The sequence below is a fragment of the Ischnura elegans genome, chromosome 9, assembly GCF_921293095.1.
Source record: "Ischnura elegans chromosome 9, ioIscEleg1.1, whole genome shotgun sequence".
NCBI lineage: Eukaryota > Metazoa > Arthropoda > Insecta > Odonata > Coenagrionidae > Ischnura > Ischnura elegans.
Genome location: NC_060254.1, coordinates 4,818,093 through 4,890,181, shown reverse-complemented (window position 1 = coordinate 4,890,181; position 72,089 = coordinate 4,818,093). Strand labels below are relative to the sequence as shown.

Sequence of the window (72,089 nt, the reverse complement as noted above, 5' to 3'; positions counted from 1 at the left end):
AGAGAAATTCGAAAACAAACAAACAAAGAGAATTTAGAAAAAAAAAGATAAGTATCTGCAGCTAAAACAGAGTTATTGTAATGTTTCTCTTATAAGTTAACGTGTCCAAGAACATTAAAAATACAATATTCCTAACGCGAAGTTCCCTAACAAATCGTCGCGTTTCGTGCAAGGTTTTGGGTGTTTCGGTTTTATTCCGTTTTTGGGGACCCCTAGCGAGATGGCTGACGCTCTTTCTGAGGAAAATGACCATGTTGAACAGTATAAAGATGGCGATAGAGCCCATTATACAAAAGAAGAAGTAGTGAAGAAAATTGAAGAGGGAACATGCATAGTTGCTTGGAACATAGGGAGAAATAGTCCATGTTGGAAAAACTTTCAGGTAACCAGCGAAATATTTTGCATATGGAACTGTAATGCATTAACTTATGAAGTTCTAACCACTTGTTTATCGGACAGGTTGTATTAGATTCTCAGACACGCAAGCCCCTGGGTTATGTGAGATGTGCAACAGAATCGTGCCAAGCTGTTCTTGTGCATAAGGCAAGTACGTCTGGCATGAAACGGCACAAGTGCAAAATCGAAAGAAATGTTTCTCCAGCCACACCTGTTGTTTCTCGGGATGACAAGGACCGTGTGAGGGACAAGTGCGTAGACATGTGTGCAAAAGACTTGGGTCCATTTGCGACAGTGGGTGGAGAAGGGTTCAAGGACCTCGCGCAAGAGTTAATTAATATTGGGGTGAAGTACGGACCCTTAGAGGCCAAAGACGTGCTACCTCATCCAAGTACGGTAGCCCGTTCCTTGCGTGAAAGGGCTAATCAAATTCGAGCTACTCTCATCCCCAAATTAAAAGAAGCCATAGCTACCAAGGAACTTTCTATGACTATGGACCTTTGGACGGATAATTATCGCAAAGTTCACTCACTATATGACGGCTACCTCCAGTCGCATAATCGAAGAAGCTGGTGAATGGAAATTACAGGCAAATGTGCTTATCACGACCAAGTTTCCAGATATCTCGAAAACCGGGGCAAATATTAAGGAAGAGTTACTCGGTCAATTGGCTGAAATAGGCATAAGTAGTGAGGATCTTTTTAAAGTGACCTTCGTGACAGATCAGGGTTCAAACATCAAAAAGGCTCTGAAAATGTACGATCGACTTCCTTGTTTAGCTCACTGCTTAAATAGGTACTGTTTTGAGGCACACGTTTCATGAAGAGAATTTCCTCAAAACGGAGGTACCCCAGGTTTATGTTGCTATTCAGGCAGCAAGAAAAAATAGTCGGGTTAATGAAGAGATCTGGGCTTGTCTCACGGCTAGAAAGAACTCTCCATCAGGACGTCGATACAAGATGGAGCAGCATTTACACTATGCTAAATTCCATTCACAAGCAACAGGACGGAGTTTTACAGTTGCTCCGTGACAGTGAAAGAGTACACCTCGCAAACAATTACAATTCCGACCTGGTAGCTGAGATGGTAGCCTTTCTTAAGCCTTTTAAGGAAGCTACAGATGATCTTGAAGGAGAGGCTGAACCTACGCTACCGCTGGCAGTACCCTGGATTTTTCGTCTAAGAAGCCATTGTGGCGTCTCTGTTGACGAAAGTGAGGTAGGAGTTCAATTCTCCCCTTTCGTTCATTCGACTATTTATTTAAGACTCAATTCCAATGAATAATGTAAGTTTAGCCGCTATGTCGACTGAAGCACACGATCGAGTCATCTAGCCGTGTGGATGGCGAATGTTAATACTTCTTGTTTCCTAAACATGTATTTGACTTTTTGTTTTTCTTTCAATAGACACTTAAGAAAATCAAGATAAGGGCAGCCTCATTTCTCGATGAGAAAGTTATGTCTCAGCTGGAAAGGCGACATTATTTGGGACTATTTTTAAATCCAAATTATAAAGACCTCCTCCGTTTAACATCTGAAGAGCGACAATGCGTGTATGACAACGCTCGAATAATGTGCCAGGAAGGAAATGGTAATGTATCACTACAAAAAATAAAGATTTTTTCTTAATTACTGGCTGCAATTTATAGTAGTAGCACGATGATTTAATTTAACATTTATCCTTATAGTGACAGAAATCACAGAAGAAAGTGATTTATCTCAAACTTGTCATAGTCCACCTATGAAAAAGAGGTTTTCAGAATGGTTGCAAAGGCCTGAAATACCACAAACCACTGACGAAGTGACGCGTTACATTGAGCGAAGCGTTCCGGAATATGTGCAGAAGGTTTTGCATTGGTGGAGTATCCATCGGCATTCTTTTCCGCGGCTATCGAAGGTCGCTCGGCGGATAATGAATATTCCTGCCAGTAGTGCAACCAGCGAAAGATGCTTCTCTCGTGCAGGCCTTGTAATAACTGACCGTCGATCACGTATTGACCCAGACCATGTGAATGACATTTTGTTTATTAATTATAATGCAAAAAGAAATTGAAATACAACGTAATGATGGTAAATGAAAACCATATCAAGTTATTGTTCTTTTATTTCGCGTACTATTCTTATAAATTCCAGTAATACGAACTTATGTTATACATCAATTGCAGTTGAAATTTTCCGTCTTACAATTCTCTGAGCGAAAAGAATATTAGCACTCCATGTTATGGATGAAATTCTGGAATAAATCTCTCTTCTTATACCCTAGATCATAGAGCATCTGCTCTATGCCCTAGATTATACAATTATAATTAATTATACTTGCTATGCATTTATTTTACTGTTCACCAGTGGCGGATTCGCACCCCAGAATGAGACCAAGAACCCACTGTGAGAGAGATAAATATGCATTCCCTGCATGAAAGCAAGTAGCCCACTGCGTATGTGCTATCCGCCAAATTGCCGGGAGCGACGAGAGCTCAATATATCCCGCTCGCTCCCGAGACCGCAATCCGGGATTGTTCGCTCCCGGGAGTGAGACTACCAGTTTGACTCCCGAGAGCGAGACTCGAGCGGAACGGCTTTTGCGCGCCTCTACTTAAAGCACACTGTATTTTTTGTCTTTCACAGAAAGAATACAGGAGCTCTGCCGGTGGTGATCATGTGAACTAGCAGGAAGGTTGATGGCCTTTTTGGGTCGTTCTGAGGTCAAGGACCCTGTTCATAGCTTCACTCTCAAATTCGTAAGGTTCAATGATCTTTTTTGTAGTGGACTCTGTTTCGGAAACAACTTCATAATTCTAGTGTCAACGAAATTTTTAAGTTGGTGTAAGTCAATGACATTGTCTGTAGTTTAAGTCTTACTCATAAGGTTCAATGACTGTTTTGTGAGTGAAGAGGTCAATGACCCTGTCCGCCGTTTTTCACTACCCTGTAAGGTTTGATGACGTTTTTGGGAATGATGAGGTGAATGACCTTCTTGGTAGTAGAGAGGTCACTGGGCCTCCTTTAGGAGTAGAGAGGTCAATGACCTTGTCGAAAGTTTCACCCAAACCCATACAAGGCATACACAGGATCAAAACTGGGTAGGTGGGGGACAAGCTAACCAACCATTTAAGGAAACTCGAACAGCTCTTTATTAGTTTTTAAAATTGTTTGCTTGAAAAAATATTATTCTCCTTAAAGACATTTGTGATTTTTGCTTCTAGGGAGGCAGCTTCCCCCTCCTGGCCCTCGCTGGGTACGCCCATGAACCTTTATACGTTATATAACGTTAATACATCTTTTTGGGAGAGATAAGGTCAATGAACACTTCTGTAGTTTCAAACGAAACCGTAGATATAATTCAATGCCTTTTGTATCACTTCTGAATCACCATTTAGCAACCTTCTTCCTGAGCAACGAAATCGAGTTTATAATTAGAATTTTGGCTTCTGACTTTTCACTTAGCATTTTTCTTCATTCTCACTAAAATTGAGTTTATAGCAAGAATTTTCCTTTCTTTATTCTAATTCCCCATTTTTATTCCTCCTTCTTAAATTCAAGATATTAAAACTTCGGTATTGTCTACACGATCCTTTCTTCTATTTTTGCACAGAAATAGAGTTCATTAAACAAAAAATATTTCCATATTGCATTTTCCTTCATGTGCACGTAAATCGAGTTTATGACAAGAATCTTCACTTCTGGAATGTCTCTTTGCATTTTTCTGCCCATGACTAAAATCGAATTTATAAAAATAACTTTTACTTCTTTTTTGTCATTTCCCATTTTACGTCCTACCCCTAAAAATCGAGCCAAATTAAATTTACTTCTGTGATGCTTCTTCGCTTTTTTCTACCCAAGGACTAAAATGGAGTTTACAACAAAAATTGAAGGAAATGTAAAAAAAATGATAACTTTTTATTTAACATTTTTCTGCCTGCTGCGCACTTTTAAAATTGAGTAGAAACCAGCATTTTTCTAAATTTAAAGAGAGGAAAATTAAGTTCTTAAAATGGATAATGATTTTTGTGATAATAATTCGCATTTTTTTGGATTCCGACTAAAATCCAGTTTACAAAAAAATCATTTCTATATTATTATTTCACATTTATGTACCTTCGCATTGAAATTTAGCAATGAAAAGGATATTCACTTCTGTAAAGTCATTTTGCATTTTTCTTCTTTTGCAATGAAATAAAATTTGTAGCAGGAATATTAACTTCCAATATTATATTATTTAGTCAGCTAATATTACATTATAGTATTATAATTTCATTTTGTATTTTATACCGAGGCAGTTAATCGAGTTCAAAAAAAGAATTATCACTTCTGTAATGTCGTGTCCCATATTTCTTTCGGCACACTAAATTCGCGTTTAGAAAGGCAATTTTAACCTTTGGTCATTATTTCACACTAATCTTCCTTCACATTAAAATCATATTTAAAAAATGAATCATCGTTATTGTACGTGGTGTGCACAGTAGTAATTCATACTTTATTGTCATCATCATTCAGTCTTCACATTGGAATCCGAGGTGATAGTTATTATTATTAAAATATTTAGTTACAAGTCGACCATGAAGTCGGGTGGTAACATAGATTTAGGAAGTGCATTAAGACACAATAATATACATAACCCAAAATACAAAGTAGAAAACAAATTTTAAAAAGCCCTCAAAATACCATTTTTCACACTCACAATACATGTCCTCAAAGCACCAAATTTTTCACCAAATATTTCACACAATGAATGTCCACATAGCACCAAATCTTCATCTTATGATCTCGTGATTTCAGTGCGATGGGGTGAAAACACTGATAGAGAAGTGAAAATTCATGTCTTTCAAAAAAGATTCCAGTGCACGAGAGGACAATGCGAAATGATGATACGAAAGTGGAAATTCTTACAATCATCTCGAGGACTGGAAAGTGCAAAACGATTAAAAGGAATTAATGAAAAATCTTGTTAGAAACAAGATTCTTGTGCGCAGTAGGGAAGTATACAAAATTTTGATACTGAAGTGAAAATTCTTGTTATAAACGTGATTTCAGGACGCACGAAGGAAATGCAAAATGATGATACAGAAGCGATCTATTTTTTGTTAAATCTTGATTTTAGTGCACAGAAAGAAGTATGCGTAATGCGTACGTACGTATACGTAATGTATGCGTACGTAAGTATGCGTAATGCGTACGTACTTCCTATACGTACGCTGTACGTACGTATATAGGAAGAATAAAGCTGAAACATAAGACAAAAATGAATATTCTTGTTAAAAATTCGATTTTTGTGCAAAGGAAGATGAATGCAAAATGAAAATACAGAATGAATTTTCTTTTGTTATGGGATCGATGTATTTGCGGAAGTAGAAAAATGCAGAATGCAAATAAAGAAGGTAAAATTTCTGATATAAACTCATTTGAATGCGAAAGCAAATAAAATGCTAAATGTCAATACTTATTATTTCGAATTTTTCTCTCTGTGCATTGAAATTGAGAATATAACAATTTTCACTTAAATGTCCTGGCAAAAATTTCCACTTCTATACTCTCATTATGCATTTTTTTCATTCACTCTAATATCCAGTTTGAGAAATAATTCGCTTTTATTATTTATAATTGTTATATCAAATTTGTCTTCCGTCATATTGGAATATTTCAAATTTATAACAGGAATATTAACTTCTGCATAACAATTTTGCATTTTTTTACTTGAGCACTGAAGTTGAGTTTATGAATGGTATTTTCACTTTTGTATCATCATTTCTCATTTTCCTACCTGCGTACCAAAATGTAGTTTATTACAAGATTTTTCACTTCTGCAGCGCAACAAAATCTATTTTTAAACAAGAATTATCACTAATGTAAGTTATATCGCATATTTATGACTACACATTAAAATCGAGTTTATTACAAGAATGTTTGCTTTTGTATTATAACTCCGCATTTAACTATACCCACAAAAAATCTATTTTACAACAAGAACAAATTCTTAAGATAATCCGGCCAGGTTCTTGACGAGTGTTTTTGTGCTTGTGTGTTTTCTATTCATCAATGGAATATGTGAAATTTTGTGACAAAAATATAATATTTAGTCTGGGTTGCAGAGATGATTGACTTAGTTCTTTACTACGTACCAAAGTGTAACAATAACTATTAGTGCTGCTAGTTTTGTATTCAAAAAAAATATTTGTTTTTGTCAATGCCGGTATGAAGTAATCTTACGGTCATTTACAACAATAAAGACAATTACGTTTTTGACTAGAATCTGCATATCCGGATACATATTAGTGGACGAAACTCCGCTTTTCATTGCTTTATTTGTGTGTTGTTCATGAGAAGAATGACTATTATATTTCGAAGTAGTGTGAATGCTTAATTTTAGGATGCAATTAAAATCTCGACGAGTCGCTATTGCGACTGATCTTTTCCTTGACTCATTCCGAATTTTTAATTCCAGTTTTGTTTGAAGAGGATTACATTCCTAGGGCTGGTTAAAACGGAAAAATACATCAACACCGAACTTTTGTCGTGGCCCAGTGCTTATACTGCTGTCTGCTCCTGTGTACTTGAAGTTTCAACATCTTTGGCCGAATATTTACTTGTGGTACGTATTCGAGCTTAGTAACTAATTGTAAAATATGGAAATATATAATTAAATAGGTTTTGCTGAAATGGCTTCAGTGATTATCAAAGAGGACGGTACCATTCATGCCTAATTATTGAGAGTTATTAAAAAAATATGGCTATGGATAACTAGGAGTTTTTGATTATTTCTTCGTACACCATTTCAATTTCAATGCGTTATAGTCAGTGTGTATATTATTCATGTACATTTCTCTAGAACTTATTGTTTTACTTTTATATTTACTTTTATTAAGCCTGTGCGTTTAATTGTGCTTTTATAAATCTTATAAAAATAGTGATTATTAAGAGTGGAGTGGAAGCTTATTGTTAATGTGTAGATATAACTTATTCAAGACCTGATGCGGTATTGTGTGAAAATAATACGGTTTTAATGATATCTTGGAGATATCATGATTTCTGTTGCAATAAAAACTTCTTTAAATGCATTTCTTAGTGATATGTTGCGATAAACCTAGGATATTGTACTCCTAAATCCATTTATGGTGTTTATCCTTAGCCGTAGGGGGACTTTCTGCCATTTCCTTTTGCGTTGATTCTATATTCTAGTGATTAGTAATGTTTACCATTGGAATAAATTAATAAATTTGATTTGCATTATCACTTGCATGTTGCTGCTGCTGTTCAAGCAGGTTCCAAGGGTGTCATGTGGCGAGGGAGCAACATAGGAAGAACTAGTGCACGATGCTAAAATTACTGATTGGGCAAGTTCTACATTTTACACGAAATACCCTGACATTGAACGTTCAACTACCCTTTCTCACCAGTATGTATGAATAGGGTACCACATTGCCATTTATTTGTTTCTTAAGGGTTGAGGTTAGTGTCTGTAGCTTTGAATATATTTGTTGAAGGTAATTCATTAGAGTTCCTACAGGAAAATGGTGCACTGCAAAGTAAAAGCCAAACACCTCATAATGAAAGTGGCATATAAATATTAGACGCATTGGTTCTCTTTGAGTTCGAACTTAACTTTAATTGTAGCATAAGCTTTACTTTTTTTATACATCACTGATTGGCTGAATTTTTATCATTTTAAGATTGGCGTCATTCTTTTCCAAAGATATTATGGCTTCATCGATAAACATGCAGAAGATAATTCATATTTAAATGTAATTTTTGGGTTTCTTGTTTAGTTTTCGTATTTGTTGTATAGAACACCAAAGAATCATTTTGTCTTCAGTAGAATACATTATAAGGGCCTACTATACTGTATGGTTGAAGTACAACAGAGTGTTTTAAGCATGCTGTAGAGTTGTAATTCTTACTTTCAATTTTCTACTTCAGCATATGGTTAAAATAATTTTGCAATAGGTCATTGCAACATGGTTGAATCTTTTAATCAATGATATTGTAAACCACATACTATGAAGCCACTGCTTTTTATCCTTCAGTCAAGTTTTAAAGTTCCAGTTACGAAGTACCCCCTTATTTTTGCAGAGGAAATTAGTATGTATGAAATGTTATTATGTTCATGAAATTAACTAGGAATATGCTTTCCCAAGTAGCAAAATCTTATGTAAAAATTATTTTAAAATATATTGCGAGAACATTTTAAAATGATTTTAACATAATTTTGAAAACATATTAGCTTTCTCTGTTTCGATGTTACAAATCTTTTTTTCATCATTTCAAAATGATTTTAACATAAGTTTAAAATATGTCCAATTCTTGTATGAGCTATGAAATATAGATTTTAAAATAGTTTTAAAATATGTTGTAACTAATTCAGCCTCTTTTAAAAATGATTAATTGCTATGTTAATATGATATAAGTAAACATTTGAAATTTCGAACTGTGCCAGGAACAGTAAAAAAAAAATTTCCCACCTAGCATTTATCCTAGCGTCAACTGACATTAATGTTTTGAAGGAAGTGGTATATGAATCATGAGAATTACAGAATATACTTCTCTGCATGCTTTCACGGAAATCCCACCATTAGTCATTACCATGATCACTTTGACAACTTGGGACTTACCTAATATGTCAGTGATTGGATTAGAAATTAATTTATGTTCAGTGTCCTTATACTGTCCTTACAGTGGTCTTATCCCTTTTCAGTATGCAATAAAGCACATATTGAGAGTGTATTCAGGTGTTCCTTGATTGCATTCTCGGATCGTTCAATGTCCATTGTTTGATGATATGCCTTCATATTAGGATATTTTTCCCGGAAATTCATTATTTTAAATTTCTAGAAATATTATGGAAAACTGCCAAAACATACAGTTTTGTGGATTTCAAGATGGCGAAATTCAAACTCACTTTTGAAAAAAGGGATTCATTTTTGGTAGAAAGTCTCCAAAATCATCTGTATTACTTGTTTTATGTAAAGCTACTTGTCAGTTATCCACAATCACCTCCAAGGAATGAGAATTTTTATACTGGTTTATTTTATCAGACTGGTATGACTAAGATTATATGTACCAATGAAAATTTATATCAGCGTTTTAAAATAATTTCTAAATAATGACCTAATTATTTCAAAATTATGTTAAAATGATTTTACCATTATGTTAAAATGATTAGAAAATAATTATCAAATTATTTCAAAATTATTTTAAAATTATTTTAAAATGTGTGTAAAATAATTTTGAAATTGTTTTAAAATAATGTTCACATAATTATTTTTCTGTGAAATTAAAAAAGGAACATTTTTGGCAAAAATAAGCCATTACTTCCTGCATATCCAAGAATATACTATCAACAAAGTGAGATCAAATGGTACAAGACTTAAAAAGAGAAACGCCTGATACATTATTTTAAAATTATTTTAAAATCTTGAAAAAGTCATGAATTTAGCCATCTTATGATATTTTGATTTTAAAATCATTTGAAATAATTTTAAAATCATTTTTCAATATTCTTTTGCTACTTGGGTTGGTAAGGATAGGATGGCCTGGGGTGGCACCCCCCCTTCCCCATCAGACAACGAATCAGTCCAAGAAAATTTTTGAAGAATAACATTCCTGGAAATACATTTGAAATCATTTTGGCACTAAAGATTTAACTTTTAGTCGATGCAGTTCAATATATAAAATAATTATAAATAATTTTTTTATTTCTCTGAGGCTTTGGGGAGGGATCTTTCCCTTCCTCCCCCCGTAGTTATGCCACTGAGTAACAGTGTTGTGGAATGTTAATGTCATATTATTCCTTTTTATAATTTTGTATGCTGACAGGAAGATTGCCATCTTGGTAATAGAATTAATTTCCCGAAAGTTGTCTGCCAATTGAAATTTAATTTATTAATTTCCTATTGCTCAAACCATGAAATATGATATAGAAACTTAAGTGATTGCAAGTTTAATAAACATTAACACATTATAGAACTTTATCATGACTTTTGATTGTGAGAATTTGATGTATCACTGAGATGCTGTTCATTAAAATTACTTGTGAATTAATGCTTTTGGTGTAGTTAACGAAATTTTATTTATATTTTTAATTACAGGTTCATATACTCGAGTAGTCAATGTCATTGGTGGTAAAGGAACATAGCAACATTGAGAAGAATGCAAGATGTGTGGCAGCTGTCATCACCTATTCATCATTCTCTCCAACTAATTTGAATCCATTTTAATAGAAATGTTACATCTTGTGCACTTAACATTTATTTTTTATTTTGCATTATGTAAATAATCTTAGTTTCAATGGAATTGTTAAATCATTCTGGAAATCTTAAAATGTAACATTTGTGGTGTGTGTACATTATAGACTTTGGAAAAATGTGATTTTTTTCTTTTATATACCTCCTTTGATGATATCTTTTATGATCTGCAACTCTCGTGAAAAGTACATAAACTGCATGACAGCTTGTGACTTATTTAGTTTTTCTTGTCTAATTTTGAGGTAGGATAATATTTCCGATTTTTCGGCACTAAGAATTGACCAGACTTGTCCTTAAATTCCTCGTATAATATCCATTGCGCTGTTTTCATGGAAGTTAACTCAGATAGTACATGCGAAATCTCTTCCGATCTGAAGATAACAATTCTCTCTCAGCTGATATTGTACTTTTCAAAATCTGAAATTATTCCTTTGACGAGAACAAAACGCTATATAGTAGCCCTGGGAGCAGTAATTGTACTTTTGGAAACAATTTACCCTGTTTCAGACATAAATATGAGAGTTTCATATCTAGAAAAACATCCTGTGAAAAGAATCAAAACTTAACTGAAGCGCGAATATTTGTTATTTTTCACGATTTAAAATTTACAAATTGATAGTTAAGTGTTCCTAGTACCTCAAGACTGAATATATTATAATTACCGAAAATGCGACAGGAATCGCGTATTTATGAAAAAACTGGCATTATATCACTTTCCCCCATAAGACTCTATAGAGACGGAAGAACTAAAATGGCGGACGTCTCAATTCCCATAGTGGAAGTGTATGGAACGACTCGACCCTATGAGGGAGTAGTGTAGAGAACTGCCATCCAGAGGACTCTGCGCAACGCCGAACCGCCGAACTGTGAAGGCCCCCGTGCCCCCGTACCAAGGGGGCGACATACCCATAAGGATAATGCGTATAGGTTTTGATACACCAGTGCCATCTATGCCAGTGGTCCAATGCTGCCGCGAAGTTTGAATGCACATCTCGGCGCGTGTTTCAATTTTTTTTACGCGTCACGATAGAGCGTGCTATTCAGGCCTAACAATGATACTGCAATTGCGAGAAACTTAAAAGAGTGAATGTAGGAAAATCTTCCTGAAGAACTTCCCCAGGTTACTAAAGCAGTAACCATAATACAAGATTAATGTACAAAGTCAACTGGCGATCTGGTGGTTGGTAAGAATAATGATCTCGGAAACTTACTTCAGTGGACATTAGTATTTATTGATACAATAACTGGCAAAAGAAATACAACAATAACAATTTCAATATGACATACTAAAGAGATGAAATCTGAGAAAGTTAACCATTCTACAAGCACATGAAATGCACAAGCAACAAATATCAATGACAACATGAGATGAGCAGCCTTTGCGTAATAGGAGAAAGATTCCATTACTTAAGTAAACACTCCACAGTTATAGACAAAGAGGGTGACCCAATTTTCCTTGAGGTAGATGTATCTTGCAATAGCTCTGGTACAGGGAAAACAATGCTAATCCTGAAACCATAGACCATAACAATACTTCACTAGAAATAAGCATGCAAGTTTGGATATCATTTCATGGAAGATAATTATTTAATTATGAAAGGAGGACATTATTTCGTAGGAAGTTGTTCATGATGAGTACCCATTAAGATATGCAACATATCTTGGCAGAGGAGTCTTAAAATGAAAGGTTCTTATAAGTTAATATCAATCACTTATACGAAAGAAAGTATTCCAAAAGTAGAAAACGAGAAAAGTGAAGAATATTTTATACCAATGTAGTAGAAAATAAGTTCTTACTTCAAAATGAAAGAGATTAAAGTTTTAAGAAATGTAAACATCGTAGAACACTTAATGAATAATGCTCAATTAATGACAATTAAACAGTTGAAAGGACAGAGTTGAAATAGCAAATTACATACATAACCAACAAAATGATTAGCATTAAACAAACGAAAGCATAGCACTAGCGATAAATGAGTAGTTTGAACACTAGAAAAACTGCTAGTACAATGAAAAACATATTGAAATATAAGGAATACAAGACACCATAAAATTTTGAAAACATGAGAAAAGGTTAGCTAATCACAGGTTGAAATCAAAATGGAATAATGAAGGAAACAGAATTACTCACATTTTCATCACCAAATACATTTCATACCCATGCAATTTTGCAATAACCAAGATCATTGAGACTCGTATCCTTCATCGAGCACATTCCAAAATCGTAAGGGACACTGTAAGCAATAAAAAAAGTCTGCAGTTAACACTAATGATTATCAATAAGCCTCAATATCACGTTTGTTTACATCGAGATTCAATATGGCAGCCCCCAGTTCATTACTGCACAGAAAAACAGGCTACACCAGCGCCTCTATGTTGGGTAGGCCGTTGGACCACTGGGACTGGGGCTCCGGAAAAATCGAATCGAAAGAGGTTTTCTATACGATATATCGCAGTTCTGTCGCCCCCTTGCCCGTACTGCCATTTGATTTCGGAACGGTTTGGCAGCACCGGCAGTACTGCCAGTGAATCTCGGAACGCGCTCGGTATCGGGGCTGGTGGTTAACTGTGTGTCGTGACAAGTGTATTGTGCTGAATAATTTAAGAGGTATGTAATAAGTCATCTCACGTGTTTATGGTTGTAGTGAATTGGTTAACTCTCATGCCCTTTATTTTGTGTGTATTAGGTAGAAACACTCCCTTAGAATTGGGGCGTTAACCGGTACATCATGGCCACGGCCAAAACGCCGATGTCAACTTTGAATGAGTATATGCTGAGAAAGGGATTTACTCCTCAGTATGAGCTCATTACGGATAGTGCTGGACACGATACTTTCTTTCAGTACGTCGTGACAGCAGGAAATGTCCGAGGTATGGGCGATAATCCATTGCTTATGAAGTACTCAAACTTTTCGTTGCTATTAAAACTTGTTCTGTTTTAGAGACGGGAAGTGGGCGTTCCAAGAAAGAGGCGAAGCATAATGCTGCCTTAAAGGCTTTGGAAACATTGGCCAATTCTGATAAATTAGTTCGTGCGCAGCTTCTGGTTACAAGTGGCGTTACCACAAAAGTGTAAGTGCGTTTTTTCCAACTTTTGGTTTCATTATTGTGATCATTTTTCCTTTTGTATCCGGTCCTTTTAGTGGGGATTCCGCTTGCAAGAGAAAGCCATTTTTAATTTTTTTTGTCATTACGACCTCTCTCATGCAAGCGTGATTAACCAAAGAATTCAAGTGCCATGTGGGTGAATATCACTGGGAGGTAATATTTTATCGGATGATTTCTCTGTTAGTTACCATTTCTGCTGGTTTTTATGTCGTGGAAAGTGCTCAAAAATTACTTAATGTGTTGTCAATGTACCGAGGTGCTGAAGGAACTGGATGATGTAATATTGGACTAAATGTAGTTATGTGATTGACCCCTTACCTACTGTACCTCTATTTTCTATTTGTACAAAGTTTCTATAGGTTTTAGGTTATTCCGTTATGAGTATCATAACATGCCATCGAATGGAACTCAATATCTTAGGCCTTGAGTAAGCATTTTTCATATTTTCATGAAAATGTGAAACAGTGTAGACTTTCTGTCAGCATTCTGTTCATATTTTAGTTTTTGATGCCATAAATTGCTGATCTTACCTTTAATTCAATTCCTTCGGCAATTTTTAGATTTATGACAGAAAGCTAGAAGACTCCCAAGCATTAATGGAGAGGTATGCTTCGAGTTGAAAATTCTCTAAACACTTCGTAATATGGCACTGTTTCTCCTGCTTAGCTTTGGATGTGGTTGATGACGAGTGGCTCAAATCACTAGAATCTGATAACCAAGGTGCAAATAAGGGTGCCAGTGCAGGAAAAGTGAGTTGAGGATCAATCCGCCTGCACTCTGATTGGAGGTGAAGGGAATGAAAGGTTTGTCCTTTTTGTGATTCCCTCGGTGACTTACACTCTTCAAGTGTCCCGAGTCCTGTATCTCTAAGGAAGGGAGAGGGGGTAGAAAAAGGAAGGTAAATGGAAAGGAAACACCTCAAGCTGTTGACTCACTAGCTGTCTCGACTTCTGCAACCTTTGCGGTTCTCTCCGCAGTGCCTAAAGTCCCGTACTGTAACCAAAACGCAAATCCCCATCACTCAGATAATATACCCCAGCCAATGCCACTGGAGGAGCAGTGTGGTGCAGAGGAATGCCAAACAACTCTTTTCAATACCTTGCCTACATACTGTGCACCATTATCAGATATCATTACTTCCGGACATCCACACTCATTACTAACGTGAGTGCAACAATATTAAGCCACATGCTGACTATTGACGGAATGCTGGTATTGCTATCGACCACCAAATGCAATAGGATGGTTTCCTATTTTTTTTATTGCCTAAATTAAAAGATGTACTATAGCGTGAAATAAGTACTCCTGGAGTACTTATTTCACGCTTTATGATTTTTTAATCTATTTTTCGCGTTTAAATGAAAAGTGAAAATTTTCAAGCATGCGAAAACGCAACATCTAATTTTGAATGCTGGGAAAAATCCATGTGACATCATTCTGATTCTGGCTGCCACCTTGGTGCAAGGCTATGAGCACTGCTACGATGCAGGCTGCTAGCAGGTAGCAGAGTAACCTGCTAGCAGATAGCGCTTGGATTAATAAGGATTATTAATACCTTATCAAACAAAGGAAACTTTCCCACCATAGGCAGTTTTAATAGTTGATTGTTAAGACATGTTTCCATGAGCTCTGTGGCTCATGCATGCATAGGTAATCTCAGACAATGTAAAACTCCTATCTACTCGTGTAGATACTAGGCCACTGTGACGTCACGTGGAGTGGATTGGCATGGGCGCCAATCTGGCCTTTTTCAAATGAGGTTAAAAATGACCATTGACATTCGTCTAAACTGGGATTTCTAAAACCAAATAATTTGTATATTATGAAGACACTAATCGTGGGTAACGAATCACAATCACTTCTAGAGGTGGGTTAAACTGTTCATTTTTATGAACCGTTCACTTTGATCCTGTTCAGTAAAAAGAACAGTTCAAAATATCGGTTCATAGTGAACAGGTAGGGTCATCTGGTAGAAAATATTGTTTATCATGCGTTTAGAGTACATGAAAGCTTAGTGTGGTGTGCGATTAATAGGTTATTACAAGCTTGCCAAAGTTTGCAGATACAAACAAGTAATTTGATGTAATTTGGAGCCAAATATGTGTTTCCCACTATCATCAGTTGAGAACTCTTAAGCGACGCAGGGTAAAATATAGATTAAACCAGTTAAAAGTAAATATCTGTACGACCAACCTAAGAAAAACATAAATAGTGGATACAATGTACACATTTTATATTGTCATCATATACTCTTTTTTAGTTATAGACTTAGTTTTTGGCGCCTACGATGAAATTTTTTAACTTTTCCCTACCGTACACGTATATATTCGTGTGGACGTTTCCTGACCCGGGAGACCACGGGCGTATATATACGTGTGAGATTTTCCCGGTCAAGAAAACGAAACCCGTATATATACGTTTTCGAGCTCTCCCCCTTTCAGGACTGTCGTGGGTTTGGGTCGCATTTGTCTCGGGACCCAACGCTTCGGGGTTTAGGATTAACCCTCCGAATCCGGGAGCAGGTACCCGGACCCTTCGTCTTTTATAACCTCTCTCAGCGGTAAGGGACAGCGGTCATACAATTGTTTATAGAGTCAATTTTCGAAATAAATATTTGTTCATTTCTCAAGAAATATAAACTAAGAATTGAATTGTTTGTCTTTTGAGCAGCGTTTACAATTTTTAAACGTAATTCTACGACAAATATTAACTTATCTCGAGTTATGTATAAACATCAACATGGAAATTGTTGCTGCGTTAAATGCTTTGATAATGGCCTTAGAACTTCGTTTAAAATTTGACAATGCTCAGATAAAAATGAGGAATTATATTCAATGCCTGTAATTTACGTGCAAGCAACAATTATCCATTTGCTAAATACATATAAGCAATACATAAGTTGACCGCGAACCAATGCCGCAGGTATGGTCGTAAACCCGGAAAGGAGGGAGCACAACTACTCTTGGAGTCCGAGATAATACGGAGTCCCACCGTGGAGGGGTCGAAAAAGGTTCAGCGAGACCCTTCTTAACGAATGCCCTCCAAAAATGCTCCGTACCACGAGAAAGAAGAGTCTCTTGGGGAGCAGTACAGCAGTCAAGCTAAGACGAAAACTCCGCGGTCTCGAAAGGGTTAAGTGCGATGTGATGTGAAATGTGGATGCATCTCCAAAAATATTGTTTAAAACGCGATTCATGAACTTAAGAAACGATTAAACTCCTAGTTAGATGATGCACCTGAAAAAACAAAGTCCAAAGACTTTAATTGTTTCTTAAGTTCATGAATCGCGTTGTAAACAACATTTTTGGAGATGCATCCACATTGCACAATACAGCGCACTTAAAAAATTAAAATTTCATCGTAGGCGCCAAAAACTAAGTCCAAATATCAACTTGGTAAAGGGACCGAAAAAAATGTTTCACAATCATGTGTTCAATCGTTTCCTAAGTTCATGAATCGCGTTTTAAACAATATTTTTGGAGATGCATCCACAGATCCACAAATGTTCAAAATACGAAAGCAAAATGAACGCGATATCCCAACTGAACGCCCCGAGGAAACTAATATTTGATCTAATATTTCGAACGGTTCTAAAGAACTGATATTTTAAATATCAGTTCAAATATTAGTTATTTCGAACGGTTCGAAAGAACTAATATTTTAAATATCAGTTCAAATATTAGTTATTTCGAACGGTTCGAAAGAACTAATATTTTAAATATCAGTTCAAATATTAGTTAGAACGAACGGTTCAGTGGCTATCGGAGGGGAATAGTAGAGAAAGAAGGGGAGTGGCTCGGTCGTCTACGACGCACTTCGGCGGCCTTGGATGGCCTCCCTCGTAACCGCCATCTGTTGTACCCACAACGTACTTGCTCGAGTAAGCTGCAGTTCAAAATGCCTCTTGATGATCATACCTACTGTACCGAGTACGCCGCAATTGTGCAGTGCCAACATGAACAGTGAACAGGGTGTTTTAGAGAACGGTTCATTTTCGAACTGGTTCATTTCAGTGAACAGTTCGTTTTGGCAGTTCGGTTCTTTTTGACCCATCTCTAATCACTACCTTTCGATTTCTTTGATGAAGGAAACTACCCTATTTTCAACAAACATCAGAATGTAATGGGATCCCTGCCTAGACCTGGGCATGGGGATGATGATATCCATGGACTCTACTGTCCAATGTTTAATCATCTTCTGTGATTCCATCAAACCGGCCAGATCACTATGTTCTTACAGCTTTTACATTCCCACACGTAACGACTCATGTCATGCCTAAACCCGGGCCAGAAATAAAATTTTTGAATATTTTTCAATGTTTTGAAAATTCCATAAGTCTTCTGCTGAAATGATTAATCTGTAGTAACTGCTTTCTATTTTCTAAAGGCATTTTTCAATTTTCTAAAAGCCTCATCTTGTTCTCTCCCTCTTCCCCCCCCCCCCCTCTAGATGTGTGCCAGGCTTTTCTTTCTCAGCAAATCAGTCAAGAGGCCATGGCAGCAAAACGGGGAACAAATTGCCGTTGTAGCTTCCCACCCCCAACCGTTTATATAAAAAATTTCCAGTGAAATTTCTCAAAACTGGATTCATCTATATGAATGTACAACCCTGCCCTTAGTTAGAACTGAATGAGCTTGTGAATTCTTCTCTTCAAAGTAAGATGTAAATGGTTTGCTTAAATATTTCATTCCATGCACATGAGTGATGCTCACGCACATGCCTATAGAAAGAAGTGCACTGGTGTTTTATGATCCTATGGTTTTTCTTTCCAATGAGATGTGGGGCACAGGAAAGCATATTTATGGAAACTAACAATCTGCCCTATGGAAAACGTTTGATGATTAACCATCATTTTCTATTCACTTTTTGATTGTTTACTACTAATATATGTGCCCCTATAAGCACCGATTTACTTGTGTTTATTCATCACAATAATTTTCAATGGTTATTTTCTGTTTTAAAACTTCTATTTTGTTGCATGATACTTAACACACTACACCATGGGAACGATTGTGCTCTATAGCAGTTTCAATGTCCAAAATGTCATCTGTGTTCACTGATGTTCCAACGAGAGTATATTCCATTCAAGGTGGGATGTGGGCTGGGATACTTCGGAAAAATTCTTTCTTGGGTCTATTACACTTTGTCTTACTGAACGGCACATGATTGAATTTCCCTGGCTCAAGAGTTGTGTTGTTGGAAAATGCCCGGTTGTATGAGAATATTATGAGGACAAAATTTTGGAAGATGAATGAGTTTCAAATAGTTCCTGAGCTGGCCGCAATCAGACGCTAATGAGCTAAGCCGAAAGTCATTGTTAGACACCTTTTGGGCTAATAGGTGATTCATGCAGCAGTTGACCTCCAGAAACTGGGAACTTTGAAGCAGGTAGGCTGAAAAAGGTCAGTGGGTGAGAAAAGGGAGGGCGCGAAACACGTTTCTATTGTTCTCGTGTAACTTCATATTTTTTGGAGGGAGAAAGAGGGAAGGGTGAAACAAGATTCTATTATTCTCTTATAACTGGATATTTTCTTTTGAAGCTTTTCATTTATGGTCTTCGTGATGCGAACCCTGCGCGAGCTGGGACCTTTTCACCTTTTGTTTGATATTGGAGAGGAGGAAAGCATCGGAGGAGTGGCCGAGGGCTATTGAATGGAGGGGTAGCGGATTTTGGGAATTGTGCTACGTAGTTACTATCCCATGGCACTGAGGTTCTCCTGGTGGGGAAAGCGGGGATTTTTTGGATTTTTTCACCCAATCATTTTTGGCTCCCCACGTCGAACTCTTTTCACCGCTCTAATCCACGAATTTGATGTAGTTCGTCAACTAGTCTATAACGGCACTGCATGCACTAAACGTTGAGTTCTTTACAATTTTCTAAGTCAACTACCAACGACAGTGTAGGCCGCAAAATTCAGAGTATTCGAAGTATTCGAGGTTTTCGAGTATTCGCGGATACTATTCGCACATCTCTACTTTTACTGCCACCGTTGGTAGAGCGGAAACTGCCAGGGGCTGATTTATCGGCCTAAATAATTTCACTTTTTTTTTTCGTGATTGTGGCCTTTTCAACGGCTGTAATTTATGCAAACCCCCATAATATATCTATGGTTATAAGATATAAACATATCTTAAGAATTGGGAAAAAAATCGAGACCTTAAATATAATTAAGTAGCTGAAAAATTTTTAAATGTGAAATGTTGCTAACTCCGGAAAATAGCCTTGGCAGTCTTCATACATCCCACATCCTGAAATGGGCTGGTAGTGAAAGGGTTAGGGTGCCTTCACAGTTCGGCGTTGCGTTGACGCCGCAGCTAGCGAGCCCATCAGAGCCTGTCTTTGAGAATTGATGACGTCACGTCTCCAGCTCGCTGCATCGTCGCAGAAAAACTGAACCTGTCGGATTTTCTCTGCGTGAAGGCGGCAGTACGCCGGCGATTTCGAATTGGTGTTTGTCTATGGGAAGCTTAGGTATACAAATATGCAAGATTAGCTCCATTGGGAGTGACAAATGCTGTTTATTTCATTATTTACTATTATTTTGAAGTGTTAAGCATAGATATTTCGTATCTTTCCTAAATATAGGATAAATGTTAACCCTAAATTATATTACAATCACTGAGGAGCGTAGATTAGCATAAATCATACCCGTCAATTGTATCACAAGCTAAATACGGCTTGAGAGCTCCTTGTTGGTGACTACGGTCGTTTAAATTCCAATTGATATCTAATAATTGTGCCCCCATGATCTACTCAGTTAGAGCTATTTAGATAACATGACTAGGGGAATCTATTTGAACAACAGTTATCATTAATAAATATTCCTGATAACATTCCAAGTTACTCATGTTCACTGAGTGTATGTAAATAGCTATTTTTCGAATATTCCAAGTTGGGAAATAAAATTTAAAGATCATAATAATGCATAGGCAAGGGCCATCATTACATGCATGATTATTGACATTATGGTCGCCATATTAACTTCAAATGCTATTTATAGTTGCGAAGAATATTTTAAGAAATGAAATTGCATAAAAATACACAAAACAACATATTGTGACGGAACGCTCCCGTGAGCCATGCACCGTCGAACTGAGATTATTATCCGAGTTCTTAATTTTTCGTAGGTTCTGGGGCTCGCGGTCAAGATGGGAACTCGCGGCATTAAACACAATGGCACAGCAAGGGGATGAATGACCTCGTACACAGCGAATGACTGTCATACAAAAATTTATTAGAGAAAAATAAACGAACACTTCTGTCCTTAAACGCTAATGAGGGATGGAATAGTGATGCTGAATTAGGCGAGACATCAATGATACACTTGCAAAAATAAAAATGAAGCAAATATGCCATACACAAAAAGAAAGAGAAATCTTATATCTAATAAATGAGGGATGAGATGATTATTGGGGTAAATGAACAAAAATGGACAAAAATAACACTGTGTAAGGATCACCTCTGTCAGCTCGGCTTCCGTTTTCACCTTCCTGCGCCCCATCCCAACTATTACCCACTCCACCTCTAGCATCTGAGCTAGTAAGCATATCAGATACCTACACCTCTTCCTTCCTTCTATTTCCTCACCCCCTTCCCCGAATCATCACATTCTTCATTTCCACGGGAGCGCATTGTTTCCTCTCTCCCATGCGAAGCCTACCATGGGGAACTGCAAAGACAAGCACTGCGGCAGGGGGAGGGGTGCGCCGAGAGAGAGCTGCGAGGAGACAGCGCGTGGCAGTGGCAGCAGTTAATGTATCGTCGCTGAGAGTGATCACAATAAAAAACCTGTAAAGAGTGTCTCTGAGTTTCCTTCACAGAATCCCTGCCAAATCGGTGTTGATTCCCCTTTTGAGTGATCAGGGGTCTTACAACTGTATACTCTCAGAGATTGCTATGACACGGGCACTCGAAATCTTGCTGCACTTCAAAGGCAATTATGAGTAATGTTCGTCGTTCTACTTTCAAATGTTACATGCTCCACGTTCTGTTCAATCAAAAATGAGTCTGACGTCAACCAGAAGGGATGACGAGAACGGGAGAATCGTGATACAATTAAAAATGGTCTTTAGACCGAGAAAGAGAGACGTGAGCTTGTGTCAGAAGCCACATGAGTATTAGGATGACACACGTGCACACTGGGGGACTTTCTTCGTACAGGGCGCGTGGGCTGGCTGGAGCGGGGGAGGGATCGGGATTATTTCCCCGTCCCGGGAGAGGGTTTAGAGTACTTAAGTGTCAAAGACGGCGGGTCCGAATCCTGGCCACCGGGTCACGATGCGTCGATCGCGGGGAACCACCTCCCGCAAATCCTTGGACGATGTCGTGATGTCCTGACGAAAAAGCAAGGACACTTTTCTCGTGTCTCGCTGTACTCCACGCTTCTCTCTCCGCACGCCCTTCCCCTGGTCGCGTTGCCCGACCTCCAAAATGCCGCTTTCTCTCGTCTGCCGCAGCCCCGTCTTGTCGCCCCACCTTGGCACTGTCACAGCTGACCTCCGTCTTCTCTAGCGGATCAACTGCCGCTTTCTCAGGAATCGACCTTACATCCCACAATACCGGGCCTTATATACCCTTTACAAAACAAAAGACATGCTAAATTCTAGCAGACAACACAGGAAAAAGAAAAGAAGGTCGCTCATCACTCGCTGTTGCCGCGCGCCAATATGAATCGGGGAGAAGAGATGGACGCAGAATGCGCCGTGACGAGGCTTTTCGTCACATCGCCCCCCTGCATGGATGCATCTCTTTCCTAAGGGGTGAATGAAAAAGATGTGTCCAAACGAAAGAGATGAATCCATGCATATCGCGGAAAGAATAAGCCAGATGAACGAGCAACAAACTAAAACTAAACTTGAGATTCTAAATAGACCCGAGAGCAAATGAAAAAACTTATGAAACAACCCAAGCTGGGTATCAGACACCTTAGGTGTTCTTAACAAGACTAAATCCCTGACATGAAAATTTGAATGGGTCTTGTTTTGACTACGCTTTCTTTTGAGCCCAGCCTTTTTTAACTGGCGGGTGGCAAACAAAATTTATTTTCCCTCCCGATTTCCGAATTTTCAGTAAAAATCATTTTTGATTTCATCGTTTCCGGAACGGTAATCATCGAGAGACAATTTTCCACTTCTTTTAAAAACGCTATCGGGTGATCGGCGTCTCGAGCGGAGAACACGGGCTTCGTCAATGACTCACTTGATAACGTCGCCGTTGCTACTGGCGTGCCGCTATCCTTCAATGCCTCAAATTCCGCTTCGAGCGATTTTACCCTGCGTTCGTCTATTTCGACGGCATTTTCCTCGTGCTTTTTAAGATTTGCAATGTCATTATAAGAGCGTTCTAGAGCGTCTGTGCGCACCTCTAGGTTTTCAACTTGTGAATCAACCACCCTTAGACATTCATCGCGATCATTTTTCGCGATCTCATTCACCTTTTCTAGGCAATGAGTTTCACCATTGTTTAGTTTATCTTTAATTACGGACTTTTCCTGCCGTAGAATATCATGACAACTATTAACTTCCTGCATTAGAATATCATGACAACTCCTAACTTCCTGTCGTAGATTATGATTAATTTCCTGACGCAATGCTTCATTATTCGTACTCATCTCAGAGCGCATGCTCTGTATGGCTTCATTATTTGTACTCATCTCAGAGCGCATGCTCTGTATGGCTTCATTATTAGCGTTAATCTGAGCGCTCATACTCTCGTTACGAGCGTTAATCTGAGCGCTTATCTTTTGTATCATCAATAAGATTGTTTTATTAGACACATAATCATCATTAGAATCGTGACTCGATTCGGTTCGGCTGGCTTCGCCCCCCTTGTCACCTTCACGCTGTGTTTTACTTTGCCCATTCATGCCGGAACCCGGCGTATCTAACAGCATTCCCCGGAATGTGTCAGTTAAATCATCGGTTCCCGAATTCGCGCTCTTGTCGTCGGAGTCGTCTACTTCGTTCGCGACCTCCCGATACACGGTAAACGCGGGTGCCTTATCGTCGGACGTATTCATAATTGGATCCCCTTAAACAACAGGAATAAAACAAAGGGATACCCCAACGACCCGTAGACCACCATTCATCGGCCACAAACACCAAAAAAAATAGAAAAGAAAACCAACAACGCAATGGTACAAGAAAAACACACAATCGGATTCAAACTTGAGAATGGATTGCCAATGGCGTGACACTATAACTAACAAATGGTCGACTAACCTGAACCCAATTACATAATAATCACGAGTTCGCTCGTGGTCACGCGCATTCATATGGGTGAAATGCACTAATAGCTGACGCGAGCGCCGAATGATCAAAATGTGCCAATACAGTGGCATCGAAAACGAACATTAAAATTTAAATGCAAATCCCCTCGTGATCGCGCCCCGCGTTGTTGGGCGCCAGATGTGACGGAACGCGCCCAACACGCCGTGTGATCAAAACGTGCCAACCTCGTGGCATCAAAAACGAACATTAAAATTAAATGCGAGTCCCCTCGTGGTCGGGCCCCGCGTTGTCGGGCGCCAGATGTGACGGAACGCTCCCGTAAATCCTTGGACGATGTCGTGATGTCCTGACGAAAAAGCAAGGACACTTTTCTCGTGTCTCGCTGTACTCCACGCTTCTCTCTCCGCACGCCCTTCCCCTGGTCGCGTTGCCCGACCTCCGAAATGCCGCTTTCTCTCGTCTGCCGCAGCCCCGTCTTGTCGCCCCACCTTGGCACTGTCACAGCTGACCTCCGTCTTCTCTAGCGGATCAACTGCCGCTTTCTCAGGAATCGACCTTACATCCCACAATACCGGGCCTTATATACCCTTTACAAAACAAAAGACATGCTAAATTCTAGCAGACAACACAGGAAAAAGAAAAGAAGGTCGCTCATCACTCGCTGTTGCCGCGCGCCAATATGAATCGGGGAGAAGAGATGGACGCAGAATGCGCCGTGACGAGGCTTTTCGTCACAATATGTATAGTGTGTTTTGCTCGAAATCATAAGATGATATGCTCCCATGCCGATTTTTAGGAGCCAATGCATTTTGCCTTTCATTTGTTTTCGCAACGCAGAACTGTGATGGGCTCCAACTTGCTGCGATGAGTTAGCTCTGCCCCCAAGTATGCAACACCGAGCTATGAAGGCACCCTTAAGGGTGGGAAATATGTGTAGTGGGAGAAATCCACAGACAAACCTGGATCCCCCCCCTATTTCCGTTTGAGCACTTTAGCCTGTAAAGCTACCGAGGCATCATTCGTCCCTATTAGCGATGTGCAAGGAGTGCTTGTTGATCTCGACTCGAGTTGAAAACTACTCAGGAGTATCGAGTCGAGTCGAGTTTGGTCATCTCTGGATCTGGCAATATGATAATATATATGCGACAACATATTCTAATTTTCAAATCCCTTTGTGAATTTTCTGTCCTGAATGCTTAGCTTGATGTAAAAAGTGAAAGATTATGAGGAATGTTGATGGTAATTGCGTCTGTATTAGGAAATGAATGAAAATTAAAGAGTCTTGAAAAGTTCCATAAGCAATATGGGAATGAATTAACCTATGGTAATATGTGGTGAATTTAATTAATATTTATATGTATATGTAGCCGAACTGCCAGAAACAGCCCTGAGTAAAAGCATTTGCACCATTGTGATAATGCTTCATGATAGCGCTTCCTGTCGGCAGATTTTTGAACTTACTGGCATCGACAACACTGTAACCGAAACTACTCGACTCGACTCAACATTCGTAATGCCACTCGAATCACTTGAGTTAAGTACCAACTACTCGACTCGAATTTTCGAGTACTCACACATCCCTAATCCCTATGGATATTTGTGGACATAACTGGACAAGGTGGTAGTGTCCACACCTTGTGCGGTAGTGTCCGCAAATATCCAGTGGGAGGGATGATGCCTCGGTGGCTTAGTTGGCTAAAGCATTTGACCAGAGATTGGGGCATCCAGGTTCAAATCCCGGTCAAGGCAAATGATTTTTTTCTCTGTGAATTTTTCGTACAATTTGTGCTTTGCAAGTGACTCCTGTAAAGTTATCTCCGTGGCTACTCCCAGGATACTTCTACATCTACATAATACCCTGCAAGCCGCCTGAAAGACGTGTGGCAGGGGGTGTTAGGACACCAGCCATATACACATAAAAAATGAAGTGCTCTAACGAAGATGGAACTAGCATTTATTGAAGTCCTTTATGGTTCGGGGAAAAAACGAATTCCCATATCTATCCATTCGGCAAAACATCTCTCTTAATTTATCGCTTCTATCGGACCTAGAAATATAGTGTGGCTCTAATATTATGTTCTCTGTGTCACTCTTAAAGATATCCATTCTCAATTGTTCAAGCAAACTAAGCCTAGTGCGTGCAGCCTCCAAGTCTCAAGCGGTTCCCAGCCTAATTCGCTTAAACCATATATGCGTAGTTTTTGAGGTAGGTTTTGCAGGAAGGTTTTGTCTGATTGTTCTGCAAGGGTTGTGGAAAGCAATTTGTTGTCAAGCAAGAAAGAAGAGTCATCATATCGTATCATTGAACTGTCGTGATTGAAAAGTTCCACAAGCTGGATTGAATTACTGTTTTGATATGTTCTTTGTGGTGATGGGTGTGCATGTGTTGCAGGGCACTTGATAAGGATGACGCTGCGTCTGTGGCTGTCTCCCCGTATGCTGAGCAGGTGACGGAGAATTCTGTTGGTGCGCTGGCAGAGCTGTGTGCTCAACAGAACCTCAAAGAACCAGAGTACCAACTGGTGGCTGAGTCTGGTCCTGCGCATTCGAAAACATTTGTCATTCTCTGCCAGGTGCTTACGCTAAGGGAGCAGGGTGAGTAGCCATTGTTTATTGTCATCATCATGATGACAATCTATGATGCATTTTCAAGGGATTTGAAATGAACTTGACTTGAATCGAACATAAGGGATGTCAGGGAGTCTTAAGGCCGGATAACAGAAAAAATTAGCAAAAACAAGATTCATGAAATTTTGAAAGATCAATGAAAATTTTACTAAATGGTGTACGTATAAAAAAACTAGTGCGTACTGGATGCTATCTATCATACCTCAGAAGAACTAGCAGCGAATTGCCGCACACTATGTTGAAATGGAGTCAAGTAGTTGTTAATGGCTTGTCTTTCTTTTTATTTTGGGTCCTTTGATTTTATTCATTATGTTATTTTTCTTTCCAAGATGTCTTCTTTCATGATTCAGTGATTGAGTTCATGTAGCATGGATGTAAAATGATTGAAATAAATGTCTACGACACTGACGAGAGGGAGACAATGGCACAGCATTCAGTCGACGTGGGTCTGTTAATGAAGTGAGAATAAAGCGTTAGTTTTCCCGAAATTTCCCGACTTATTTTCTGTGCAACTCTTCCTATCCTTCTCTGATGGATGATGACAATGATGAGAGAGTCACGGCAACTTACAAATGCTTGGGACAGAATGCATTCTGGATGAATGACATTAATGGTGAATAAATCTGTTACCTATTTGTAAACACTGCAACTCATGATATTACCTTATAAGCGTGTGTAAGAGGCGCACACGTGTAAGAGGCGCACCCCTATTTTGAGGATCGAAGCTATAAAGAAAAAAAATTGCGGCATTTTTTTATCCTATCGTGCGGTGTTGCAGACGTATGCCTGGAATTTCGACAGTTATCGAAATTTCCTCTTTCAGTACTGTTTGAAAGAGGAAATTTTGATAACTGCGGCGGTAATAGTGGCATAAGAGGGAGTAGAAAAAGTTCCGATCCTCTCTTCGCATACGCCATCGCTCTACGTTGCTTGTCCTACTCATAAACAATTTTGTTTAAAAGCTCTCACAGGAGTATTGCAATAGAATTGCAGCCGTGGAAAATTTTAAGGCAAAACGCGACAGGCAGATAGCATGAACATTCCCAAGAGATTGGACAACAATCGGGGCAATCTCAGCGCCTTAGGATAATAACCACCTCATATATTTAAGGCCCCTTGCACACAGACCGATTTTGGACGGCCGGTAAAATATCGGCCGTCCACATTCCAATAGTGAACAATGGGAGAGCATTGGAGCTTGCACACGTACCGAACACGCGCCGGCACCGGCTAAATGCCGGTTAGCTGCCGGCCATTGTCACTGTGGATCGCCGTCGCCGGCTCAAAAACATAGCAACTTATCGTTTGACCGGTTAAAATCCGGCGTGTGTGCAAGCATGGCTTCGCCGGTAAAATATCGGCCGATATTTTTTACCGGCCATCCAAAATCGGTGTGTGTGCAAGGGGACTTTTTTCCTTTCCTGAACTCCACAGGAAAATAGGAAATTATCAAGTTACAGTCAATGGAAACGCATTTCATCCCTACCCCATCTCACCAACTGACCTTTTTCGGTCTACCAGGTTCAATTCTCCGAGTTTCTGGAGGTCAAATGCTAGGTGAGTCACCAACTGAGCTCGAAAATATATCTCGATATCTTTCAGCAATTGTATGACACGCACGAGGTTCTAAAAAGAATTAGACCTAACGCGACGTATATCTGACAGCATTTAAGTTTTTTGAGCTCTAATTGATTGACACAAAGATTTATAGCTAAAACAAGGCTACTAATATTCAACTTAGTCCTAACAGCACAATTTCGGAAGAAACAAGCGTAGCATAAGCGCATTCAAAGGAGACGAGACGGACTGGAAACTTCAGGCAACGCAAACTGCGTATATCACATTACTGCGCCTTCGCCTCTTCGCTTTAAAGGCAACGACGTCACATGCAAGATCGAACGTGTTCTTCCCTTGCTCCTTCGCTCGTAGCCTCGTAGCTTGAAATATGGAGGGGAGGGTGCGCGCTCCTTCCCCTCGACCTCTCCTTCAGCGCTAATCCAACAATGAACACACTCGTTCGAATTTTTTAAACCGCAGGTTTTGACACCAATATAATTTTCAGTTGCAAAAATCCTCATATTAGCGTCTGAAGATAATTTTTGAAAAATCAGGTGCTCAGCGCAATGGAAATTTCTCGGCAAGACAGATGTTGACTATTAACCAGGTATGTCCTTCAAAACTACGCGTTTCTCTACGTTTGATAAGCGATTACTATATGCAGTATAAATGCCGCGGTATGCCCACTCGTGGCAGTAAATTTAGCGTGCGCTCCGGAGCGAATCACCCCGCGCGATCTTTTCAATGTTCACCTCTGGGATACCAACATGACGGCGCGATGCTTACTAGAAATTCAAACAGGAGCATTTTAAAAATACGTCACTATGGGAGAAACTCCCCTACCTGCTGCTTGTTTTTGACCCAGGGTTTCGGATGACTGACTCATGCTAAAAACCAAGGCCACTCAGTTCCCCTTGGACTTGGGACCGGGGAAGGGGAGGGGGGGAAGATAAGAAGTTTGTGTAAGAGGCGCACCCCCATTTTTGGCTGCAATGTCTGGGAAAAAAGGTGCGCCTCTTACACGCGTTTATACGGTATTTTGTTCGGAACGTACGTTGGCATCAGTGGAAATGATGAATCGTTGTGTGAAGGGACAAGTGATTAGAATAACCCGTTCAAATTCATAACATGTATGATTAAAAGTTATTAAAAAAGATTCAGAACATTTGAAAAAGTTCTTCCTCTGTAAATTGTGAAGGTAGAAGTTGTGAAAGTAATCTGGATGAGACAACCTGTAAATGGAAGAAAAATGGCACAATATTTTTACAATAAAACTAGAACATCAGTATTTTGCACCTCGATATTTTTCAATGAGCACCTGTCGCAAATTCCATATCATTTTCATGACCACGGACATGAACTTATTGGTAATAATCAAATCCTCCGAAAGGAGTTATCCCACAACGGCAAGTTACTGTAAATAGTAACCGATTGTGAATTTGAACTGTTTAATTTAGTGTTAGTAGTCGCAGCTAATCTTATAAGTGTGGAGAATGGGAGTAATTTGGGAAAAACTAGCACTGTCTGCACTTGAAACAACTGGCTATTTCGCTCGTGGATTTTCAAAAAAATATATGAACCCTTGATTGGAAAAGAGTGCTTTCACTTGCAGAAACGGCATCTGAAGAACAGTATTTGAAAGAAAATGCTGATTCTTACTGCTGCAAAATGAGTGTATGTCAACGTCAGGAGAATTCATCTTCATGATTGTTGGAGCTCAATGAATGAAAAAGTAGGTTAATCATTTTTCAAGAAGGAAAATAAACAACTGTCATTCATGTGCCACGCATGATTCTGAGGCTGGCGAAATCCAGGATTTTTTTAGGACCCGGATCTCGGGATATTTTCGGATCCAAATGCATTTTCAATTGTCTGCTATGAAACGAAGTAGTTATTCAAGTTTCTTCTGGGTACATACAATCAAAGGAATGCTATTTAGATTTACATACACATTTAAATATTTTTACCGATAAAAAATCATTTTTATAAGCTTTCAGATCATTTTTAAAAATGATAAAATTTTTACACGCTCAGGACGTAAACCGTTATGCTTGCGTTTGGAAATGAAAATAGGTTCAATCTTCAGAAACTTTTGAAAGAAACCTTTGACTTAATTTTGATATTCCTCACATAAGTTTCCCCTGAATTTTGTCACTTTCTCATCACATACTGACTTGTGTTCCACCCTCAAATGCTTCAGTTGCGTTGAGGTGGATTTTGCACTCCCTAACGACAGTTTCACGTCACCGTGCACGCTTATGGGTCTCTTATTGTCAATAAAAATGTTTCTACACAATGAAAGACATTTTTATCGGTATATCATGAAATAGGGTAGTTTCCTTTGTCAAAGAAAACAAAAGGCATTGATTGCGATTCGTTACCCACCATTAGTGTATTCGTAATATACAAAGTATTTGGTTTTAGAAATCCCAGTTTTGACGAATGGCAATTGTCAATTTTAACCTCATTTCAAAAAGGCCAGATTGGCGCCCATATGATGCCACTCCACGTGACGTCACAGGGACCTAGTTTCTATATGAGTAGTCATGATTCATCATCAGCCTTCAATTTCCAATTCAGAATTTCCAATGTTGACCAAAGGGTTCCTGGGCTTCCATAACCTGATAAATATGTATTATTACAGTCCTTTAGTCCAAATTGTGAACAGTTTTAATTAGGAGAAACACACAACACACCATACACTTTATATCAAATTCCAACAAAAATTAGCAAAACAAACTGTTTGAAAAAACATAAATAAAAAATATCATGGCAACCTACCACATTGCAAAATGCCATACTATTAACGGAATGCCATACTATGAATGGAGTATCCTGCACTGGATAAACTTAAGTTAGCTAATGGAGCAGTAGCCTGGGAAAACAAAGAGCAGTGATGTGTAGCCATGTATGCAATAGAAGGCGAGTAGGTATGTAAGTTTGGCAGCTGGAGCAAAAAATAGTGTTACAGTCTCCAGAGTTATACAAGGAATCGTTGGAAAGAACTGCATTAAAATACTTGGTAGTGATGTGGTGCATTAACGAAATTATGACAAGTCTGGAGTAAAAAATGCAAATTTTGGATACATCAAGGAAAGGTCAAAGCACAGAGGTTAGACACGATTTTGTTAGAAGCACTGTTGCCGTAGGAAAAATAATTGCTGAATACAAGTCAACATAATATATATGGTAGCATATGTTTTACCAAAGGGGCTTTACAATTTCAAGCGTGGGAACTGCATTAATCAACAGAATCTTGTAGCTGATGGAAGCAACTACAGTAAAACCCCTTATTTACACTTTTCTAGGGACCCAAGAAAAAAAGTGTAAATTGCGGGAAAATGCAAATAGTGGGAAATAGAGAATTTTCACTTTTATTCATATGTTGGCTTTGGAAATGTTAATTTTTTAATTGTTCACTAGGCATTATGCCATAACATTGTTTCCCTCTGAAGCACAGTGTTTTTGCTGGCAGCAAAAATTAATAAATAATCCTGTTTTGTCTGCACTGAAAACATCTTTTGGGCTGTAACCTTTCAGAACTCTAATATATTCAGATTCTTTCCACTGAGTTGCTGTCTCTATGTTAACATCTTTGCTTTCACCACTCACCATCTTATATACAAGACTGTACCTATTTTTGAATCTATCCAACCAACCATTATAGATGCCGTGGAATCTTCGATTCCCAATCTTGTTGGGAAATACCTTTTCTCAAGGGCCTTTGGGCCTGTTTACACAATACATTAGAACGTACGTGTTAATTTCTGCTTGCATGAATGATTTTTGTGGACCGGAACGGGACATGTACGAATGTAGGCAGGGGCAGATGCAGGATTTTTTTCTGGGAGGGGCACAGAGGGCCTGACAGGCAAAAGATCTTGTCTTAATTGAGATTAAAAACAAGATATAACAATGACTTTACAAAATTCTCTTTATTTTTATATCAAAGTTATTCTTATTGAATTAAATGATTGAGCCTCCTTGAGTAATATACTAAACAAAGCGAACGTAATGATGACCATCAGGGGCGGATCCAAGATTTCTTTCTGGGGGGCACAAGCAATGCCGTGATTTTGTTCTGGAGGCGCAATGATACCACGTTATACAAAACGAACGCAATGATAACCGGACCGTATTAAAAATCTTGCATATTTTTTAAGTGTCTGGGGGGGCACGTGCCCCCCCTCCCATAGATCCTCCTATGATAACCGTATTCAAATTTTGTCTATTTTTTTAAGCATCTGGGGGGGCACGTCCCCTGCCCCTAAATCCGACTATGAATGCATGAACCAAATTTGAACAGGTTCTATTTTCTGTTCATGCATACGCACAAGTTGGGTGAATGCACGGTGCATTTTCGTGTTCATAATTTAGACATTAACTTGTACGGGTTAACGGGCTATGTAAACAGGCCTTTAGATGACACCATTTGCAGGGACATTTGATGATCTTGCACCTAAAAACTACTCTTTTAGAATTCGTTCCATTTATTCTTACCTGGAATTCTTCACATATATTCTCTTTTTTGATAAATGTCCGCACTGGTTTGCATATTTTACAATGGCATCACGATTTTTCACCACGGTATTGAATGTTGAGACTGGAAATCCGATCGGATTGCCAGTCTCAACATTCGAGTTGCTTCGCCAGCGTTTGAATCGATGCGGGTTCCGGTGTGGGAATCAACTATCTCTAAAATTTTCATTTTCTCGTCAATTAAAAATGTCCGTTTTTCACCTCGAATTTCTATTTTCAAGCCGGATCAATTCTATTTCCCATTCGAATTGAGGGTAACTCGGCAACACACGAGTATCTGAACTACCCCTCGGCGATCAAATGCATATAGTACAAACAGTCATGGGACTTCATAATTTTTGAAAGTTACAATAGTTTGCGATACACTGCTATTTGAATGGGATAATTCAAGTTTTAATAAGTTTTTTTTTAAGTATTTAATTAACCTATAATTGCTACGCAACTGTTGAATGAAGTCAGCGCAAATGATCCCAGTTGTCGGCCAAGTTTTATAGTTTATCACGTCTGGTTTCCTTTCAAACTCTCGTATCATATTATCGACTACATGATTATTGTCAACATTCCTTCAGGAGTTCTTGCATTATAATTAATACACAGCTTGATTGCTCAAAACACCTACTTTCATATCGTGAATCTTTTCGCCGCTGACAGAAAACGAGATGACGTAGTTCAACTTTCCGACGTTGGTGGCGTTCTGTCCCGCCACATTCAAATTCTTCCCGAAAATAGTTCTCATTACGTCTCTCTCTCTTGGATTTCTAAATAAAAATGCGCGAAAGGAAGCCAAAAGACAGTTTTTAAGGGCTGATAGGGGAGACTGGGGCACAGCCCAGTGAGAAATGGGTGGTGGAATCCACGTGGAACCCACGTGGAGATTTAACGTGGATACCACGTGTTTTTGGTCGTGGAATCAACGTGGAATCCACGTGGAAATTTGGTGGAAAAATTAAAACAGCAGTAGGTGCTGTCCTAAAACCATTAAAACCTCAACCACTCTATATCTAAACCTTCTATATGTGTGTCTACGATTTTTCATGTGCTCTCATGGCTGCCTTTCCACGAATTATATAAAAATAGAATGTGCGATACATTTTCACATAACTAGCGTGGTTTCAGGAAGATAAATGACGCAATGTCACCAGAGAGTTAAGTTCCACAAATTAGAAATTCTGTTTAACATTTTATGCTAATCACCACAAATCCACTTGAAATCAACGTGGATTCCACGTGGGTCCAACCACTCAATATCCACCACCACCAAATATCCACCACTCAACGTGGATTCCACGTGGGTTCCACGTGGATTCCACCACCCATTTCTCACTGGGAGTGGGACAGTTTTAGCATTTCATTTTTATTTCCCACAGAATTATTGGAAAATGGAAGATTTTGGTGCCATTGCTTAAAGAGTATATTCCTCAACTTATTAAAAAATTCGCAAGTAATGCAGCTAACTTAAAATAGTTGAAATACTCAAGTTTCTTCTTTGTTGAAAAGTGTCCCACTCTGCCCCAGGCTGGGGCAGAGTGGGACAGTGCACGGGGCAGAGTGGGACAGGCTTGCATTACTCAATAAAATACAAAGTTTAAATTAATTGAGGGTACAAATGAATTAATTAACATTAATAGGTGAAATATACATGCAAGCGAACATTTTAATCAAGAAATTTTTATTCAAGATACATGTGCTGATAAACAATATTAAGTCATGTAATTATAAACTTTAAAACACTGCATGCAATGTTTTTCATCAACATTTAATTACGCTAATGGCTGAAGTTCTGCCAACTGTCCTTGGTGGTAAATTTAGTCACTTTATTCTGAAACTGTAGCTATATCTTCCATTTCCAATCTTTTTTTAGTTCTTTAATGTGAAAATGTTAAATTTTCTTGACATTTTATCGCTCATTTTTCAACATTTTCTTATGACCAGGCTGTTTTTTCTCTCTTTCCTTTGATGATATTATTTTATTTATTATTGATGATATTTTCCAGTCTCTTTTTAACTGGTGTGTCCGTAGGTATCTCCTATCTTTTCTTTTGTCTAGCATGTTTAGATATTAGCCTGCTAGATTTTGGACGTTATTCCTCAGGGGGGAAAACTCTGCTCTCTAAAACGAAGTTTCAACCCGGGTTGTCCTGGGCTTTCGAGATTTTACTCGGTTTCTAAGTGAAATTCTAAAGGTCCAACAAACTGATCTTTGACAGTTTATAGGGCAAGGTCTTTGTCATTAAAAATACTTGGGTTAACAGGGCATATCCTGGTTGAACCGAATGTAAAAATAATATGTATTATTAGATGTAAATGCTTTTTTATGTGCTGTATTCAACCAAGTTGCAAATTGTTATTCTCTCTCCTGGGTGGTTTATAGGCCATTTGCGGTCATTTCAATATTTTTTCAATAGGCCAAACAAACAGTTATCTAATTGATTGCAGTGAGGTGACAAAGTAAAAAGTACCACCCATTCATTTTTACTAACTCAATAGTATCGGCAGAAATATATGATTCGTGGTTATGTAAAACTAGCAATGCAGGGTTTTCTTTAAAAAATTTTGCGTGATCGATGAAATATTTTAAAACAGTAAAAATAAATTGATAGCCATCCATTCAGAAGGACATGCGGCACCTACTGATCCTATGGGACACTTAAACAGTATTTTTTGGAGGAATTTCACTCTAGACAACACAAGAAATGGAGGAATTGTATTAACCTGAACCTTTATAATATAGCACAATGACATCGAGGAGTCTCTTTCAGAGGAGGTAACTTCACCTACTTGTTTTCACCTTTGAGGGCTATCACTTTTCCTGGAGTTGAACGGTAGTGGAACCACTTTCATCATGATTACACCTCCAGCGGAAAATACATGTTGACATAAAGAGCTGATAGATCGGAAAAAATGCACTCAAAACCGTCCTATAGAAGCCCACGTCTCTGGCCAGTGAGGTTGCTTCTGGTTTTCGAAGGCTAATCGAAGGATTCCGCTTCAAAAAAACGTAAAATAAACCAACATCAGCGATGTCTTTCTGATCGTAAGATCGTAAGCAGGAGACAGTCTGTGGTGCAGTCGTGCTGCAGTTTTAAGTCACAGTTTACTATGGTGGTACTTTATTTTATAAGCTATGAATCTCAAAAATTCAATTTATAAATAATTTGAATTAAATAGATAATACGTAATAAACAATCTTGCCTCAAAATTCTCTTCAAAAATAAAGTTTTATTGCCTGTTTTTCTTCCTTTCACGCAAATCACTGAATGTTCCCAGAGCAGGCTTGTAGAAAGGAGGAATGTGGCAGCAACTAATGTTTATGAGACTCTCTCTTCTCACTACCTCAAGCTCGCTTCTGGCCAAGACTGAACTGTTCCTTACAAAGAGCACATCTATATAACAGATGTGGGATTCAGGAAATGTAGACAAATTGTCGCATACGATCGGGGTTCACACTAATTACTTACTTCGGCATTACTTTTCTCATGTTCATTGCTGTTGCCATTCTTTAGTTGCCATTCTCCTCACATTCACTAACTGAAATGTACTGCTTCAAATCCTAAAGCATCAATATGGAGCCAAAACATTATAAAGTAAGCATGATATGAAATTTGAGTGCGTTTAGGTAACGGATATTGATAGTACGAAGCTCCTGGGCTGTAATTCGGCATCAAACTGTGCCCCAATTCGAGTTGTCCCACTGTGCCCCAATCCAAGTTGTCCCACTGTGCCCCAATTTCAGCTGTCCCACTGTGCCCCGCATGTCCTGAAGTCTTGTATTTGTCAGCAAAAATTTTAAACATGTTACTTTCGAAAAATATGTTTAGAAAAATATTACTAAGTCTCTAAATAATGTATTCACCAAGTCATTCCTTATGAAACTTGCTATAATTAAGAGAATTGCATAAATATTCATAACATGAAAGTTACGAAAATTATAGCAAAAAACATATTTTATAACATTTACGCGAAGCTACATAAGATTAGGAAATAAGATTTTTGTGCATTATTCCTCGTGATATGACTTCCTTAATTTTAATGCATTTGCCCTTTGACCGAGTAAATTGTTTAAATAAATCAATTGTCCCACTGTGCCCCGTGTCCCACTGTGCCCCAGTCTCCCCTATGCGCGATTAATTGTTTAAGTGCGCAAAAAATTTTTTTTTAGTCGGCACGTCGTGATGCACATGGCGGGAAAACGAAAAAAACACGGCGTAAATACAGGGTTCTATTTACATTGGAGAGATAGGAAATATGACGGGACCCAGAAAAAAACTTGCAATTTGCGGGAAAACGTAAATTCCGATAACGCAAATACGGGGTTTTACTGTAGTTGGAGGGAGGGTGTTGTACTTTTAACCTAGTTGCTAAGTTAAGGAATAAATAGCAACAACATGTTTTGTGGCAACCGCTAATGTACTGTTGTTCTCAGATGAAAAGGATGTTTTGAGTCTCATTTTTAAAAAGAGGTACGTGTTGAACTGTTTCGAGTCCATAGAAAACCTAAGTCACAACAAAACTGAGCATTTTGTGAAATGCATCATTGGAGATTGTTCATACACTTAGAGTGGCTGTCTTGAGACAGAATTTTGCACTTCCTTCTGATATCAGAAAGTTTTACATGGAGCAATTATATTTGAAAATTCAATATAAACATTGAAAGTCAGTAATCACTACTAAGATAGTGATCACCGGTACTCTTCAATGTTTGATGATGCAGCTTCTTAAAACAAATTAAATACCCGAGTGCAGCTGAGAACCATTTTAGAAACCCATTAATTTTGATATCATTGATAGGAGTGTGCCTATAGTTAGATAGCATTTGGGAGGATACTGAAAATGAGTTTGCCGTGTCATCAATGCAGTATTTATAGTATCAAATAGTATTTGGAGCCAATTTATAATTCTGACCGCAAGTTTTTATCAAGGCTTACCAAATCACGTGCTTTGAAAAAAAAATAATTGCACTTAATACTCAATCACCTCAATGGGATTCTTTAAGCACATATCTCTGTAAATCAAGCTCACATCCATGATCACTGTGTAAAATGCATACATATATAAATAACTTGATGCTGTAAATATAATCGTTTGATGTTGCGCGCTGTGCTCTTCCTGCTTTTTCCAAGAATTTTTCAAAATCATCTTTTAAGCCTCTGATCTCCTCCGCAATTTTATCCGCTGCATCTTCCTGAAGGTATAACGTAACGAATCAACCATAGCCGTGATATTATAGCGGTAGAATTACTAGTAGGCTAGTTGTATCAATTACCAACCTCGAGAACATCCTCATGATGCGCTATCAAAGAGAATTTGGCCGATTTCCAGCAATTTGCGATTGTAGTGGAGGGAATAAAGTACGACTTTGAACCATGTTTCTGTGATGAAAAATGACAGTTTTATTAACTTGGCCATTTTAGCAAAGTTAACAAAATCGTTATTTCTCATCGCAGAAACACGGTTCAGAGACGTACTTGAATGCCTGATTGGCAGGAGTGCGATGCAAACAATTATTTTTTGATGATGGCATTGATTGATAGATTTTCAAAATGTAGTCAGAGCGGTCACTTTTGGGGAGAAAGGCTCGGAGGGTAGCAGAGAGGGGCCAGCGAGGGTGAGCTCGTCGAGGAAAGGGTCCCGGATTAGGGACCCTTCGAAGTGCTTTGGCGAAAAGTAGGTAGTCAAGTAGTCTTCGAAGTACTTTAACAGTAGCAACGTACCAGATATGTTCACAGCAGTGCAAAGGGTTAATTAGGAGTGTACGAAATACCCCGTGCGACCTTCCTGACATGTTAAACTATGAAGTATTGTCGATGCGATGTTTACGAATAGGCACGTCAATAGGGGCATTATGTCAGTCGCGATATTTTACTTAACTCCTACTTCCCCTAAATTTCCACCATGAGGTTTTAGGCGAACCCTTTCTCTCCTAAGTTGCACTATCATTTACGATTTCACACTTTTGATGAACCACAGTTGGAAGCGCTGATTTTTTTAGCTTCATACGCCGGCGTAACTAGTTTTGTTGACAAATATTTTGCCATAGCTCGTATAAATGAATGCCTTTTGCTCCTGGGGACCAATCCGGGGTTCGTAAATTCAAAACATTTTGTATAATCGAAACTTCGTATAATCGAATAGCACCGTGTATTTAGCATAGGCTTTTCGCCGGGACCGCAATATCACTTCGTATAATCGAAAACTTCGTAAAATCCTGCTTCGTATAATCGAGAGTTTACTGTATGTATTATGTTATAACCACTCCCTAATACGTACAACTTGGAGCCAATTTATAATTCTGACCACACCTCTAAACATTCCCTAGTAAACTAATATTTTTGCAATACAACATTTAAGTGTTGGAAATTTCCACAATTTAGTGTATATGAGCAAAATTTTGGTTAAAACTACCACGCTTGCATCTCAATGAGTCAAATTATAGATTGTATATTGCATTCTTTGCTACCTGTGAAATTAAGAATGGGCGTAAACAAGTTACTTACATGCTCACTTCAACGCATCGGTATAGAATTCCAAATTTTCAATTATAGATGGACTAATTATATCAAAAACTAATAACTATAACTCTTTCCTATAACTTTAGGAGCACAATATAAACATCCTATGCTAACTCCAAAGACACCATCACAATTTTATGGGCAGTGCCCGTTCTTGCCTTTGCATCAACTGCATCAAGAATTTCTGATGTTAGCCAATGTGAGTTGATGCTTCCGGAACCTCAAAATATGCTCTATGCATGCCCACATGGATGCACATGATGTGTGATTTGGAACGCATCCCTAGAGTACAAGAAACAATGAAAAATTGTGATCAAATGCACAAAATGCCATGACAAGCTGTCAAGTCATCAACTGCAGTCTGCAGGTGTATTTTTTGCACATCTGATAGCTCTCCAGCATGCTTAAAATGCAGCAGTGTGTTGAGTTATTCAGTATGATTCTGTTACTGTATAAGTGCATGTAAGAGACGCACCCATATTTTGAGCGTCGGAGCTGAAGAAAAAAAAATTTGCGGCATTTTTTTATCCTATCGTTGTTGTGTTATCGTTTGTGTTGCAGACGTATGCCTGGACTTTCGACAGTTATCAAAATTTCCTCTTTCAGTACTAAAAATTTACGCGGCATTTTTTCAGCCTAATTTTCATGATACGTATGGCTCTCGGTGATATGTAGGTATTCACTTATAGTCTTAACCTTATGATGCTTACTAGGTATGGTCGGATCGGATACCTCGGATCCAAATTTCCACGAATAATGCCCTTCACCTTATACTTAGGATCCAAATTTGTTGAGGAAATTCAATATGAATCCGAAATTTTAAATCATTGCTTTCATGAATGCAATGTCCCATTAGAGGGATTAGAAAGAGTTCCTATCTTCTCTTTGCATACATCGTTGCTCTACGATGCTTGTCCTACTAACGAACAATTTTGTTTAAACACCTTCTTAGGAGTATTGCAGCGGTGGAAATTTTTAAGGCAAAACACGGCAGGCACATAGCTTGAATCTTCCCAAGAGATTGAGCGACAATTGGGGGAATCTCAGTGCCGTATTTCATGGAACCACACTCGGCCCTCCATCAGCCAATGCCTCTGATTTTTTCCTTTCCAAGATGCCACAGGCCATAAATCACTTGCCTCAAAGGTGTGCCTCTTACACAGGCTTATACAGTAGTATATCTTTAAAACAGACTTTTTGGGACTAAAAATTTCTTTTTGCATGGAAGTGTTTGCTGTATAGCTTACTAATTCTAAGGCAATAAAAACTCATTGTTTGCTGTACAGAAAATATTTTGGCTCATATGTCCTGGCCAATTATTGGGAGTGAGTTAAATCAAGCTACATTGCAACAAGCAGCAGCTAAAGTGAGGAATTTTTCCAAAATTCCCATGAAAAAAATTCAAATGTTTTTTCCTGGATATGTGCATTTTTAATGGCCTTCAACACCATTCAAATCACAGGAATGAAAAAGGAATTATAGGAGACTTTCTTTGTTACAAAGTTCGTGGGACCGATAACCATAGGTGCGTAATAATGGAGTTTGTAATTATGATTCTTTCAGGAATCATCTCAAAGAAACATACTGTGCCAAAATTCCTTGTCTCTTTAATATCCCGTACTTATAGTTGCACTGCGGAATAGCTTAAGAGCCAAGTGTTTAAAATTAGACGACTGAATTTCGCACAAAGTCTGTTCCGAGACCTTGTTCATAAATGGATTAACCTATGCAAGGCATTGAAAAGTTTGGTTAACCTGCATAATGCAACACTGCAATACAATTTTGCATAGACTCATGATGGTGACAAACTGATCTAGCTGCTCGTGCGACGTGGCTGGAGCCGAAAAAAATTTGCCATCAGTGGGGAAGGAAAAATGGGTGAAATGCTGAACAGTTCTTAAATTCACGATGGATTAATTGATACTTTGTTCAGACTGTACTAATAATGAAAACTTGGTAATAAGGTTGTTCGCATTAATGTATCATATCGTTCGTTTCATATTTCTTTAGCTACTCTTCGGCATTGTGCTCTGTGATGGCATAATTGGGAATGTCAGTGACCAAATCTTGCTATGTATTTTGTTCTAAACAGGTGAAAAATCTTGTGTGTGCCACCAATTAATTTTTATGCACAGAAATGCTTTTTGGGAAGAGGTGTGGTTCATGAGAGGGTGATTGGGGCCATGATGTATATTTGCTGTGCAGAGGTGTTTTGTGGAACGGATGTTTGTTATGATGATGATGTTTGAGTGTAAAAGTCATGGAATTATGATTTTGCTTCCAGGGAAGGCTCGCACAAAAAAGCAAGCCAAACAAATTTCTGCCAAGCTGATGATTGACAAGATAAGGGAACATCTGGCCATGGCCTCACCTTTGATCAGTGAGACGAGAACGGTGAAGCAAGCTGAGAAGGTTAGTGCATCCTTTTTACTGGTCTCCATACCTATTGTGCCACTCAATTAAATAGTTTAGATGACTCAAATTTATTAAATTTTTATCTGATACTCGGTTATCTAGTAAAGTATTCTAGCTATTCCATTTTATGTAGACTACAGAAGACTCTCGTTATTACGACATTCACGGGACTGAAAAAGCAGAGGTTCGTAATAACGAAGTTCGTATGAATGTTTCTTTTAGGAATCATCGAATAAAAAAAAACATACTTTGTCAAAATTTCTTGTCTCTTCAATCTCCTAAACTTATAATCTTCAGAGTCAAGTGTGTAATGTACGCGATTAAATTATGCACAAGTCCTCGATATACGAAGAAGATGCGTTCCGAGACCTTGCTCGTAAGTTGATAAACCTATACAAGGCATCGAGAGATCTTGCAGAATGCAACACTGCATCACAATCGTGCGTTAACTCACGATTGTGACCAACTGATCTAGCTTGCAATGTAGCCGGTGCCGAAAAAATTCGCTTTGTGCGGGAAGAAAGAACGGGCGAAGCGCTGAACAGTTCCTGACTTCAAACCAGATTAAATGATACTTTGTTCAGCCCAAAGTGCGAGTTCCTGTACATCATGTCGTGTCGCATCGGCGAACTCCATAGGCACCAAATTTTAAATTTTGGGCACTCTTGAATTTTATAAACGTCATATCTCTGAAAGTTCGTAAATCCAATGTGCGTAGGAAGAGGACTAACTGGACGTCCAATTTGCGAGCATTAATGAGTGGGTCACCATAATTCCACAGGAATGAAGCTTAGTATCTGATGTTGCGTGCATACTGAAGTACATATCTCCTACTGAATGAAGTACCATAATTGACGCTCTTGGGCACAATGCACAAGGAGAATTTAAATGTAGTGCAATGATGATAAAGTAGCGTAGTCTATTTCCACCTAAATGCCGTTGCCTACTACTAGTGGAACTTCGTAATAAAGTTCATTTTGTAATTGCCAGGACCGGATCAGATTCGTATTTTCAAAATAATGAAGATTTCTTATTAATTTTTATTTTACATTAGATTGGGTAGGCCTTTTCGTCGGGACCAACGACTTGCTTCGTAATAACGAGAACTTTGTAATAACGATGTTCATATTAACGAGAGTCTACTGTACAACATGGATCAATATGAGAATAGCGTGGCAAGTCCCATCCCAAGTTCGACTTCCCTCTCCGCTTCTCTACGAGGCCTACTTTATTTCATTCCAGCGATTAATCCTAATCTCTTTCTTCCCCTTTCTTGCTTGTCTAACACTGTCCCCTAATCTAACGCTGTTTTCAACATCCCCTCCCTGCTCAGTACTCCCTACATCCACCCCTTCCATCTCCTCCATATCTTAAGCTTTCTCTCCTCACCCCCATGTCCAGCACTTTGTGGTCAATCTTCGTCAGCATCATCGTCTCAGTTCTCCCCTGAACCCAAATCCCTCAGGTCTTTTCCTTTCCTCCTTCCCAAGTGTAGACCATGCTTTGGCTCTGAATTGTGCTGTGCTCCCTTCGCTAGACTTTTCTTTTTACTCATACGTAATGATGCTCTCTTTCCTGTTCATGAATGTTTCCTTCGCTATGGCACTTGCTAAAAATGAAAAAAAATGGAGAATGTATTCTATCCCTGTGGCGGGATGACTACCCGAGTAGGGGAACATTGAAATTAAGCATTGCCTTTGCAAACATACTTGGGAGCTTGAAATGGCATTCTTTAATTCTTTCACTCCAAATCATGTCTGTATGTGTGATTGAGTTGTGTGCAATAGCTATTCACGGTTATTCACTTCCATTCCCCACTTCGTATTGCGGGGGTGTATTGTTGCACTAGAAGTATATTTTGCTGTACAGTCAAATTAAAAGAAATACCGTATAAGTGCGTGTAAGAGGCGCACCTTTTTTCCCAGAAATTGCAGCCGAAAATGAGGGTGCGCCTCTTACACAAACTTCTTATCTTCCCCCCCTCCCCTTCACCGGTCGCAAGTCCAAGGGGAACTGAGTGGCCTTGGTTTTCAGTGTGAGTCAGTCATCTGAAACCCTAGGTCAAAAACAAGCGGCAGGCAGGGGAGTTACTCCCTTAGTGAAGTATTTTTAAAATGCTCCTGTTTGAATTTCTTGTAAGCATTGCGCCGTCACGTCGGTACCCCAGAGGTGAACATGGAAGATCGCGCAGGGTTTTTCGCTCCGGAGGGCTCGCAAAATTTACTGCCACGAGTGGGCATCCCACGGCATTTATACTGCACATAGTAATCGCTTATCAAACGTAGAGAAATGCATAGTGTTGAAGGACATACCATTACGCTGAGCACATGATTTTTCAAAAATCATCTGCAGACGCTAATATGAGGATTATTGCAACTGAAAATTATATTGGTATCAAAACCTGCGCTTTAAAAAATTCAAACGAGTGTGTTCATTGTTGGACTAAATTGTGGATGGAAGAAATCAGGAATGCTTATAAGTGAGGAGCGCGGAAGGAGAGGTCCAGGGGAAGGAGCGCGATCCCTCCGTCTTCGAAGCAAGCAACAAAATACGGAGGGGAAGGAGCGCGCGTGCTCCCTCCCCTCCGTATTTCAAGCTACGAGGCTATGAGCGAAGGAGCACGGGAAGAACACGTCCGATCTTGCATGTGACGTCGTTGTATTCAAAGCAAAGGGGCGAAGGCGCAGCAATGTGATATTCGCAGTTTGCGTTGCCTTAAGTTTCCAGTCCATCTCGTCTTGTTTGAATGCGCTTATGCTACGCTTGTTTCTTCCGAAATTGTCCTGTTGGGACTATTTTGAATATTAGTAGCCTTGTTGTAACTATAAATCTTTGTGTCAAACAATTAGAGCTTAAAAAACTTAAATTCTGTCAGATATGCATCGCGTTAGATCTCTTTCTTTTTTTCAACCTCGTGAGTGTCATTCAATTATTGAAAGCTATCGAGATATCTTCGGGCTCAGTAGATGACTCACCTAGCATTTGGCTTCCATAAACTGGGAGATCGATCAAGGTCAGTTAGTGAGATGGGGTAGGGATGAAACACGTTTCCATTGTTCCCCTGTAACTTGATGTTTACCTATTTTCCTGTGGGGTCTCGGAAAGGAAGAAAAACGGCAGAGGCATTGGCTGATGGAGGGCCGAGTGTGGTTCCGTTAAATTTACGACGTGGTTATTATCCTATGGCGCTGAGATTGCCCCGATTGTTGTCCAAGCTCTTGGGAAGGTTCATGCTATGTGCCTGTCGTGTATTGCCTTAAAATTTTCACGGCTGCAATTCTATTGCAGTAATCCTGCGAGAGCATTTAAACAAAATTGTTCGTGAATAGGACAAGCATCTTAGAGCAACGGCGTATGCTAAGAGAGGATCGAAACTCTTTCTACTCTCTCTTATGCCACTATTACCGCCGCAGTTATCAAAATTTCCTCTTTCAATTAATATTGAAAGAGGAAAATTCGATAACTGTCGAAATTCCAGGCGTACTGGAATTTCGACAGTTATCGAATATACGTCTGCAACACCGCGGGATAGTATTAAAAAATGTTGCAAAATTTTTTTTCTTCATAGCTTTGATGCTCAAAATAGGGGTGCGCCTCTTACACACGCTTATACGGTATAACTGTGGCAATCCATGTTAGCTCAACCTCTCATCTGGGCTCACTCAGATTCCTTCCTAGTATGGCTCGTTTGGTACCTTTATAAGCAAGTAAAAATGCACCAATTGCCTGAATTTTAGCATTAGTAGTAAGATAGTTTAAGGAATATCTACAGATAAACGGCTATTGCTCAGTCTCACCTTGTGTATCGATGTATAAAAAACTGCAAACACTGACTGACTCATTGTCAAAAAAGATGATCACATCGGCAATATCTTGGGAGGTTTCATATGTTCAGAGGATCGTATTATGAAGCTGACGAGTAGGAAAGAATGAAAAATATTTTGAAGGAGTGACCTTTTTGTACCTGAAAAAATTTCAGTGTGCATAACGCGTTTCACATTTTGTTTCACATTTTGTTATGCGATTATATCCTTCATTATAAATTTTCTATGATTTTTTGCGCTGATAAGCCTGTCTTGTATAGCTGCTATTGCACCATCAGTTTCAATCAGGTATTTGACTGTAAGGTGTCCATACATTTTTGATGAAGGAAGATGTAGAAAACATTCCATACAGCTGTTTCCTCCATCATCCACTCTCCTCCTCTCCTGCTATTTTTACACTCGCTGTTTACCATGCAGTGGTGAGCATTTGTCATTATATTTCTTTATGGACTTATGGAGAGTGCTTGTTTCATATTATAGAAGAAGTACAATACACTCCCGATTATCCGGACTAATGATGGGGAGATACGACACGAATCATCGAAAAACGCGGATTATCCAAACTTTCTCTCAAATGTCTTGCAATGTTCATAATTTACGTAAAACAAACAATATATTATTATTTATGCAGTTATTCTGTTATTTAAGAGTGCTTCCCGGACTCATTGAAAGCTTTCTTCGCCAGTTCGCGGTCTTTTTATCGGCGACAATATGCTTTTACTCGTATAATTAATGCTCCATGTAAGGCCTGGTTTCGAAAACCACACATCCGTGGCTGTGTGATAACGGATACTGAAAAGTGGTTTGCACAAATGCTTCAAAACCATTGCGTGACGTCGGAAACTACACTGTCAGGCTCCATGCCACGTAGTCGCGTCTCGCACAAGTTGCCCGCGTTGCAACTGCTGCGGGACATGTGTCCGTGATCATGGAGCGCGGTCATACTCTGTGAGGCTTGGAAAACAGGAACACGGTGCTCCCGTGAATGCAGCTTGGGTCTGATTGCTTCCGTTTTACGAAGGGAAATAATGACTGCAGTGTATCCTAGTACATATTATAATGGAGTGATTCTGGTGATTTTATGTTCAGTTTTATTTTTTTATAAAGATCGCAGAAGAATTGAGCGAGAGTGAAAACATGTACGGATAATCCGGAACCCGGATAAACCGTAGCCGGATAATCGGGAGTCTGCTGACGTAATTTCTAAGTTTTTCAATGTGTTTATTGTGAAGATTAATGTTAATTCTCTCCTGCCTCTTCCTCGTTTTATGTACGTTTCTTATGTACGTTATGTACCTTGCAATTGGAGAGTTTGGGTGACGTGCTTTCATATCTGTCCACATTTTTCTTGCTATTCTATTCAAGTCATGTTATTCTGTTATGCTATTTATTCAGTTGTGCTGTTGGAATGAGTGTGAACCTGATGTTTTATTCCTCAGTGACTTTCTGGACGATGGTCTTTTCCTTGGTTATCATTACTTTTATTTTTATTATGGCAGGTGAAATTTGAGGAGAAAAATTATCAGGCTGCCATTGATGGCTACTGCTCCATCAAGGATAAAGATGGTGGGAGTTCAGCTGGCAAGAATGTGAGCCAAACGCTCAGCACGTCTCACCTGATGCTGCAAGAACTCTACGGTCCTCAGCTGTCAATTTTGAGAGGTGTAAGTGTGTGTGTACATAGTTGGCTCGATGGGGTATATTTTGCGGTCGAGCGTTGCTCTGCAGGTCAGGGCAGTTGGGTTAATGGTTTGGTTTTGGATAGTGATAAATAAAAACTCTTGATGAGGACTGTACATGCTTTGAAGTGATGCATTAGAACCTGAAAAACACCTCCCAATAAATCATTCCATCTCCGTAAGCTATACTTGATGAGGACTGTGCATTAAGGTAGGCCGAAAAAAGGTTTTTTTTCCTGATCAAATTTGCCCTATGCGGGAAAGTTGCGAAAAGATATAAGGATCTCGCAAACAAATTTTTTTTCAAATCGGATAATATTAACCACTGCCACCCGAGCTCTAAAGTTTAACCCTTTCGTGCCGAATCCCGCACCTGTGCGGCGAGGATTTTTTTTCCTCAACTACGAATGCCACACCAGTGCGTCCTGAATGTTCTTACCCTAACCAACGAATGCCGCGCCTGTGCGGCACAGGTCGAAAAAAGTGACCGTGGCGGACACAATAGACCCACGGACGCGGTCGCCCCTTGTGATCCGCCTTAGCGCGAGCCCAGTCCCTTCTTCGGCCGCTCAGGTCGACCCTTTCCTATCCTCTCCACGTGGTCAACTACTGTTATTTGCAGTGTGTTTTCCAAAAAAATATTTGTTGCGTACTTTTGAAATTCAATGCTAGAAATGAATTCATCTTTTTTTGCTGACCACATGGAAATTTCAAACAAAATTCTAACGTTAATCTCAACGGAGTTATAGAACTACAAGTAATTACATTAAATCCATCTAAATCAACGTTAGAACTTCGTTTAAAATTTCTGCACGCTCAGAAACAAAACACAAAATTCATTTTGAATGTAAAAAAATCGGTGCGAGCAACAAATATTTTCATATATTTTGCATTAACATTTTAGCCAGTTGACCGCGAACTCGTGCTAGGAAGGGGCTTTTAATCCTTCTAGGGTCTGGGACAGAGGCAGAGGAAAGGGATCGGTGCCCTCTGAGTTGGGTCCAAAAAAGGTTAGGGAGGTACCCACTGCCTTTAGTCGACGCGGAAAGGCTTCGTACAGAGGAGTAAAGAAAACTTTCAAGAGACTCGTATTGAGGAAGAATTTCCTTCAACGAAGGTCCGGCGCGAAAGGGTTAAAATTTTGTGAAAAATCAGGCTGATTTCAGAATAAAACGGCTATGAAGACGAATTTAATGAAAATATGGGATAATGGATAATATCAAAGAGTGGATACATGTTTATAGTTTATAAAAATGAAATTTGAAGTTTATTTGACAAAATATACGGTTCAAACAATGTCTATGAGTTAACAACAAAATTGTAGTATAGACCACCCGCACAACAAAACTCATTTTTGCATACGTTTCTAAAATTCCATTTTGGGGGCTAAATCGCAGTTAAAATGATATTTATTTCGATTGAATTTAAGTTTTTAGCAAGTCTTCATATGGTAGTTAATAATCCCACAAAAAGTAAAAATAAGGTGAATTATTTTAAATTATCATCAATCATAATGACGAATTACGTACCTGTGGAGCTATTTAAAACAAGAAATTCAACCTTTCAACAAAGGAAAAAAAACCTTTTTTCGGCCCACCCTACTGTGTATGCGTGAATTTTTGCAAACCACGAGAACAAGATGGAGTGAAGTTTACTTGGTCTTGCGAACTTTACTTGCTTTTTCCGAAATACATGTTTTGGCTCTTTTTCATGCTAAATGTCGACCTATCCCAGAGAAAAATCCTATTAGCATGAATTTTTTGAGATGGTTTTGTAGGAAATACAATTACATGCAATTAAAAAGGTAACGTGCTCCGGGGTAACTGGGGCATGGGTCGATAAATTGCATATTTATGGGAATGTTAAGTTTATCTGGTTGGCAATCGTACTTCTCCTTCTTTTGTTCTTTGAGCAACATCTTACCTCATTTCGAGCCATTTAGTGAATTTGGGTTACTGTGGAATTTTAATGTGGAGATTTTTCAAAGCAACGACCTGTCTCAGTGAGAATAGCTGGTTTTCATTGTTATGCAGTAATATAATATAGCTGTCGGGGTTATGGCAATCATTGAAAAAGTCGTCATAATTACAATTAATATCGGTAGTTCTCATAGGATCGCCTTCCTGAACTCTTTTCACATTTAAAATCAAGAAAATGAGCGCTACATTGAAAAACTATACCATGTGAATAAAAATCGCAATTTTTCATAGATTTCCCGAAGACGATTCCATGATTACGGCGTCTATCTCCCGTGATTTATCCTATATACAGTAAAACCCCTCTTTTACACTTTTGAGGGGGACAAGGGAAAAAAGTGTAAATCGCGGGAAAGTGTAAAATCGAGGTTAGGCACAATTTAATGAAAAATAACCCCTTATATATAGTTAAATGTTCTATTTTTCATATGAATCATGTTCTAAATGAATAGTAAGTACAAAACCTTAAATTATGATAACAAAAAATTCTTTATTAGTACTGAATTCTCAGTGAGGTAGATCATACAAAACATCAGTCTTCTGAAAGAGATCCTTTAACACAGGACGATAAATAAGTAAATACTGATAAATACGGATAAACATTTTCCATTAGCTCCATAAACATAAAAGAATCTTCTAAAGTAAAAATATTTTAACCTTTGGACAAACTAAACAAAAATATTTGACTTAAAATCCATTTAACATTTAATTAAAAACAATATGTATCAACTTAAACTCTCCTAAGTCTTCTCAAAATTTAAAGCAATTAAATATATATCACAGAATTTATTAAACATTCTGGGGTGAATTAAGTGATGAAAAAAGAAGCACCATTACAATATGTTCTTTTAACTAGCCTTCTTCTGGAAATATTCCATTATCTTTGTTTGCTTAGTCATTTTATTAGTGCAAATTATTTCTACTCTTTTTTTCTATTACGTCCAACAGCTCTAATTCTTTCTCATTTCCTGCAACAGTTGATAAATGTTGCCTCAGTGCACTGACAGCAGACATAGCATTGATTGTGCTTTCTTTTGGCATTTCTGTATCATCATCATCCTCCTCACTTGCTGTCTCATCACTGTCATGCACGTCAATAGCTTCATCAATAGTAAGTGACTTACATGTTGATAACATCTCATCCACTCCCACAAAGTCTGAAAAACTTATTTCATCTCCAAATAATGACAACTGATCATCGGCTCCCAATGCTATATTACCACCTCTCCCTTCTTCTAATGATTCTTCATAGTCCTGTTCAAAGTTGCAGTCTTCTGAAAAACTAAATCCTGCTTTTTTAAAACAATTTGCAATTGTGCCCTCATCAACTTCTTTCCATGCTCGTGCTACGTAGTGTAGTGCATCTAAAACAGATACTTTGAAGTTCTTAGGGTCCCTCCCACTATCTATAAGATTAATTGCTTTTCTCACTAGAATCCTGCGGTAGTTGGATTTGAATACATGGATTATCCCTAAATCTAATGGCTGTAATTGGCTGGTACAATTTGGTGGGAAGAACACCAGTTTTATATTCCTCAAATTCATATTTTTTGGGTGGGCTGGGCATTGGTCTAAAAATACTACAATTTTTCGGTTTTGTCCACCCATCTTGGCATCTAGAGCCTGCATTTGTTCCTGAAATAAATGTGACGTCATCCAAGCTTTGGTATTAGTGGCATAAGTTGTGGGATATGTCTTGATATTTTTAAAACATCTGGGATTTTTGGATTTTCCAATGACAAATGGCCTCAACTTTTCACTACCATTAGCATTAGCGCCAAACAATACTGTTAAACGAGCTTTGCTATGCTTTCCACCATGGCAAGATTCACCTCTAAACTCTAAAGTCTTATGGGGAAGTGTATTGAAAAAAAGGCCTGTCTCATCTAAATTGAAAATGTCTTTTGGAGCATACCCTTCTGTATGCTCACTTAAACAATGTTCCTTCCACTGTGCCACTGTTTGGGGATCAACACTATTGGACTCACCACAAATTGTTTTGTATACAACATTATGCCTAGTCTTAAACCTGCTTAACCATCCGTTTGAAGCCTTGAAGTCTTCAATTCCCAGCCTCATTGCCACATGTTGCGCTTTTTCCTTCAGAATAACTCCGCTGATGGGTATGTTAGAGGACCTGGTGCACTGAAACCATTCTTTTAAAATTTCTTCTAGTCTATCATATTTCGAGTACTTCACATATTTTCGCCTCTTTGCACTGGGTCCGCATTCCACTGCACTGGTTTCTATGTTTTTGCGAGTTTTAACAACAGTGTTTAATGTGGACACTGGAATCCCAAGTTCTTTGGCAAGGGAAACGCGTGAACCTACATGCGAGTCAACTCCTCCCAAAATTCTTATTTTATCTTCTATTGAAAAAGTTTTCCTCTCTCGTTTCTGGGCCATTCCGTATTTGATTCGCGTTTATAGATGCTGTCACAAAAAGAAGCAGGGAAAAAGAGATTACGATTAAAACAACTTTTAAATTAATCGTCAATATTATCGTCAAAAAGCGTCAAACCAATCTTAGGATTGTTGACTAATGATGATGAAAATTAATCGAAGAACTTGGTAATAATGTACGCGAAGGAGAACACCCAGTGCGTGGATCATCACGAGAACGACCACGAATATAAACATAGCGTCTATATTCGTAACTACGATGCTTACAAGTGAAGTGGAAAACCTACAATACTTACCACCAACAAATGGAATGAAATTAAAACTTCGCAAACAACCTGTCTTAGGAAATCCCGCGAGTGGTCAGAAACAAATGATGAAGGAATTATTCTAGAAGTTCAAAGAGGCCGTATTAATGATAATGGCGCTAGTGACAGGTATGCCAAAAAAGGCGAGGAGGTTGTAAATACAACTTCTTTTCCTATATTTACAACCTTCTTGCAAAAAGTTTATCCCTACCTCCAATCGCTAACTCTCTTTCTTCTTGATTACGGTGCGCTATCCGCCATGTTCCCTTTGGCGTAAATAGCGGGTCATTTGAAATTTCGTTAGCGTAAATGCGGGGAAGACTTAACATTGTAGAGATACTTAAATCATCGGGACTTGACGAAAATGTCGTAAATTGCGGGAAAACGTATATTGCGGGGGCGTAAAAGCGAGGTTCTACTGTATATTAACAGAACGAGGACGAGTGAAGCTCAGACAAGCGAAGACAAGTCATTTCCTTTCTCACAGCATACTCGTAGAATATAACAACAACCCGGAGTAAGTCAACTGGTTTTTTAAGCATCATAAAAATTGGGAAAACTTATATTGACTTTAAAATTACGGCAACAGCCGTAGACATTCGCTTCTGGAATGATACCATATCGATAGTAAAATCGATCGATATATCGATTGATGACACGCAAGATTATTAGATTGCGACGTAATTACAAGAAAATTTTATATTAAACAGTTGAAATTTACTTTCAAAATTTGTCTAATGTCGTCTGCTTTCTTTCCGAAATCAAGTGTTTTTAAGCTGAGCTTCGCGTGGAGATCCAGAGGATCGTCTGCTCCCGCAACAGTAGTCAAGTAAATACGCACGACGTCGAGTGTATGGAGCAGTACTGCTTTAGATAATGTGGGAATCGTCTAAGACCGTTAAGACTCATTTCTTCATCATGATAACTCGTGCAATAGCAACAATAGGGTGGTTTCCTATTATTTTTTTATTGCCTAAATCGAAAGATTATTACTCCTGGAGTACGTATATCACGCTTTTAGATTTTTAAATGACGATATCTATTTTTCGCGATCAAATGAAAAGTGAAAAATTTCAAGCGCGCGAAAACGCGACGCGTAAGTAGGAATGAAGGGGAAAAGTCCGTACGACGCATTTCTGGTTCCCCCTCCCGCCTGGTAGGTGACCTTGATCGAGGCTCTGAGCACTGATAGGACGCAGGATGCTAACGGGTAGCTGAGTACCTTCCTGTCTGGTAGCGCATGGCTTAAAAAAGGTTTATTAATACCTTATCAAGCGAAGAAAACTTTCCGACCTTAGCCAGTTTTAATAGGTGATTATTAAGACATGTTTCCCTGAGCTCTGTGACTCATGCATGCATTGGTAGCCTCTGACGATGCATAACTCCTATCCTCTCGTGTAGAAACTAGGTCCCTGTGACGTCACGTGGAGTGGAATCGCATGGGCGCCAATCTGGCCTTTTTCAAATGAGAATAAAATTTGACCCTTGCCATTCGTCTAAACCGGTATTTCAAAAACCAAATAATTTGTGTATTATGAATACACTAATGGTGGGTAACGAATCGCCATCAATGCCTTTTGTTTTCTTTGATGAAGGAAACTACCCTATTGCCCACTCACGAACTTTGTGCGCAGAAGTGGGCACTCCCAAGCGCTCAAAAGGCAACAGAAGGCGAGGAGCTTGGGGTGGGGAAAGTTGGGGCTTCGTATTGGCTGTAGTTTTTCATAGTCAGGCATTCCCGAAAAATGGCCGCATTTTATTATTCAGCACATCACAAGAATTCAGAAATGCATTTGGATAAATTACGGTCGAAGAAAGAGATGTGGAACGAATGGAAGAATGTTAATGGCTAATAATAATAAATTAAATCATGAATTTAGACTTTTGCGACCCTTAAGAAGATACTAGAGAAGGAATTGCGGGTTGCGTCACGGCAAGCAATTGAGCGTACTAACCAGGAAAGCGCAATTTTTTCAAACATACTAACCAAATGCTTTTACCTGTATTTTGTTCGGATGGTACCGGGACCGAGGGAAATCCCTGTACTAAGGAGGAAAACGTACTAAGGAGGAACGTACTAACCAAGTTCCACTGTATTTGGTTTTAGAAATCCCAGTTTAGACCACTGTTAATGGTCACTTTTAACCTCATTTGAAAAAGGCCAGATTGGCAGCCATGCGATGCCACTCCACATGACATCACTAGATGCTATACGAGTAGGTAGGAGTTTTACGTCATCTGAGATTACCAATGCATGCATGAGGCACAGAGCTCAGGGAAACATCTTAATAATAACCTATTAAAACTGCGTAAGGTCGGAAAGTTTCCTTCGTTTGATAGGGAATTTATAATCCTTATTTAAACCAAGCGCTACTTGCTAGCAGGGTACTCTACGCTACCGCCATGCTTGGCAGCAAGCAGCCTGCATCGTAGCAGCGGTCATAGCCTCGTACCCAGGTGGCCTCACTCAGCAACAGCTAGATGTTGCACAGGCTTTTCCCATCAGCCATAATTAACCATCGCATTTTCGTGCGCTTGAAATTTTTCACTTTTCATTTAATCTCAAAAAATAGATATCGTCATTTAAACATCTAAAAGTGTGAAATATGTACACCCATGCCTCGTATAACGCAAGGGATGCGTTCCTTGGGGTCTTTGCGCTATACAAATTTGCGTTATATGAGAGCGTTTTAACATAGGGAAGATAGGATGCGTTCCTGGTAGCAGTGGTGTTGGGTATTGAATTTCCTCTAAACCAGATATATTCATGTTAATAGCCTTAAAAAACGTTATTCATATAAACTGTTTAAAGTTTAAAATGTCTTTAAAGTAGAGATGGGTCGAATAGCAGATTTCTCGAATTCGAATATCGAATTCGAATATTAAATCATTGCTCGAATATTCGAATACCTCGAATTTCGAATACCTCGAATACTAAATGAAGAATGCTGGAATGTTTGACTCGGTTGCCTATGCAGCAGGTAACACAAGATTTTGGGGAGTAATTTTGATTTCCTTTAAATGATTCGAACAGGAATTTAGCTGATTAATGAATATTTTAATTTTATGGAAACAATTGGGCATATCATTAATTCAACTAACATCGTTTTACCCCCACTTCTGCTGCCAAGTGCTAGCTGACAATCTGAGGCATTTTGCAAAATACAAGCTCTATTCCACCGGATTTTCTTCAATTATTTTCAGTCCATCTTTGGGAGTTCTCACGAGATAAGAAGATGAATTGGAATTGCTATCAGGGAGAAACCAAATATTCTGAGAAAATATAAAAAAATTTGTCTGGGACTGTAACAATAAAGATTTATAGCACCACTCATAAATTGTAACTTGATATATGCTTTCGGAAAAAAATACCGCATCAACTTCCGAGAAGCTCTGCTGCTCATATCGAGTTTCGCCAGAATGCTAAGTCTCCGTCGTATTTTGACATTTATTTCTTTGCGTAAAATGCTTAAATAAACTCAGAAATACGTCGTGTTTGGTCTTATTCTTTTTGAAATTACGCGCACAATACTAATATTTCAATTCAATAAAGGTGTAACATCAATTGACGAAAGTCATTCTTAGACACCTTTTGTGCTAATAGATGACTCATGCAGCGGTTGACCTCCACAGAAATGGGGAACTTCGAAGCTGGTAGGAAAAAAAAGGTCAGTGGGGGAGAAAAGGGAGAGCCGGAAACACGTTTCTATTGTTCTCGTGTAACTTGGTATTTTTTCGAAGCTAAGGTCTTCGTAATATGATACCTGCGCGAGCTGTGACTTTTTTTTTTATTTCGAAGAAGAGGAAAGCCTCAGAGGGGGGGGGGGGGCTAGTGCTGAATGGAGAGGGATACCGGATCTTGGGAAATGCGCTAATGTAAGTATCCCACGGTACTCGCACAGCAGTTGACCTCCAGAAATGGGGAACTTCGAAGCAGGTAGCCAGAAAAAGGTCAGTAGGTGAGAAAAGGAGGGAGGGCGTGAAACACGTTTTTATTGTTCTCGTAACTCAATATTTTTTTCGAAGCAGGGGTCTTCATAATGCGATCCCTGCGCGAGCTGGGACCTTTTGTTTGATTTCGGAGAAGAGGAAAGCGTCAGAGTGGGTGAGGCGAGTGCTGAATGGAGGGGGATAGCGGATCGTGGGAAATGCTCTAAGGTTGCTATCCCACGGCACTGAGGTTCTCCTGGTGGGGGGAATCGGGGATTTTCGGATTTTTTCACCCGACCATTTTCGGTTCCCCTCTTCGAACTCTTTTCACCGCTAAAATCCACGAATTTGATGTAATTCGTCAACTTGCGTAAAACGGCGCTGCGAGCACTAAATGACTAGTTCTCTACATTTTTCCGAGTCAACTACCAACGACGTGCGTGCGACAGTGTATGACGCGAAATTCAAAGTATTCGAGGTATTCGAGGCGGTACTTTTCGCATAACTATTCGAAACCTCGATTATCGAATACTTTCTAATATTCGAGGTATTCGAGTATTCGCGGATACTATTCGCACATCTCTACTTTAAAGATAGTGGGCACGCATTCAAAGACTTTTATACTCGTAAAAAAAAATTTGCACGTGCTTTTGAAATTCCCTCCTGTTGTGCGTGTGGTCTACCATTTGCTATCTCAGGGGTTCGTAATGCATTGTAGGCAGTTGACGAATTTTCAATTCAGCCTAAAAACAATTATTGTGTCACCCAGGCCCCTTTGTCGCTCATCCAAATAACAGGCTAGTGCTAATTTGAATACCATTTCATTGCTCGCAGAGTTTGTGAATGATAAATCATTTTAATTTGAAGTCCTCCACGGCATTAGCAGATATGTGAAACAGTCTTAATGCCTTGAAACCTGACCCAGTTTTCCTTCCCTGATAATGAATGAACGAGATTGCATTCTTTCCCAAAACAATATTGTCTCGTCAACACTAGTTGAGGGGGAAAGGAACCAATTTCAATCACTGCTTGGAGTTCATCAGAAAATGTTGCGGTGACTGCACTATCAACACTTTCAGATTCACCTGATATTGCCGCACTGAAAATACCTGCCGTTTAAAACTCTGGAACCAACCGGAGCTTTCACTAAATGTCTCGGAGCGATTACCACCCCTGTCTTTTTGTACAGATTCACGATGAACTTTCCGTAAGTGTTGACCGCTTGGTTGAAGTTGGTACGGCTGAGGTCACTGATGTTTAACTTTGTCTTTATTCAGAATAAAGCATCGTGAGTTTAAACTTCCACGCAATATCGCTTTGACACTCTCAATTTTCAAAGAAATTGACCTCTTTCAATTTCTCTTCTTGGTTTATGGTTTTTCTTGATAACTTCTTGGTTTTTCTATCCGCATTCCTATTTTTTGCCATTGTTCTCTTGGTTTTTACACTGTATGGCTCTATCGAAACAACTGCTGGGCAACTGCTGCACTGTATACTTGAGATGCAGAGTGCCTACTACTGCTGGGAGGGAATGAAGTCATTGTGTTTGAGACTCTGTAGTGGACCCTTTTATGTGTTTATGCTATTCATACGCAACTCAGCCACCGCTCCATTTCTCCCCCATGAATACCGAAACCTTGAAGGCTTTAGTGTAGACCCTCTGCCTGGAAGTCAATCGCCCAATAACCTATGACGGCAATAATTACGTCTCAAACCGTATTTCCACTAGGTACACGCTTAATTAATGATCTAGATTAACTGCAGGCATCCCCCGAGTTACGTATGTCTCGACTTACGTAAATCCGTACTTACGTAAGTGATAACCGTATTTCAAGTGATTACATCAATTTTTGAATGAAGAGCGCGATGAAGTAGATATTCGCTCTTATACCCAATGGCAGAAAAAATATCGAATAGTTATCGAGTTTTTTACGTGCTAAACAAAATAAAGTGACCCATTTTTTTTATCATTCCTCGAAGGAATTTTCATTTATTTCTGTAGAAAAATCGCTTATAAATCCCAGTTCACCAATCAACGTGAAAATTTGCAGTTCGAGCAATGGAAGTGGTTGCGCTCACTCCTGTAGGATACAGCTTGTTACACAGCGTACGCACCCCAACTCCGACTTTCAAACATTAGAAATTGTATCCTTAAGTTTGGACATTTCCATCTGTGGAATTAAAAGATAATGAAGTACGAGCAGAAATCTTTATTGCGGAAAAGAATTAGTTGACACCCACGTGAAGGCATTGAAATTTTGAGTGTTAGCAATGAACGCTGCGAAAAAGTGAAGAAAAAGTTGACACACGATATTAATTGCGTACTTGTTTACATGTTTCTGACGACTGATTTACCGTGTTGTATTTTGCAAAGATTTTATTCAGCTGATTTTTCTCTTTCTCTCATATTGTGTGCCAATGTAAATGAATACTGCGTTATTGAAAGCTTTTCCCCACTAACTTTGTTGCAAGTTAATGACGGAGTTGGCTGAATTAAAGCTCACTTTTTATTAGCTTCGTGCATTTGAAATACTCTTCGATGTTTCCAGCGAAGTAATTATTCAAATGATTATATTTTCACATAATTTTATTGAGATATGAGAGAATGAAAGTATGTTTGTGTGCGTGAAAGATTGAGTGTATGTGCGTGTGAATGTGTCTAAGAATATAGTGATTTACTGGTATTTTTTTGTGTTATTTGCTCGTAATCCTTGAAACCCTTCGTGCATGTATTAACTGTGACAGTGAAACCACCGGATTCGTCAATGTACGTAATATATAAAAGGCAGAAGATATAATGATTAAAGGCAAGTAGACAATGCAAACTATGGGCCCTTAGATCGCCAGGGTTCCCACTCAACCGTGAAAACCTTAAAACCGTGAATTAGCCGTGAATTTCCTCTACCGTGAAAAAACCGGGAAATAGCCGTGAATTTCGTCTTAAAACCTGAAAAATATCTCAATCTTGATAATAATACCTTCCCAGAAATTTTCATCTTCGTTCGTAGCTAGCGCACTTCTATTCATTGTGGCGAGCATCGTCGCATGCGGTCGTATGGGTCAGAAAAGCGTGGGAACGAATGTTGCCTGAAGAAAAAAACATCTTTCCCCAGCGCAGGCCTTTTCTCTCCCCCTCCTGAAATATGACACCACTTCTCATCAGCTTGCTTACTTTCCTCAAATGGCTTGGTTTCCCCTCCCTCGGTCACTGCTTAGTCCCCCTTCCACCCAATTAGCCTTCCCACTGGCTGCAGCGACCACTTTCGAAACTAAATCTAGATGGTCATTGTGTCGAAAAATTTGAACGTTTATTCAACACCCTCAATCCTATGACTGGAAGACCGCTAGCCTTGACAACCTGCCATGCGCTGTGGACACTACGCTCCCTGCGTTTGAACCGGGTGACAGCGAGCTTTCGGCGTGACGTTACTAATTCTCGCGCATTGCAGCCCTGAAAACGAGATAAGATTACCGCTTATGGCAACACAGCATTACACGATTGTCGCATGCGTCGACCTGGAACTTGCCAGTTTTACGTCGCAACCGGAAAGTTTGTGTGGAGTTATTTACTGTCGGTGGGGATCCAGTTCCTCCGCTTTGTGCTATCTAAGGTAATGCTGTTTGTTTGTGACGCTAAAGCCTCAATGCCGTCGCGATATAAACTGCTACATAGTCTCACGAATACAAGGATCAAGAACTTTGCTATTTCCTTGATCCTTGTATTCGTGATATTATGGATTTCCACCAAGTTACGCCCTCTACGATTAATTATGCTACATAGTCGTTCCATTTTTCCCAGAGCAACGGTAAGAAGGGAACATGATTTGCCTCTGATTAGAGAGATCGATTCAGTTTTGGTTTCAGAGTATTACAATAGCAGAGAAAAGAAGTCATTACACTGCCGCTTTCAAAAGAAAGTTATACGGTGGAACCTCGATCTATCGTTCCCGCATTGATCGTTCGCCGTTTCTAGTCCCAAATAAAGTTCCTTATAGACAATTTAATTTTTTACCGCATCTATCGTTCCCTGAAGTATCGTTTCTCGCATTGATCGTTTGAAGATCGCGGTTCCGACGCAGAATTTTCCCGCATCCATCGTTTGACGAAAATGAGACGAAATAAATACAATGTGTCATTTATGGCTAATAACGACAAGCACGTAGTTGGAATCCTCTCCAAGAGATGGAACTACCATTGGGAGAAGCTCAGTGCCGTGGGAAAGTAACATTAGCGCATTTCCCAAGAACCCTTATCCCCCTCCATTCACCATTCGCCTCCCCCCTTCTGACGCTTTCCTCTTCTTCAAAATAAAAACAGGTCCCATCTCGCGCAGGGATCTTATTACGAAGACCTTAGCTTCGAAAAAAATATCGAGTTACACGAGAACAATAGAAACGTGTTTCGCGCTCCCCCCTCTTCTCACCAACTGACCTTTTTCAGCCTAAAGTTCCCAGTTTATGGAGGTCAACTGCTGCATGAATCACCTATTAGCCCAAAAGGTATCTAGCAATGATATTCAGTAATTGCTATTATGCTTTTATTAGATTGAAATGTTAGTAATTTGCACGTTAAAAAAAAACGAGAACACACATGACGTATTTTAAGCAAGGAAATAGATGGAAAAATACGATGGTGATTTTTGGCGAAACGCGATATCCTCGTAGCTGAGCTTACGGCAGTTAATTCGGCATTTTGTTCCGAAAACATGATACCAGGTTGTTATCAGTTATCAATTTACGAGCTATACTACTACTACTAGTAGTCTCACTTGTCAGAGTTACTGACGAAGGGATATCTTCTCAGGATTTTTGTTTCTCCCTACTAACAATCCGAATTCATCTGATCATCTTGCTCTACGCTAATTAGAAAAGAATGGGCATCTTTAGGGTAAAAAATTTCATGGCGCAGTCATATGGTCACGCTTCGCCCTCTGCAGTGTGCTCTGGCGATACGTGAGTTCCGAACTTCACCTCGTACGAGTGGTTCCCTACTTTCCGGGGTGGCTGGACTTCGAACCACCGAGTGTTTTCCATGTGGGTTTAATAAAGTCATTTTCACTAGTTTAATTTTAGTCGTCTTCCGACCATGGCCCCTCCGAAGAAACTATTGAGAACTTTAAGAGATGGACTGAAAATAATTGAACATGAAGAAAAGAATCCGGGCTAGATGCGCGTGAATATTGCAGAGCGCCTTGGGTTGTCCGCTAGCACATGACGGTAGGGGTGGGGGTAGAGTGAGCTACCTGGAGAAAACAAGTAGAGATATGAAGGCGAAGATCCAGGTGGGCGTGCCGCTGACGATTAACGCAACATTGTTCACGCTTTACACACTACCTCAATTGTATTAAAAATATATTCATTAGACAGGAACAATTCAAGTAATTGACTATTTTTGGCCTTCGTGATCCATCTCACAACCAGTCACTGCACCGGCGAATGCGGTTGTTTTAGGCACAACATGCACATTGCTCTCATGAATACGTGTACTGGAAATGGTGTTTGATGGATAAGAATTTTTACATCTGACTGAAATCCATAATAGCAGTGTAAATGCCGAGTGGAGAGCAAACATTCAGAATTTTGAAAGAGACATGGGTCGAATCAACAATATGACGTATGTATCTTGATAAAGTACTACTATTCCTGTTATTATCTAAAATATTGTTTTGAAACCTTTAATGAATTTCTTAATTACTCGCCAAAATCCTGCGTTTCCTGGGACATAGGCAATCTAGCAAAAAAATTAAGCATTGATCGTTTTTCCGCATTCATTTTATAATCGTATCGTTATTAATAAAGAAAAATTGTCCCCTAGTGGAGTTCCAAAAAAGGAGGGTAGTCTTAGAATCGTGTTTGTCTTAGATTCGTGCCAATACGGTGTATGAAATTGTTTTTCGATTTATTATGTTCTATTAACAATTTTCATAAAATATTTTCCGCTGAATAAGAAATAAATCAATTTATTATATTCTATAAACAATTTAAATAAAATATTTTCCGTTAAATAAGAAATATTGGGGTGGGGGAAATTCGGTTACTGTGCAGTAATAACAACGTGCGCAAAAAACAATCTCTCAGCGAGGAATTAAAAAAGGACCTCGAGTGTCCGGACGGAAGAAGGTCCGAAGGGTATTCGGCGTCCGGGCAAGAGCGCGGTTGGGCTGGTCCTTTTGTCGGCCTTGAATTTTACAAACGATAGATCACGTCATAACAGATATCACTTTTCATTGCGGCATTAACATTCACGGCGTTTTTCGCGTACGTTAATTTTCTGTTGATATACGGCCAGTGATTTTCTTATTGTTGGCTTATTAACGGACCGTGAATTTAGCAAAATTGAGACCGTGAAAACCTTAAAAAAACCGTGAAAACGTGAAAAATAACCGTGAAAACCTGGAAAAAGCTGTGAATTTCATTGTTCAGGTAGAGTGGGAACCCTGATCGCAGTATAACATAATGAATCAATTTAAGTATTCAGTTTAGTAATGTAGCGCTGAGATACCATACTTTCCTGAATCCATGCGATCGGTCAATTCGGGGAATAATATTACGCATTTTGATTGGCAATGCTCGAGATGCAACTCTTAGACTATATTAATGTTTATTGATTTTATATCTAATAATGTAAGAATGCGCGGAAGAGTTCATGAATATTGCAGTGAATTGAATGAAGCTTCACCGAGAATTTACTGCGCATTTTTCAGCTGAGAATTCACCCCACCGATTGAAATCTCTGAAGCACTAACTCAGAATGTTCGACTTGGCAGAGTCCGCCTCTGGTGTTTGTGTTTTGAAAGGGAAATCCGTGAGGTCTCCGTAACCGTTCTGATACAACGGCCTTTACATTCATAATAATCAAAATAGCTGTGTTAACCAATATTTTTTCTGATAATTTAAAGTACTTTGATAGATCCAGTTATCCAAAATAATTGTGGCAGTGCTCAAATGGGATTTGCCATGGGGTGATCCAGTTACCCTCAAGTAGTGGGGTAAGTGGGGTCAACTGAGATGTGAAAATAATATTAATATAAAATATTGTTTAATGGTAGTAATTAAATTCAAGTCACATGATGTGCTAGTCATATTATTGTCAAATCTACGTGTTTATTTTCACCCATTCACTGGAGTTATCTGTACAATAAATACATATTTGAAAATGAAATGGTACTATCACATTGAAAAACTATGCCCCAGTTACCCCCGAGCACCATATACTGTAAAGAATGTCAGTGTTTCATCAATGCAATCAATGTTTTTCCTCTATTTATGTCTTTATTACGACAAGCCAGTCAATGGTGTATAGTGGAGATGATATTAATTCTGAATGAAAGGATGTACGAACTACAGCTGAATATCTCAGGGAATGCACCTGCTAGATACTGGCAGGATCTTCGATGCCTCAATGACTGCTATGGTGTAAAATGTTTTCAATCATCCAAATTCCTTGCTTTTGGCACTTTGATGTCTTGTTTTAATTAAGATAGAGTGAGAAAAAATGGTGAAAGTGAAGGATTTGTTGGCATCTTCACGTAAGAAAAGGAAGAAAAATGCAAAATGACTATACAGATGTGAATATCCTTTTCATTGCTAAATTTCAATGCGAAGATTTTTCTCTGACGTAACTTGTATTTTCCTCCTTACGTGTACTGAGTTCTTTTGGGGAATTGTGATTTTGGGTCCAAGTGTTTCCATTGGTTAGATGGCTGGCAAGTCAATAAGTAGCCAGCAGAGAGAATGATGCATTTATTTTTGGAAACCACTCTTGTAACACTCTGCTTGTCTTTGCTTTCAGTTTGCGTTGAGCCACACACCCAAGGAGACTTTGGAGAAGTTTGCAGAAGGGAATGACCTTCCTCTTGATTACATGTTCATGAAATCTAATCGTAAGTGCACTCTTGTGTATGCTGTGTGGCTGACTCGAGCAGCTCTTTAACATTATTTCCAAACACTGCTTCTGAAAAGTGACTTCCCACACAGTTAGGCAAAGTGGGTTTCAATCAAGGCTGATGCTGGCTGTGAAAAACTCTGGTGGCTCAGTTTGGATTCAAACCAAAGTCTCTTAATTGCCACTCCTAATTGCAGTGCAGAATTTTTGGTTTCTGGTCAGGTATTTTTTTTCTCCCTTGGGTGGGGTGTGGCCTCTAGTTGGGTTGTATCCTATCATAAACCTCTTACTGTTGCGGAATCTTCTGCTTTTATCGATAACAATTTAATTAGAAGCTAAAACTATTTTCCTAACTTAAATTTTTTCATAAACGCGAGATTTTTCCATTTTTTTCAAATCTACATTATATTCAACCTATTTTTCGAAGATTCCATGTTGAGTGAAGAATGAAGGTGAAACTTTGAATTTTTGTTGAAAGGATAAATTTGATTTGATGCCTGAGAAACCTTTAGCTTACTCAAGAAACTGCAAAAATTAGCCGGGTAATCTCAGTTGTTGTTCAATGGTGTTTTTGAAAGAACAAGTCGTGGGTTGATGTACGCGTTGACCTAATTCTGCTCTCCCTTGTACAGTTGGGAATGCATTGTGCGCTGCTAGTCTGGGTACCACTCCGGAGTTGGTGAAATTTGGTGAAGGTCCTGACAAGAGTGCAGCTGAAGAGATGGCGTCGGTCAATCTTCTTCACGCTCTGATGATGATGATCGGGCGCTGCGAGGAGGAGTGACCATAATAATAATAATAATAATAATATCTTTATTTGCCCAACGATCTAGTACATTCGCAATGGTCAAGATATAAGGCACGTCAATAATACATGTAAATACAGAAAAATACAGATATACATAATTAATCAGGAATAATTACCTGTTAACATAAAGAGTTAAAATGCATCACCTAAGTATTCATCAACTGAATAATACATTTTAGCCAGAAGTAGTTTTTTTAACTTGGCTTTAAACAAATTAGAATTATTTACATTTTTAATCTCCTTCGGTAATTTGTTAAAAAGTTTGATGCCCATTTCTGTGGGCCCCATTTTAGTAACTCTGGTGCGTACAAAATTGTGATGAATATCACTTTGCGATCTAGTGTTATGGCTATGTACACTGTTATTGAAAGTGAAATTTTTCAGGTTATTCTTTATATACATAATAGTTGACAATATATATACACACGGAATGGGTAGTACAAGCAATTCTTTAAATATTGGTCTACTGGGAGACCTATAGCCTTTATGAGCAATTATTCTCATGGCCCGTTTTTGTAGACAGAATATTTTAATGGATTTATAAGTTGATCCCCAGAAAATTACACTGTAAGTAACATGTGAATAAAAGTCACTGTAATATAGGTTTAATAAAGTTTTCCTTTCCACTGTGGAACTGAGCTGTCTTAACAAGTAGCAAGTAGAACTAAGTTTGCCGCTGATATATACAATGTGGTCTGCCCAGGACATTTTGTAATCCAGATGTATTCCTAAGAATTTACAGTTATCCACTTGATCAATAGGTTTACTGTTCAGACTTACACTGATGTTTTCTGATCGTGGGCCACTGGTCTTAAAGTGCATTAAATTGCTTTTGTTAGGGTTAATAATTAAAAAGTTATCCTTTGACCATTTACTGATCTCATTTGAAATTAACTGAGCTTGATCAATCAATGATTGTTCAGAATTGGATGACACTATCACTGTCGTGTCATCAGCATATAAAACTGGTGTATTATTTTGATTACAAGATAAGGATGATGAAAGGTCATTTGCATATAATAAAAATAATAGTGGACCAAGAGTTGATCCTTGTGGAACACCCACTGTTGAATGACGAGCAGTTGAAGTATATTTGACTCCATCAAATTTTATGGTCACCACCTGAGATCTATTGTGTAGATATGATTTTATCCATTGATGCGGAGTACCCCTAATGCCCAATCTATAAAGTTTAATCAATAGCTGGTCATGATTTACAAGATCAAATGCTTTCGTAAAATCATAGAATAAAGCCATAGTTTCATTTCTATTATCAATGGATACCAGTATTTTATCAATTGCATGAGTAATAGCAGTAACTGTGGATTTTCCTTTTGTAAACCCATGTTGATTACTAGAAAGTAGTTTATGTTTGTCTAAAAATGATACAAATCTTGAGTAGACTATTTTTTCAAAAATTTTGGAAAATGCATTTTGCAGTGCAATTGGCCTATAGTTATTCAAATCATCAGTATTACCTTTATTCTTATAAGAGGGCACAATCTTAGACACTTTGAGTGAGTTTGGAAAAATTCCAAGTCTCAGAGATTCATTAACTAGATGCAGAAATGGAGACTTAATCATATCATAGCTGAGGTATATTACATTACCAGGGATCTCATCAACACCAGAACTATAACTGTATTGGCATGAATTTGCTATTACGGACTTTAGCTCTATTTCATTGGAGGGCATCATAAAGATAGAAGGTGCCTTAAACGCAGCAGAATTAGTGCCAGGACTTACATCTGAGGTGTCAGGTAACAAACTAAAATGCTTATTAAAAGCATCAGCTAGATCATACATACATTTTGACTTTTCACTAGAAGTGAATTGAGAGCTGGGTAAGACATAGTTTTTATCTTTGTTTTTGGCACTATTTATAATTTTCCAAGCAGCTTTAGTTTTATTAGTAGCTTTAGATAAAGTTGCATCATTATATGTTTTTTTAGCTTTCGAGAGAAGTCTGTACTGTTTTTTCATGAGTTTGTAATGGTCTTTGCTTTTGGAACTACCAGACAATTTTGTTTCATATGCCAGTTTTTTAAGGAGTGATGAGTAGAATTTTATATCATTTGTGATCCAGGACTTTTTTTGTCTAAAAGAATGTATTTTTCTCGTTTCCATAGGAAATGACACATTAAAATGGTGCAGATAAACTGAGTAAAAACTATGGAAACTCTCCTCAAAAGATTTAGCATTAAAGACCTCTGACCAGTCCTGGGAATTGAGAGACAGTAGGAAATGTGACATATTCTGGTCAGAAAAGTTTCTTTTGATTTGGCACTTTGCTTCAGGATTTGCATTGTATCTAAAGGTAGCAATTAAGGGAAGATGATCTGAGATATGCTCATGAGTTACCTGGGTGCTCACATCTTTGAGGTCAATGTTGGTTAGGATGTTGTCTATCACTGTTTGAGTGGAGTGAGTAACTCTAGTGGGAGCAAAGTTTGTTATTTTGATATCAAAAGCGGCAAGAATATCTAAGAAATCAGTTTTGTCTTTTGTATTGTGGAGTAAATTGCAGTTGAAATCACCGGTTATTATAATTTTAGAGTACCTGTTACATTTATGAATTTCTTCAATTAATCGTTGAAATTTATCCAGAAACACCCGGAAATCAGTGGATGGAGATCGATACAGTGAAACTACAATGAATTTACACTCGTCTTTCATAATTTCAACAATACAATACTCAAAAATTTTATCAGTCGATCTTGGAAAATTCGTACATTTAACTGGTGTGTGGCAGAGTGATTCTTCCAGTAATATAATTACACCCCCATTTTTATAGTTTATACGGCAGAAAACATCGACAGTGCGATACCCTGGGAGTTTTATTGCGCATATTTCTTCTTGGTTTAACCAGTGTTCACTTAAACAAATCACATCCGGTTTATATTCACTCGCGAGCACTTCAAGTTCAAGCAGTTTATTGCGAATACACTGAATATTCAGATGTAGCACTTTTATCTGCGAGTCAACTATCCGGGAAGGGGATTCTTTGTTGCATTCCGAAAAAAATATCTGTCCACCACTACACCTTCTGGCCACACGTCATTGTCAATTAGGACGTTGCCGATATCGGGACTCACAGATACCCGAAATGAGGCATATTTATTATCCCTTACCTTAAGCTGTTCGATGTCTAAGTCCTTACTCGATGACCCAGGAACTACTTTTACGACAAAATCAGACACATTCTCAATTGTGGTCTCTGGAAGAAACCTCCACACATGCAGATGCGTCTTCCGTGGAACTGCCGACAGGGTACACACTGAAGGAGGTTTGGTACCAACGGCCAGCGGGGTTTTCCTGCGACGTCTCGATTTCACTACTGTGTAACTATCACCATTATCAGGAGTTTCCCTCGTTGGATCAATCTTTACTAGATTGACATCTTTACTCGCATTGGAATCAATACTAACTGTTTTGGGGACAAAGGTCACATGTTTGGTAACATTCCTCAGTTTGGTAGTTTGCTGAGGATTTTTACTATAATCTACTCTAATCATCGATGAACTTTTTTGCACAGGATTTGCTGGAGGATGGACGGCAGGCACAGGTTTGAACGTAGAGAGTTCTTGAGCGCACACTACTTTGTTAGCGTACGTCGAGCTGTTACTTGAGTCCACCTTGGATCGAAGTTCGTTCTTTAATGACACTATTTCATTCTTTTGCGATTCAATTAATTCTACACAACAAGAAACATTGAATTGTAGTTTAAGAATTAATTTGAACATGTCTTCCTGTCTTTTATGGATCTGGCTTAATGAGTCACATGGCGGCGAGTCACATGGCGGCGAAGTCACACATTTTTTGCAGCGATAAAGGAAATTTTCACTGTTAATCACTGAATTAGCTAACGATTTAGAGACACCAACGCATCCTAAATGAAAGATATCATTACAGCCATATTCGCACGATAAAAACGTTTGGTTTTCGCCAATTACTTCGGAGCATAACGCACAAGCTAGTTCACTATCCGCCATCTTGAATCCACTCCTATCATAAAGCGCAGCAGCTCTGCGCTTTTTCAAATAACGGTGGTGCAGTCGACCACCATGTGGAGAGCCTTTATTTTTTCTGGCTGTGCTTGAAATGCATTTACATATATCTTTTGTTCTCTTGCTGACGAATTAAATTTATCTATGTTTTATATAACACTAAAGAGTGATTATTAACGACTTTAGCTAGGATTGTCCCTCAACCGGGACTCGGAATCCAATCCAACCTTTATGGACTTGCAGTCCATGGTACCTTGTCCAGGGATCATCCTCCATATATAACCAATAGTTAAAACAATTGCGGCTGTAATAAAATACCGTTTTGAAAGACTTAAACATGCGGACAATGGTGGTCCAGTGCTCAGCACCCAAGTCATGCACTAGGAAACTTCCTCTTCATCTCTTTGGGATTTTTATTTCATGTAAGCCTGTGGTCGGAAACTCTTTCCTTCCGCAAAACTTTATCTGCTTTGAGGTTTAGATTCATTAATTTTGGATTTCTTGGAATGCAAAGGGAAAAAATTAATCATTAAGTATTGGAGATTACCAATGAATAGACACATGCAAAGGGTGACATTGTTGTTTCATCACCAAAAGTGGAGTTATTTTCCCCTGAAATAAATTTTATTTTAATGGCAATACAATTGATCCTAATTACGTGCCATTCTCATTTTAGGCCCACCTAATTTCATTTATCATTGCATTGACTGGGTAAATTTATGCAACAAATCTGCTGTCTAAACTGAATGCACATATGTGCAAGTTAGATATTTTCAAGGAAAAAACATGGATAAGGTGGTAACTGTTGAGTTTTGGAGAAGTAAAAAACGTGAAGTGGAATGAATCCTAATGCATCATCTAAAGAAATCACAGCATTTCCTATTCATTTGATCGCTATTCATGAAATACAAATGTGTTCTTATGCATTATGGAACAGCTGTAGTCAGTTGAACAGAACAGCTGTCAGTGTAGACAGTAGATTAGTTGGATAAATTGACCCTAGTCAATGCTATGACAAACTTAGTGCTCGTAGGAGGGCCTAAAATGAGAATGGTACATAATTAACATCAAATGGAAAGCATTAATATTTCAGTATTCAAGAAAATAACACCAGACTAGCCACTGGCAATCCTTTACGGTCACCTGCAAGTGCAAGTTAAGTATGAAAATTCCACAAGAAAAATCATTTGTCTTGTTCTGAATTCTTACCTACATGTCCAGAATCCTCTCTGGATATTCTACGACATGAACTGCTAAGGAATCATATCTTCTTCCATAGCATAGTTTTTATTTCAAAAGCACATAAAAACAAGTAAATATTTTGCTTACTAATGGTCTAATGCAGCTTCTAAATTACATAATTTAAAAAAGAAGCTTCAACATATTAGATTAACCATTGTCTAATGTTTGCATCATCTACCTTGTAAAGTGGAATGTTTAATGAAGGCCTCTGGTGTTTCCATTGAAAATGCATGAGAGCATATTTCTTCCTGGTTGCTTATAGAGGTTTTGGTGTAGACGCTTGTGAAGTTCCACGTCCATTAGCAGATCATAATCAGCATTAGAGCTTTGTTAATCTTTGAAAATGTGTTTTGCACAGCTGTCCTTTCCTTCCCACAAAACAGTGCTACCAAAAAAGTATCCCAATAGTATATCGATTTTGCTGTTCAGCATTACACTTTCAATGTCATCAATAATCTGCTTTGCATTGTTTCGCTCATTTTTGCCTCCTCCTGTAAAATAGGTTCATTAAATCTAGTATTATGACGGAAAATCAGTAAGCAGATGACTTAAGCAATAGTAGGGTACTACTTAAAGCTAGAGGCGTGCAAAAGCCGTTCCGCTCCCGCTCGAGTCTCGCTCTCGGGAGTCAAACTGGTAGTCTCACTCCCGGGAGCGAACAATCCCGGATTGCGGTCTCGGGAGCGAGCGGGATTGAGCTCTCGTCGCTCCCGGCAATTTGGCGGATAGCACATAGTATGTGCTATCCGTCAAATCTACTAGCTGGCTTTCTAGCAGACTTACACGAACCCTCCTTGTTGAAGTAATTATGTTAAAATCAAGTTGAATTCCTAAGTTTATTGTTTAATGCAGAGATGGCGCTGTGATGCCGATTTTGTAGATATGTACTGTAATGGTTCAAGCCCCATTACAGTGCATTTCCACTCGGCGCATTTTCTTCCCCACCAGTTTACCCGCTCGTTCCACGACCTTTCCCAAAACCCCCACCCCCAAACCAGGGCCCGTGGAGGAAGGCGTGGATGAGTAAGAGGGGATGAATGTGTTTTCGCCGATTTTTGTATGGTTGTGTGTGTGTGTGTGTGTGTGGGAGGAGGGGAGCTCGGGTTTTCCCTGAATGAGTGGCGTATTACTCCTCCCTCCCTTCATTGTGCATTACCCCACCCCTAGTTGAGGTATGATAAAAAGGTGGTGCACGAAAGAGAACGAGAGAATTCCTAAGTGACTGTCGGGCGGAGCCTATGCCCAAAATCAGTGCGACGCACGGCAGGAGGAGACAAGGGGCCCAAGTATTTTCAGAAAGACTGATCTGGAAGAAGATTCCCCCCCCCCCCCCCGTCCGAAGGAGCAAAGGACCAGCTGAAGAGGACGCATTATCTCCGTTCCGGATGCAGCTTCCTCCAACAAGGGAGAAAGGAGTGCAGTAAATGGAAAGAGAGAGTGTTGGATCCAACCTGGTCGAGACTCGGACTACGATAAAGTAAGATTGCAGCTATTCCCCCCCCAAAGCCCCCTTGTGTCTCCTGCCAAGCCAAGTTAAGACAAACAGTCACGGAACGCACCCGTTACATAAGTGAATGTGAAATCAGTCACCAAGTACAATTAACGTTCGCACCCCAAATTTACATTCGACGGGATGGACTATCATTTACCTCCCCAGTCAAGAAATCATTGAATTTGTATCATATTTACGTGTTCACCACCGAACTTTACTTTGTTATCATCATTTTCTATATTGATTTTCATCCAGAAACCAAGTTATATTGTTTTTTTATTTTTTATCATCGATGTTTCATAAGTGGTTTTCACCAATTCATATTTCATTAGCGTATAAGAGGGTTCCTTTTGCTTTTTTTGTCATATGCAACCTTATTTGTGTGAATTATATTTTGTTTAATTGAAAGTGTTTTGAGAGAGTGTTTTTTGTTCTGATTCCTCCACGGGTCACCCCATTGAAAATATCCTTCATCCTTCCTTTCGCCCCGTCTGATTTCCTTCCCGTAAATGCGTGTTGGACGAGTGCATCAGCGCCCGAACGTCACCCATAAGTTTGAATCGGGAACTCCCCCACCCGCAATCATCTTCACAGAAGGGGAATATTTTCTTTATTTATTTGAATTACGAGAAGTGAGTGGCATAGTTTTGTCCCGTAGGTCCCATGCGGGAGGGATCTTCGCGGATTTGTATTTTTTCTTATTTTTTGTGCGACGTCTCCCCCCGGTTCTATCGTGGTATCCGGGCGAGTCGGGGGTGGGACGCCACAAGTGGCGCCCGAACAGTAGGACCCGATTATTCTTTGTGTGGTGTAAATGTTCGAGTAAGTGGCGCTTTAGCTTTTGGAAACGAATGACTGAGGGTAATCATAGGGGCAAAATTTTGGCACATTTTTGGAAATTTAGATATTTAATACAATGGTTA

At 38.9% G+C, this 72,089-nt stretch overlaps 1 protein-coding gene and 1 long non-coding RNA gene across 2 annotated transcripts; both read left to right on the top strand.

The window, feature by feature from the left end:
* Positions 1 to 13,116: 13,116 nt before the first annotated feature.
* On the top strand, positions 13,117 to 68,587 carry LOC124165432 (RISC-loading complex subunit tarbp2-like). Its single transcript, XM_046542841.1, has 8 exons — positions 13,117 to 13,238; positions 13,318 to 13,501; positions 13,573 to 13,702; positions 26,361 to 26,563; positions 41,486 to 41,613; positions 46,940 to 47,104; positions 63,525 to 63,615; positions 64,250 to 68,587. The coding sequence occupies exons 2-8, from the start codon at positions 13,360 to 13,362 to the stop codon at positions 64,399 to 64,401; spliced, it is 1,011 nt and encodes a 336-aa protein (XP_046398797.1). The 5' UTR covers positions 13,117 to 13,238; positions 13,318 to 13,359; the 3' UTR covers positions 64,402 to 68,587.
* On the top strand, positions 37,043 to 41,065 carry LOC124165433. The gene is made up of 3 exons (XR_006866228.1): positions 37,043 to 37,152; positions 39,288 to 39,568; positions 40,488 to 41,065. It is a non-coding gene; the product is annotated as an uncharacterized LOC124165433 (long non-coding RNA).
* Positions 68,588 to 72,089: the final 3,502 nt, after the last annotated feature.

Excerpts from the sequence above, each read along its gene's own strand:
- LOC124165432 (XM_046542841.1), top strand. The coding sequence starts at position 13,360 with ATGGCCACGGCCAAAACGCCGATGTCAACTTTGAATGAGTATATGCTG. Across the intron at positions 13,502-13,572 it reads GACAGCAGGAAATGTCCGAG|AGACGGGAAGTGGGCGTTCC; the intron begins GTATGGGCGATA and ends GTTCTGTTTTAG. Across the intron at positions 47,105-63,524 it reads AGCTGTCAATTTTGAGAGGT|TTTGCGTTGAGCCACACACC; the intron begins GTAAGTGTGTGT and ends CTTTGCTTTCAG.